This window comes from Acomys russatus, chromosome 29, assembly GCF_903995435.1.
Source record: "Acomys russatus chromosome 29, mAcoRus1.1, whole genome shotgun sequence".
In the NCBI taxonomy this organism is placed as follows: domain Eukaryota; kingdom Metazoa; phylum Chordata; class Mammalia; order Rodentia; family Muridae; genus Acomys; species Acomys russatus.
The window spans coordinates 18,640,294-18,712,382 of NC_067165.1; positions in this window are offsets into that span (position 1 = coordinate 18,640,294).

Consider the following 72,089-nt stretch of genomic DNA (forward strand, 5'->3'; position numbering starts at 1 on the left):
TAATTTATAGACTCCAACATTATTCATCACTAGGGAAATGTAAATTAAAACTATAGCATACTCATTGAGATGGCTAAAAAAAAAAAAAGAAGAAGAAGAAGCGGGTAGTACCAAGCTCTGACAAAAACACAACACAGCTGAGATGCTCATACATTGTCATGGAAAAGCAAATGGGATAATGACTTTGGGAAATAATTTGACAGTTTCTTATAGGTTAAATATAACTTACCTATGTGGGACTGGAGAGATGGCTCAGCAGTGAAGAGTTTCTTCAGCTCCTTTAGAGGACCTGGGTTCAGTTCCCAGCACCCATGTCAGGTGCCTCACAACCTCCTCCAACTCCAGCTCCAGAGGATCTCATGCCCTCTTCTGACCACTGTGGGCTCCTGCACTCATATGCACACACACACACACACACACACACACACACACACACACACACACACACAATTTTAAAAGTAATAAGAAATAAAATAATAACTTACTCTATGAACCAGCAATTTCATTGTTAGGTATTTACTCTGAAAAATAAAATAAAACAAATAAGAACATATTTCACACAAAAACCTGTCCATACTTCAGCAGCTTTATTTATTCAAAAATTAAAATGCTAAAAGATGGAGACAACCCAGTGTCCCTCAGTAAACAGTACATCCAAACAATGGAATATTACTCAGTAAGGAAAACCTTTACCGCTGACCCATGATACTCCAAGGATGAATCTGGAATGCACAAGCCATAGTGAAAGGGACCAGACCCCAGATGCTTCATTCACACTGTTTGGTTCAGTTCCTATTTATTTGTAGAAAAGGTAAAACTGTAAGAGAGAAAGCAGATCAATAGCCATCAAGAAGCCGAGATAAAGAATATGGCTGACAAGGGGCCAAGGGATTCTGGGAAATGCTATAGATGTTCTGGTTGGTTCCAGTGAGTGAGTATACACCCACATGAGAGTGTCACCATTCATCCAGCTGTGTCTATAAAAAGGCGAATGAGGCCTGGTGTGGTAGCTCGTGCAACTGTAATCCCAACACACTGAGAGGCAGAGGCAGACGGATCCCTGTGAGTTCGAGGCCAGCCTGGTCTGCAAAGCAAGTCCAGGACAGTAAAAGCCACACAGAGAGACCCTGTCTCCAAAAAAAAAAAAAAAAAAAAAACAAGTAAACCAAGTTAATAAACCTAGTTTTGGAAAGATGACTTCTGGTTCATCTCAAAGCAGTCCAAGCATTCAACAGAAGTTGGGTTCATGACAAAGACAGGGAAAGGGGAGGGGGGGGAAGAAGCCAAAAGATAAGTAAACAGAGGAATTGACAGGGCCTACATGCCAGGCTGAGCAGCTGGCCAGTGGCTGCACAGACAGATACACTTCCATCAGTGTGGAGGGCTGAGCGGGAATGTGGCAGGACCTTCCAAGGACTCAGTCACACTGCTGAGTATCCACCCTGGCGAGAGCAGGCAGCCTCCGGGACTCTAGGGAAACACTGATCGAGTTTTCCTACCCAACCAGCCTCATCTGCTTCACAAGGCTGCATAGCACCAACCCGGCACCTGCCATTTCTCTTTCACCTGAGCTGGTTCGTGTAATCCACACCGTGCTCTCATGGCCCGTGTTTCACTGAAGGAGAGACAGGGGCCGGGCCAAGGTCACTCAGAGAGCAAGTGATGGGACTAGGTTTGGAGCCACACTTCACAACTGTAGATTTCTCCCCTCCATACCACAGTTCCCCAGCAAGGAGGTCATGACACTCACAATATAAGTTGAGTTCTGACTCACGAACTTCATGTTTTTGTCAAGACGGACCTAATAACGCTATTACTAACCACTGTGTGTGGAGGGAGGCCTTTCAGCCAACACTGTCCTTAGGCACTATTGATGCTCTAACTAATTTCTCATTCTCAAACAGGACTCCTGTCTCCCACTTCCTCCAGCGTCCTCCCAAGGCCTTTCTGCCATCTTGATTACAAAAGATATAAACAGCTGGCATCTTTGTTTTTAGCAGCTGGGTCCCCAAAGCCTGGCCTGGCCGGATCCCCAGACCTTGGCTGGCCCCCTAGTTCAACTTCAGATGAGGACACAGGAAGGCAGCCACGATGACTGTCAACTTCTGTTCCTCCCCGGGGTCTCAATGACTCAGACCCCCCACGTCCAAGGCTGACCTCTGTGGCGGGCTTCTCAGGGCCTGAACCCAGACCCAGCTGAGCTGCTGTCCTGGGTGAGTGCAGGAAGTGGCAGTGGCTGCTATGGCAACCAGGCTTTGCACTGTCTGCCCTGAACAAAGGGGGCTTTCTTGGCCCTCGAACCTTGTGGCCAGCCAGCTGTGAACATCAGAATCTAAGGAAAGCCCGCATCGTCCCAGCCACCTAGCCCCTCACTCTTTTCTATGGCAGACGTCTGGGTGGCATTTTCCACCTGGGGCCAGGGGATGCTCCTCGTTTCTAAGAGAAATGGATGAAAAAAAAAAAAAAAAAAAAAGGATAAAGATGAAATAAAAAGCGGTCCAGAGATTCAAAGCCATGTACCCCATAAAGTCTGTATTACTTTGTTACTACTTTTCTAGTCTAGTCATTATGGCAAAATGCCTTATAGAAGCAACTTCTAGAAAGATTTCTTTTGGCTCCACGGTTTAGGGTGTGGGAAGGCATGGCAGGGTTGGGGATGGGGTGTCATGGAGGGAAGCATGGTGGGGGGGGGCGAAGGCATGGCATTGGGGGTGGCATGGTTCAGGGGGCCATAGTATGGGGTGGGGAGGTGTGGTATGGGGTGGGGTAGGAGGGGAGGCAGGCGTGGTACAGTGGGAGCTTTCCGCACAGATTGTTAACAACACTCAACAGGAAGCACAGAGCTCAGGCTGGGACCAGGCTGAGCTGTAAATCTGAAGCCATGGCCTTGCAGTCCTACCTCTGCCAGATAGTAATGTCCAGAATGTTCCACATCCCATCATTTAAGGACCAAGAATTGCGAACACGTTTCACACTCTGACCGGAAATAGCTCCCTGGCCCATCACACTTAACATTCAGATAGACAGAGAGGAATCATCCTCAGGTACTCAGCTCAGGCTCAGCTCAAGCGGGAACTGACAGCCTTTCTCCCCGCTTGCAGCCTGGGCCTCAGCGAAGCTCTCCGCTCTTCCTCCAGGCGCAGACAGCTGTGTTTCAGCCTCACACACCTCAGCCATTGACACCAGCAGACAAGCGCCTTCCAGACACCCCTCCTGACGGCAGTTTAGCCAGTGTTGGTGCTAAAACATCTAAACCTAGACCAAGCTCTGTGGAAACTCGCCACGGCTAGGTAGACAGCTGGCAAGTTCTGAGTGTAGAGGGTCAAGGCTATGGTTCAAACTTAGAACCGAGTATGGGCAAAGGGACACGATGCAGGAACAGGGTGAATGAAGTTGAACCGTTCTGGCAGAATCCAGAGCTAGCCGTGGGTCTGAGGCAGGCTTTGCTTTCTCCAGGCCTCCCATGGTCCTGTAGCCAGCCCCTCCAGCCACTGGCGGGCACAGCTGCTCCATTTTGGCATCAATTGAGAGGGCGCTGCAGGAAGCCCCTGTAAGGCTAATGTGGAATGCACCGTCAGGTATCGATCCACTCCTGCGATGTTGTTCTGTTGTTTTTAAGCAACTCACACAGTGAGGACTTTTGCCGTGCTCACAGGCACACAACCCCCTCTGGGAAGCAGGACACCCCGGTTCCCGCTCCCTCTTGGCAGTCCCTACTGCTGTAGCAGCTCTGCTCACTGGCTCAGGGACTTCACACGGTTCTCTCATCTGCTGAGTTACAGGGACGAACCAGCTCTCTCAGCTTCCTTCCAGTTCTGACATTCTGTGGGGAAGATTATTCCAGTTCATTTTAAAACGACTTGGGGAGATGGGACTCAGGAGGAGGCTTGGCCGGTATCGTGCCTGCCACATAAGCCTGAGGACTTGGGTTTCAGTTCCAAGCATCCATGTAAAAACTGGATACAGTGGCCTACACTGTATCCCCGCATAGGGGCAGAGAGCAAAGACATGTGGATTCCCAGAGCTCACTAGCCAGCCAGCCTGGACAAATAGATGCCTCAGATTCAGTGCTAGACCCTGCCTTAGGCAACTTTGACTTGAGGACCACTGACTCCAGCCTCCACATGAACCCACGTACACACGCATATGCTCCCATACAGCGATTTAAGTTTGAACACCAGTGTGTTGGTCTAAGGGCAAGATTAATGCCATATTTTATATGTAATGTATATTCTACAATTAATGCCATGCTCTGTGAGAAGTTGTCCCCCAGGTGACTTCACTGCTTCCTGCATTCCTGGAAAGACCACGCACTGCCATAAACTAGATCTGCCAGCAGTCTCCAGAAACTCCACCCGAGCGATTAGATACCATTAACTCCCAATGTTCCTCTGAGATTAAAAACAAAAAACAAACAAACAAAAAAAAACCTTCCCCTCCAGACCCAGCCTCCACCCAACCTGCCTAAGGACCTACATTCCTGTGACCCATGGCTTCCCTGAAGATCCAGCCTCCACCCAACCTGCCTAAGGACCCATATTCCTGTGATCCCCTAACCCCTAATTACAGTTTTTCCTTATATACCCATTGCCCTTGAAGCTCCGGTATCACTCTCCTATCCTGCTATGTCAGGAAGGACTGTGATCTGAACCTCTGAGCCCGTCATACAGGACCCTGTGTTTGTTGCATCAGTATAGAGTCCTGGTGGTCTTTTGGGGGGGGTCTGGTGATCTGGATAATCTCAGCACTCGGGAGGCAGAGGCAGGCGGACCGCTGTGAGTTCGAGGCCAGCCTGGTCTATAGAGTGAGTTCTAGGACAGCCAGGGCTACACAGAGAAACCTTGACTCAAAATCTCAAAATGCAAAAAAAAAAAAAAAGTCCTTTGCTGCCTATGCTTCCCCGTTGCAGCTGGCCTCTAGTAAGCATGCCCTGGGCTTGTCACTTCAATTAACTCCCACCCCAGACCATCCCTCTGGGATCAGCCTGAAGATTTTTCTGGAATCACCTAGTGACCAGCCGGCCCTTTTCCATTCTTTTCCTGCTTCTCATCTTTCTTTGTTGCCCCCACCCCACGCCCACCCCACCCCCACCCCCACCCTACCCCCACCCCACCGGCCTCAGGAGTGCATCTCTCAGAATACTTCTTGATCCTCTGAGACTGCAGACCTCTTGGAGCCCAGTTGGTGATGTGTACTCCTGCTCTGCGACCCCTGAGCACTGTGGGTAAAGAGCCACGCCCAAAGCAAGAGCCAGCAAGGAGAAGGGCATCTGACAGTGAGCAGCAGCCGACAACCATGTGAGACTGAGGAAAAATAGCCTCTATTTCTTGGCGTTTGTTCCTCACCCTGCTAGTGGACTCTGAGCTGGGACAGGGGACTCCGGGTGCCAGTGTCAGCAGATAAAAGCCTCACACTGCAGACAGGTGATCCTGAGACAAGAGGACTAGTGGACAGCAGCTAGAGTGGCCAGTGTGGACATAGGAACAAGACAGTCCTCTGGGAAGAAATGCTTGTCTCTCGAAAGAGCCTAGAAGCCAGGACCGGAACTAGGAGGAGCTTGGAAAGCACATGTTCTGGCTCCTTTCCTGGAAGCAACTCCCAACCTCCTTTACCCAAGTTAAGTCCCACTGTAGATGACAACAAAGGCCAGGGACCAGGAAGCCACCTGTTAGCATCTGGGGCGGCCGGGTGCAGGCTCATCTGAGCTATGCATAGGCCCAGGAACTAAGGGGAGCTTGGAAAACTCTGTGGGTATAGGATAGTTATTGGGGGTTAATTCTGTCTCTAGGACCTTGCAGATCCATCTCTGGCACAGCCAGGAGCAGAGCTGAGCCCGTGCCTGTAGGCAGAGCATCCCCTGGCATAGAGAGGGGTCTCTGGGGGGCTAGGGCAGTTGGCGAGACTGAGGATCGCCCTGGCCAGGCCAGATAGCACATGGCTGCCCGGCTGCCAGGCTGCCTTCCTAGCCCTCCAGGGTCCTCAGCCCAACAGCCTCAAATTATTCTGCCATTAGTGGTGATCCATCCCTTTTGAGCACCGTGCCATTTCATCACACCGTCTCAGCATCCAACATTAGGAGATAACTGCGTTCACAACATATGTCATTACTCATTAAGGGACTTTTTCTGGATTATGGCTGGGGCTTAATGACTTGTTAAAGATGTTTAACACTTACAATTTTGTTTTTAATTTAGGAAGCAGCATGATCAAACTGCGCCCTGAGACTCTCTCCTCGATTTGGTGAAATCTGGAGATGGGCCGGCTCCGAGGCTTTCTATGCAGGGGAGGTGATCCTTAAATTGAATTGCAGCCCTCGGAGGGGTGTTTGCCCCGTCAGCTGCTGCCAGGATCTGACATGTTAATGGGGCTGAGGAAACAATGGGTTTCAGAGGTAATTGCTGAAGCAATGACTTCCAGGCAACATTTGACTTAAAAGAAGTGCTGTTGCTGCTGGGAGGGGCTGCTCTCTACTCCAGAACTCCAGCCTGGCCCTGTGCACATAGCTCAGGTAGGCCTGCACCCTGCAGCTCTAGATGCTGACAGGTGGCTTCTGGTCACTGGCATTTGCTGTGTCACTCATCTCCAATGGGACTCAGTGGGTACAGGAGGTTAGGAGTCGTGTGTTCCTGCCTGGAAAAGGGCTGGAACATGAAGTTCCCGATTAAGCGTGTGGTAAGGTGGGCTCCAGAGGCTGAGACTCTTCACACTCCACCACGTGGGGGCTGCCACTGGCTTGAGGGGTGCCATCCCTTGAGGTCTCAGTGGTCCTGTACACAGGGCACCATGGGTTTGGTGTGAAGATTCTGGGAGATGTGCCAGTGAAATGTTGAAGGCTCGATCTGGGCCATTGACGATGGACACTCTCTAGCTCCCAAAGCCCCTCCTAAGCACCTGGCACATACTAACTCATTCGATCAACTGCCAAATAGCTCTCTGAGGTAGCAAACACTTTTTCCACTTTATAGATAAGGAAATTAAGGACCCAGGCATCTGACTCCACAGTGTCCGGATACCTAAACAGAATGAGCAGCTGCTGCTTACTGTGGCTCAGGGCAAATCACCATCTACCTACTGAAGCAACACTTAGGCCATGCTGGTATGTCTCAATGTCAGCCTCCTCTCACACATCGTAAAGAGTTCCCAGGCTGTTAGGAAGGCTCGACCCTCCAACACAAAAGGACAATCGGGGTCTCATAAGCCTCTTAGCCCACAAAGGAAAATTCCATCAAGTCACCTAAGAGACAATGTCCTAACGCCTGCTCTAGGAGACAGGTCCAAGGGGCACTGTGGGCATACTGTGGGCATCAGCTTTGAATAGCAGGGTGGGAGAGAGGACCGATGCTGAGCCCTTAGAAAGGATTTTCCAGGCTCACACTCAGGGAGGCAGACTGTGTCAGGACTGAGGCTCCGACGCATTGTTTCGGTCTCTACTGCTGCAATAAAGACCATGACCGCAAGCAAATTGGGAAGGAGAGATTTATTTGGCTTATGCTTCCGGATCAGAGTCCATCATGGAAGGAAGCCAAGGCAGGAACTCAGGCAGGAACGTGGGGACAGAAACTAAAACAGACCGTAGAGGACGCTGCTTGCTGACTTGCTCTCCATAGCTCACTCGGCCTGTTTTCTTATATATCAGCCAGAACCACCCACACAAGGATGGCACTGCCCATGGTGGCATCATTAATCCAGAAAATTCTCCATGGGCCAGCTCAATGAAGGCATCTTCTCAAATGGGGTTCCTTCTTCCCAAATGATCCTAGCTTGTGCCAGGTTGACAAAGTATTAACCAGCACACTCACAGGAGAGGTTCCATGGAGGGGGCTGGGGCAAGTGTCACTAAGCCATTCATTTACGCAGTCAGCCACTCAGTCACTCAACACATCTTTCCCAATGTATCAACCATGCCTGTGACTCTATTGGACAATAGAGAAAGGATAGAGACCCATGACCATCAAGTTCATTGTCCCCATCCACCAGAGCTTATGGAGGCCACCTCAACCTTCTTCCAGCCTTTGCCCCTGAGCCTGACAGAGTTGTCATTGTCACAATGGCCATAGACTGTGCTGGTCACCCTTGCTGCCTCAAAAGGAACCACCTCCCTCCTCCTTTCTGCACTGCTGGCAGGCTCTGGAGTACCAGGACTGCAGGTGTGCACCACCACATCTGACTCAGAACGTCCTCTTCTCTTTCAATGGCTCCCAGGTTCAAGACCCTGGCAGCAGCTGCCCAGGCCACATGACCAGACCAGGGAGGAAGGCAGGCCACACAGGGCCATTTACCACAGAGACATTGCTAAGTGTGGGCAAGACTCACACCCAGTACCAGAGGTCCTAGGCCTTCCCTAAGCCATTCTGGGATTTGGGCTTTGCTGGCTTTGCCCTTACCCCTTGGGGAGGATCAAAGCCTACCAAGAAAATCCAGTTCTTTGACTATGAAACCCGTCAGCCCAGAGGAGCCCTGACCTAGTAATGAATCCAGTGAAACCCTCCCAGGTCTCCTAATGACAAGAGGTATGGGTAGGTTTTGTGTGTCCCCAAATGATGAGCATGCAACTTATTGTACACAGCAGCACAAGGGAGATGCCCAAGAGAGGACAGAGCTCTCCCTGCCAAGTGAGGAGGAACTGAGTCACAGTCAAGGGTCAAAGCCAGCACCTTTCCCTTCTCACACCAAGGTCCCTGAACAGCAGTGGCCCTCCACACCAAGGCCTCATTTGGGTAATAGAGAGATTACTACAGAGGATCCAGGCAGACCTGAGTTTCCCAAGACAGAGGGCGGGGCAGCCTTCCGTACCCAACCGCACATGCTGACTGACCTCAGTGCCTTTGCAGTGCTATTCAGTTTCCTAGAAAGCTCCACACATCCCTCCAGGCTCAGGCCTCCCCTCCTCCTGGCTTTCACAGAGCCTTGCCCAGTCATCTCTCACAGGACAGAGTTGCTCACAGGCATAGCCTTCTATGGGGTCAGTAGATCTGCCCTAGGTTAACCTGTGTTTTGCAAGGCAGTCAAAAGTAGTCTGCTACATCGTCGGAAAGGGAGAGCAGAAAGGAGGGATAAAGAAGGGAGGGAGAATGAAAGTGAGGAGAGAAAGGATGGAAAGGAAAGAGAGGCAGTGGGGCAGGAAGAGAGGGGGAGGGTAGGAAGGGATGGGGAAAAAAAAAAAACCTTAAGCAATTTCTCTATGGAGAAAGAAAGGAAGAAAGCCAAACACAGCACAGTTCATGGGTCCAATTCTACTTCAGATAACTCCTGCTCACTGGCCGGCTTTCAGGGAATTTTGTTTGGAATTTATTGTCCACCTTAACAGAAAGAGATTGTGCTGGTCACAGAACAGCAGGCCTGTCTCCCTGGCTGTGGGTGTGTATGCATGTGCCTCTGTGTGTGTGTGCACGCACGCGCGTGCATGTGCGTGCATTCATGTGTGTACATATTCACACGTGTATGTCAGGGCAATGGCAGAGTTGGTGTAAGCCATACGCACAGACTTCAAAGAGCTGCATCCGCCAGCTTTGTGATGGAGTAAATGTTGCACCTTCAATCTCTCGTTCTCCCTTACTGTTGAAATTATCCTGTTCACCGTCTATGGCGCTAGTAGGTTTTTCTTTTGTTCTAAGGCTTTTCCTTGTTAGTTCCCTCCCCCCCCTTCTCTCTCTCTCTCCTTGTTGTTTGTTTGTTTGTTTGTTTGTTTGTTTTCCTCTAGCATGAGGGACCTAACAAGCAAGCCCTCCCTGAGAAGCCTGGCTCAGCTGTGATGGACGAGTGGGAGGCTGGAAGCCTCACACAATGTCCTCCTGGAGCCAAGAGAGTTTGAGCAGCAGCAGTGTCAAAAAACGAGGCAGCCATCTTACAAGTCGCGGGAGGGGAAGATGCAATGGCTGCCCTAGGGGCTAAATCACTATAGAGAGCAGACTTTGCAAAGCGCATTACTGGAACCAAATATCTGAGAAGCAGCAGCTGTGGGGGTGTGGGGGGGGAGGGCTTGTTTTGGTGCACCATCCAAGGGGATACAGGTCATTGCCTGGGCAAAATAGGGCATCAACAGTGTGAGGAGGCTGTCACATCACACCCAGGATCCAGAGTCAGAACAAGGACAGAAAGTGTGACCAAACTAAGAAATGTCAAAGCCTACAGCCAATGACCTGCTGTGTTCAGGTAGGCTCCACCTCCAGGCCTGCCTTTACGGCTCACTTCCTCTAGACTCCACCCCCAGCCTCACTTCCAGCTGGGGACCAAGCACTGAAACACATGAGCCCATGAGGGACATTTAGCATCCAGACCACTGGATTTGCCCAAATCCCTACCCTACTACTCATTATGATGAGTGCTATGCTTCAACAATCTGGGTTCTCTTGAGTAGTCCCAGGCGCACAGTGAACAGGGGCACCCAAGTCCCTACTCCATCTATGAGAGCCATAGTGCAAGAATGGTCGGTGCCTCCCACTTTGGGCATCCCCTACTGCAGACGTTTCTCACTATGGGTGTTAGGTGTCCCCCTCATTGTGGGCTCTTCCTGCTCTCCCTCTCTCTCATTCTTTTAGTGGCCAGGTGATGTCTCCTATTCAGAGCAAAGCTAAGGTCACTTCGTAGTGACAGGAAAATCCAGAGGGACCATAGAGAACTGTGTTTCAAATCATGCCTGGGCTCTCACTCCCGAAATAGAGGCAATGAGTGGCACTCATGTCCATCTTCGGGAGGGGATAAAGGCTGACTGCAAGAAATAGGTTGATGGTCCAAGTTTGTGGGAAAAGTAAATAGCATGTATTGTTCTTAGCCTCAGTGCTCCAGGTAGGGTACATGGAGGTGTGTGTGTGTGTGTGTGTGTGTGTGTGTGTGTATGTGTTCACATATATACATACATTTCTGCATATACACACACATGGCTGTTCACATGAACCTCCGGGGTGAGCACACACATGCTCCATGATGTGCCCCTATCAAACTTCTCCTTTCCCAGGCTGCAGTCTGCCAGACATGATAGGTAAAGTCCATCTGTTTGAAGGCACTACCCGGGAAGAGCAGTTTGAATGTGAAGGGTGACGTAGGCTGTCTGGGCAATCCCCCTGCATCATCACACGCTAGCACGTTCTGGTCAAGCACTGCCCCGCTGCAAGCCCCTGCCTACTCCACAGCGCACCCCCAGTTGCATCAGTGGATGTCCTGGCTTTGGCTAGCTGGCAACCAAGGCCACTGAGCTAGGGACACCATCCATCCTGACCAGACTGGAGCTGTGCCTCCCGCTGTGACAGACAAAAGTCACAGCTCCCACCTTCTGCCCTGGGAGTTGAATCATTTAAGAATCCCCCTTTTGTCCTAGAGCCTGAGAGCAGACAGAAGCTGTGGGCATGTCTCCCTGGGTAGAATTTAAGGCGGCTGCAAAATGCCTTGATATTTTCAGAGGCCTTATTGTGCTTAAACTCGTTAGAGAGGCCACGGAGTTAATTAGTATATAGATTTTCCCATAGAAAGCTAATTTTCAGAATGATTTGCAGTCATGGGGTCTGTAACAGACTGCAATCTATTTTCTTCTCATTACCCACCCACCCACCCAAAGACCAAATTGCAATGGCCAGATGACTTCCAGACATGGGTCTCAGTCTACCCAAGTCCCCAAGTCCAACAGCTGCTTCCCCACAATCCTACCGGGTACCATCAGCCCTCCTCATTTCCACAGACACTAAGACCAGCTGGCTCAGGCAGGTTTTGAGAAAAGAGTAGACAACACAAGGACTGAGGGATCTGCCCTCCATCATACCCGAGTGTCCTTCAGGCCCTGGTGACAAAAGGGCCGGAGGACTAGCCCTCCTCTGACTTCCTGGAAGACTGTTTAATCTCTGTGTTTCTTGCCCCTCATTGTTTCCAAAGGAATGCTAAAAGACACTCTGTGTGTGTGTGTGTGTGTGTGTGTGTGTGTGTGTGTGTGTGTGTGTCTGTGTGTGTGTGTTTCAAGACACAGTTTCTCTGTGCAGCCCAGGCTATCTTGAAACTCACTCTGTAGACAAGACTAGCCTTGAACTCACAGAGATGGGCCTGCCTCTGCCTCCTCTGCTGGGATTAAAGGCGTGCGCCACCACCAATCGGTTCTTTTTGTTTTCCTTTGAGGCAGAGTCCCTAGCCAACATTAGCAAAGGGAGTGGAGGTTATGCGTTATGCATGTGCTAACATATACATGTGCAGGTTACGTGACAATCTTGCCATCCACCTGGCTTGAGTCAGGGTCTCATTGTTCAGGTTAGCTTGGCTCACAAGTTTCCAGATATTCTCCTGTCTCCACTCTCCATTTCTTTCACAGGGGTGCTGAGGTTGCAGGCAAGAGCACTGCCATGTCACGATTTTTTTTTTTTTTTTTTTGAGGTAGTTTCTAGGCTTGGGAACCATCTCCCCAAGCCCTGACTTTGAATTCTGATGCTCCTGCCTCTACTTCCCTTGGACCACAGGCATTCACCACCTGAACCAGTTTATGCAATGCTAGGGTTTGACCCCAGAGCCTCATGCAAGCTAGGCAAGTGCTCTACCTACTGAGCTACACCCTCAGCTTAGAAGGATCATTAACACTGAGTCCTAAAAAGGTAACACTTACTGGCACATTCAAGGTTCTAAATCCTGTACCGGAAGGATTTTGCATACTTTTATTCAATCCTTGTCACCTGTCTATTTCATGGAAAGAGACTGAAACCCAAAGAGATAAAATAACTTGTCACTAGTGAGTGAGACATCTGGATTTTTAACTCAGATCTGCCTGATTCCAGAACCATGCCAAGGTAAAAGTCCCTCACTGCCAGAAAGGCACGCTGTGACCACCATGACTATATCTGACTATATGACCATAGGGACAGTTGTAGTTTTCCTAGGGGGCTGTGGCTGTAGCTTGGTTGTTGAAGGGCTTGCCTAGCATGCACAAGGCCATGAGTTTGATACCTTGTACCCCATAAAACAGGCGTGATGGGACATGCTTATAATCCCAACACTTGGGAGGCAGAAGCATGAGGATCAGAAATCCAAGGTTGCTCTCAGTTACATAGCAAGTTTGAGGCCAGTCTGGGCTACATGACACTCTGTCTCAAAGGGGAAAAAAAACCCTCTTAGACTCTGAGACACTCTCACGACCCCATTCTGTACATAGCCATAGGATTCTACCCTCCTGTATCCATGACGGCAGAAAAATAGGAGAATAGGTCTCAAAGCCAGAAATTCCTTAGACATGATGTAAGCTAACACACACACACACCCCCCACCCCCCACACACACATATACCACACACACACACCACACCACACACAAACACACATACACACCACACGTACAAACACACCACATACACAGGATATGTGTAGAAGTTGAGGTCCACAGAGATAAGAAGGTACATGCCACGCACCCGAGAGCAAGGCAGTCTCTGCCATCCCCAGAGCCCAACTCGGCACTGTACTCTGGGTTCCTCCTAGGGTCTCCTCAACAGGAGGCCAGCAGAGAGCAGGCACCCACAGCCTGGCAATGGTGTGGATGATTCTGGAAGGTGCTAGTCATAGGATGTCTGCCTGCACCTGAGAACCCTTGTGAGAAAATGTGATGAGTGGGCTGGGAGTGTGCTCCCCCTTATCACACGCTCCAGCAAAGCTGCTCCTGGCCTGGGGGGGAGGCAGCCAGCCTCTGGAATTTGCATAGATAACTGTGTTTATCAGAAAAAGTCCAAAAGAGGCTGAGCCAGGAGGGTGACGGGCAAACAACTTAAGAACACTCGATGCTGATAAGAAACGGTGCCTGCTCTTGATCCAGAGGCCTCACCCAGAGCCCACACCCCACTTAGGGGTGGACAAAGGTTCCATTTCCTCTTTCCGCTGGTGAGGGACTGAGGGACTATGCCTCTCATTTTGACTGAGGAGGAGCTAGCTGCTTTCTCAGATGGGGTTTCTATTCCACTGAACTCCCTTTCTCCAAGAGCTGGGTCAGGCCCACTGTGTGCCACACAGGCCCACTGTGTGCCACTGGCCATATGAGAGTTACCTGTACCAAGCCTTAGATTGGTGGTCCCCTGCATATCCAAGGGCCTAGACACAACTCCTAATAGGCTGTGCTATGCCAGAGCCCAGAAGGCCTGGGCTCCATGCTGTACAGGTTCCCCGAGGAAGGAGGCTTCCCAGCATGCCCTGTCTGTGCCTAATGCTGGACATGAAGCTCAATCCTTTTCCTGTAGGACTTTACAGTATGCACAGGAAAGAAGACGTGGCCCTGTTAGCTAAAATAGCCTGGGAGCTGCTTGTTGCCAGCTGATTTATAAAGATTCATAGGCCCTGGCTTGGCCGTGCACACTTGTAATTCAAGCATCCAGGAGACAGAGGCAGAAAGATCACAAGTTCAAGACCAGCCTAGCTACACAATGAGCTCTCGGTCAGGATTGTATTTCAACCAACACATAAGCAGATAAAGACCTGCAGGGTTTAAGATTCACTGAAGGATACTGCACGCCACTTGTAGAGGCTTTCTGGGTAGAGAGAGTCTGAAGTCAGCCCTGAAGGATAAGTTGGACTCTCATAGGCAGACATGAAGGCAACGGTAACCCAGGAAGGAGGCGCAACTAGAAAAGACTTGGCATATTTGGGAAATGGTCAAGTGAACTGGGAGGGAAGGGGAGGGGAGGGAGGGTGGGTGAAACAGCAGGGGTAAGACTTAAAAAAAAAAAAAAAAAGGCAAGAAGGAGCCCATCACTGGGCGGGAGAACCTAGAATGGCCCGCAGAGAGAGAACTCACCCACTTTAACCAAACAAGCTCCATCTTTATGTCATATACTAGGCATCTGTGGAAAACTCCCCCCCCCCAAAAAAAACCCAGATTTGTCAAGATGGAAGGAATAAAAAAGAAAGAGAAGAGACAGGGAGGGGAGGGGAGAAAGAGGGAAGGGGAGGGAAGGGAAGGGACAGAGAGAGACATGGAAGTTAAGGAGAGCAAAGGAAAAAAGAGAAGGGAAGAGGTTAGAGAGGGAGGAAGGGAGGAAGGGAGGAAACAGAAGGAGGGAGAAATGGGGGAGGGGCTAGGCCAAGCTCCAAAGGCTGGACAGAGGCTCCAAGGGGTGAGGCTGCAGCCCTGTGAGCATCCGGGTTCTGCTTCCGTGCCTGTCAGGAGCCTGTCTGTGGGTGGAACCCAAGATAAATGTCTGCTGACCCCAGATGCCCCACAACCCATCAAAATGCACCAACAGTCACCTTCCGGAATTCCAGGAAATGCTACGCTGAGGGACAGAACAATTCCAGTCACAGCCCTGCACTTCCCTACCTTGACTGAGCTTCCATCTGCTTGCTCTTCAGCAGGCCTGGCTGAGGGTCCAGGCTGGTGGCTTGGGTTCTTCTGGGTGCGTGGAAGGGGATCCATGCAGCTGCCTGGCCTCTTTTCTGTGAGACGATTTCTGCAGGAGGAGGCGGCACAGTGTCCGAGCTCACACTTCAGACAGTGGTAGAGCCAGGGCTAAACGCCGGGTCTACTGGCCTGGTCCCAGGTTGCTGCTCTACTGTGCCTGCCATTGCCGGTCAGTATGAGAGGCACAGCCGAGGAACCTCAGTTATGTTATGACTATGCCTTGGCCTTGTTGCTCAACACACCTTGGTGTACTCAGATTCTCAGTACAGGCCTGGACCACACACATGAACACTCCAGGCAGGTTGTGTTTGGATCCGCCTTGAATTGGATGGGCTGGGGAGATTTGTTTTTTCATTTATTTGGAGCAACGCTGAGTCTAGCCTGAGGAAGAATAGAGAAGGCAGATGCTTGGTGTCCCCTCCTTGTGCCATCTTCTTCACAGGCTTAGCGGTCCAGCGCTGCTCCAAACTTGTGTTCCCCCATTCAGCAAAGAGAAAGCCCCTCACCTCACTGAATTGTTCTTCTTAGATGAGGCTACCTGGTCTCTCCTTTGGTCTCAGGAGGTTGGTACAAGGAAAGGGACCCTTCTCCCACCCCCTGTCCCCAAAGAAGCTCCCCAGTGTCCTCCCTTGACAAGTTCCAGCAAACAAAAATGTCTCCACGCCATTCCATCTATAGAATATTTCATGCCCTGGTCTTGGCCAACAGTACTACCATAGTGAGATGACTCAAACCCAAATCTCGGGGGTGGTCATGCCTCAGGCACCAACTGCAAACCAGGCACTAGGTGATTTTCATGTGTATTTTCTTATCAAACCCTCACAGTGGTCCCAAGATTTTGGGAACAGTTCACCCTCCCTCACAGATGCAAAAGTTGAGGCTCTGCCTACAGTCATCTCCTGAGGCTCCATAGCTCCAGACCTGGACTTAGCCTCAGTTCTATACTTTCTTAGTCCACTTCACCTTGGAGTTCAGCTTCCCTGGCCCTCCCCATCAGAGCCCACTCCCCGAGAGATGCAAGCAAGATCCCCAAAAGTAAACCCAAACCTGGCCACTTAGAAAGTCCATGTAGTGATGCATGCCTTTAATTCCAGCACTCGGGAGGCAGAAGCAGGTAGATCACTGTGAGTTTGAGGCCAACTTGGCCTACAAAGTGAGTCTAGGACAGCCAAGGCTATACAGAGAAACCCTGTCTTTAAAAAAAAAAAAAAAAAAAAAAAAAAAAAGTCCATGTGTCGTCCCAGGACCCCTTAGAAAGTCTGGGCTTGGGACACAGCCCTCATGCCTGCATTCTAAGGGTTTTCTGGGGTCCCCTGTCCTGCAAGTCCTAGCTCCACCCTTGCATCTCTCAGAGACTGCCCCCTACCCTTTCTCAATACTCTTCAGCACCAGTTCCCCTCAAAGGGTTAAAAACGGGAACCAAATAATTTATTTCAAGATCTTCAAAAAACAAATTCAAAATTTTTTTTAATTATGTCAAATTAAGGCCATTAAAAGTTAAGCTGTGTACCAGGAGCAGTTTCCTGAGAAAGGTGCCGGAACGCCATTATTTCTCCCCAAAACGCACTTACTGTACATTTCTCAAAGCCATCAGCCTTGATTGAAGGCTAATGAAAAAGCTGTCCTACGTCGGTTTATTCCTTGTATCCATTAAGAATAATTACGGCTGAACAATTTTTGATGCCTGTAACCTTCGAAAGCGTTGCTAATGGCATTATAAATTGCTTCTTGTCCAATGACTACGGCGGGATGCTTAATTCAAAGGCGTTCTGTCAACAGGACTGATTTGTGTGGCTAATGAGCACATTTAAAACAACAGCCTCGGCTCATGCATCCGAATGTCAATAAGAGGACGAGGTTCAATAGGGAGGCTTGTCCGTAATAATTAGTAGGGACAAGCACTCTGGATCAGGCCCGCTGTGGCTTTCACAGCCCTGCTGGAGTTACTGGTGTCCCCGAGGCCCATGCCAGTACTGGTCTTCATTGCTGGCTTAGGGTTAGAACCCAGACAGACAACCCCGGCAGGAAGCTACGGCAGAAGAGGAAGCATTGACCAGAGGGTACAAGATGGTGACAAAACCAGCTCCTATTTATCAAGCACTTCGTCATTCATTTCCTGGACATTTATGGAGCACCTGTTGTATGCGGGGAGGGGGGGGGGTGCGGTGCGGGGGGGTTGGTGCAATGGTAGACAGGACAAACACAGAGCTTGGTCTGTGGGGCCAGCAAACAGTGAACTAAGCCTTAGCCAGAGAGGCTGGCAAGCCACACTGGAAAAAAGGAGGCCCCAAGAAAAAGCAAGCAGGAGCCCAGGAGCAGCCTGGGGCAGTGGGAATGGGCTTTAAGGTGAGTGCGAAGGGTCCTTGGGAGCTAGCCAGTCCTTGACACTGAAAGGCAGTTCCACAGGGGTTGGGTTGGCAGAGGCCCAGAGTGGCATGGAAGGGGACTGTGGGGGAGGGGTGTTTGGGAGGCATCAAAGTACTTTCAGGTGTTATTATCTCCTCAGCCTCAGAACGCCTTCTCCTAGCCCAGTCCTTAAAGGCGCCACCTCCTGCAGAGAGGCAGCCTTGATTTCTCCTGGCTACCCTAAAGAGCTAACCGCAAAGCCAGCGCATGGGTGGTCCTTTGTCACGACCGGATAGCTGCCCCATTTAACTCTTCCTGCCACTTGCACCATCCACAATCAGCCTCTTAGGTCATTATTGGAGGCGTTCCCTGGGTATCAGGATGGGGGAGGTGTGAGATGTGAGGGGGAGATGGAATTGGGGGAAGCGGTCGGATTTAAAGCAACCCGGACCTCAGGACCCCAGCCTTTTTGTCCTAGACATGGGCACACACAGCATGTTGGCTCAACAGCCTACTTCACCAGCCACCAGGCCTGAGGGAGAGTAGCCAAGAAGGGAGGGCTTGAAGGCCCAGCAAAGGCATTTCCTTCCACACAGCTAAAGAAAAGGAAGCCATTGCTTGAAGCTGGGCATAGGCAGATAGGTGACCGAAGAAGCCGCCTGGTGAGGGAGGACTGGCCTGCAAAAGAAACTCGGAGAAGAAAGTGGCTGAGAGCTCAGGCTCCAGTCGTTGGGGTTCGAATCCCAGCTCTCCCAGATAGATGCTGTGAGACTCTGAGCAGCAGAGACTCCCTCTCACGCTGCGGCTCCCCCTCTCTGTGAGATGAGCATAAGACAGAACCTGTCTGGAGTGTCATGGTAAGGGCTGGATGAGAGCCTGCCTGTGGAGGGCCGTGCATGGTTCCCAGTGCTCTGTAACTGGCATCACTGTGTTATCAGACGCATGAAGCAAATGAGTCCTCACTGGATCAAGAAGAAAGCCAAGATGGCCACTGGAAGCTGACGGCACAGGGTCCCTTGACCAGCTAGCATAAATTAGTCTAAACCAGGAGCACGGTCCTCTGCCGCAACCACTCACCCCCAGTGCAGCAGCCCAGGATGCAGATGTGTGCGAACATCTGTGTCTGCAGGAGGATGGATTGATGTAGTCACAGCTCTGTGTCAGGCTGGGGGGCGGGGGCAGGGGCGAGGAGGGCAGAGCTATCCTGGGACAGCCCTGGGCCTGCTAGGAGGGCTCCAGGTGTCTGCCCGCAGGAGCCTAGGGGTAGCAGACATAGTGGGGGACCACTCCCTCGACTGCCTTCCTGCCAGCACCCTGCCACCTTCAGGGCTCCCCAGGTGCAGGCTGTCACTTCTGGTGACAAGGTTCAGATTTCTATCTCAGGGAGAGGCGCTCGGGGAAATCCCAGGACAAAATAATAAACAGAGAATTTGCCCCATTGGTCCCCAAAGAGCGGCTTTTCAAAAGCCCTTCAGTACTTGTTTAAAAGAGTGAGTGTTTACAATAACATTTTCACAGTCATTAATGCGAATCAACTACACATGTGGATGAGCTTCATGGCGACATCTACCCTCCTAACCACCCTAGCTTACTCTTCCTTTCATTCTCCCATTCCCTATCTGCCGCTAGCACCATCTCTACTATTTTCATTTATTATTGTTGTTATTACTAATTTCACATGAGAAACTTTAACACTAGTATTCTGTGTCAAATTCATTTTACTGATTATAACAGCCTCCAGTTCCATCAGTTCCATCCATTCCTGCAAATGACATGACTTCATTCTTTTTTGTGACTGCATAGTACTCCATTGTGTGTGTATGTGCTTGAGTGTGTGTGTGTATGTGTGTGTGTGTGTGTGTGTGTGTGTGTGTGTTGCATTCTCTTTGTCCATTAATCTATTGATGGACTCCCAAGCTGATTCTATGGCTTGGCTATCGCAACGGATGCTGGAATAAATGTGTGTGCAGGTATCTCCACTGCACTCTGTCCGGAGTGGAACACCACTGGGACCCTGTGTTTGTTCTTTCTAGTTTCTTATGGAGCCTCCATACTTCATCTCACAGTGGCTGGACCTATTTTACATCCCCACAAGCAGTGTGCAAGAGTCATTCCCACTCCTACCCCGATAACGTTCACCAGCGCTTGCTGTTTACTTGGTTTGAGTTTTGATCATTTTGACCTGTGGTCCATTGATTAAAGGCCCTCATTTCTCTTTCTGCCAGGAGATAGTGTTTGCTATGAGCTTCCGGCCTCCGTTTTCCTCAGGGCAGTGCGTTTAGGGGATGGTCAGTCTCTGTCTGATTAGAGACTGATTTTTAGTTCCCCGTGGCAGAAGCCCTCTGCAATATGTGGTACACCCAGCCTGCTACCACGGCTTCGTGACAACACTTCTGGTTTCCTCTAGGGCCGAGAGTCTTTTCTTCATTTGCCTTTGTCTCTACTGACCACCTGCCCTGTTGAGTGAGCCTCTCCCCGCAAGCCTCCTCCTGAGTGAGCCCACCTTCTCATGGCTTTGTCCATCACCTCCAGGGTTCCAGGCCCTGTTTCTCACTTAGCCAGTGCACTGCTGAGCCAGATCTAAGCAGCCCGCTGTGCTTTGAACAGCCCACAGGGGTCAAGGGTCAGCACAACTAAAGCAAATGTTACCTTGGTCCTCCCTGTGGACCAAAACACTACCACCATCGGATTATCCACTGACCAAGCCAGAAATTGAGGAGAAAACCCTCAGTTTAAATCCAGGATCTGCCACAGACCACCTGTGTGGCCACAGCAAGTTACTTAATCTCTCCAACCCCCATCTGTAAAACAGAAATTATCACCCTCACTGACCACGAGGGGGTTAATACATATAAATTTGGAAGAGTTCAATTCTACCTGCAGTTCCTGACTATTGGGTCCTTTCAAGTCTCAACCTGTTTCCTGATCCTCCTGACTTGCTGCTACCATATTGCCAATGCTTGTAATAAATTCAGAATTTACTGGGGAAATCTCCTGCCCTCAATTCCCTGGGTCTTGTCATCATCACTGAACAACTAGAGTAAGTACCTAGAAGGTGAATGAGATGGTCCCTCTCCCAACAATGAGGTGTCTGAAGCTGGTTTGGAGGGCTTCCCATGAGACTGGCAGACATCACTCTTTGGAACCCACTCAAGCCAGGGAGGGAAACAAAAAGGAAGAGGAAAGGACCCAGTGTCCCGTGTTTCCCTTTCTGTAGGCAATGACCTAAAAACCTCTCTTTAGACTCCATCACCCCCACCCCCAATAGTATCAACGGGGATAAAATCTTTAACACATGGAATATTCAAGATCTAAACCACAGCTGTATTCACCCCTCACCCTACACACACACACCCTGGCTTCTAGGACCAGGCCCCTTGGGGTTATGCCTTCACCCCCAGGCACCCTTGTCCAAGGACTGTGCAGTGTGCAGTGAAAAAGCCTAGCTCCCTCACCTCACTTCTAGACCCCTCCAGCCTTCCCCAGTGGAATCTGCTAAGGCTCCAATGTAGGTACACAGTAGCCCAGCCTCTCCCTCCAGCCTGCCCCCCACCCCCTGGACGCCCATAAGTGTGGTTATCCAGATGACTCACGGAAATGCTCCCAATCCTCACCCCAATTCTCCACCCCATCCACCCTATCCCCACTCCCATCCCCGACCCCCATCCTCCACCCCAGCCCTGCAGATCTCCAGCTCATCTCCACGCAGCCTGACCTAAGATAGCTGTACTACCTGTGCCAGAATAGGTGTTCACTCTTGGTACCCTCACCTCTTGCCTGCTCTTGTCAGACTCCTACAGAACTGAGTAAGGTTCCCACATTCCTGGTCCATCCCTGAGATGGAGTAGGCGCTATCCAAGATGGACCACACTGACTCATCTCAGTCTGCAGCACCTGTTTGGCGCCTGCAATTGCCCTGAGATGCTTAGATTTCAAGGTTTCTTTGGAGCTATCCCAGGAGGGGCTCTTGATGGGGTTTACAGAACAAGCCAGCAGCCTTTGCTGGCTTCATGGTTACAAGTCATGGGTACGCTGGACAGCCTGGGGCTCCATTGCCTGAGGACAAAGGCTGAGGAAGGCTTAGGGATGAGGCCTGGGGGCGTTAAAGAGAAAAGAGGTGTCGGTGGGGTGTGTTTGGAAGTCACCTGATGTAGCAATACCAACTGTTGACTGTCACATGGCTGCCACTTAAGCAACAAAACAACCATACCAAATATACCAACCATGCACTCTAGCTTGGCATGTCCATTCAGTGGCTTTTCAGGATAAAATCCAGCCTATTTAGCCAGAAGCATGAAAGCGTGATGCCAGCCTGCCTCTTCTGGCCTTCCCTCTCGCCATGATCACTTGCCTATGTACTGCTCCAGGCTCCTCCTTGAGCACACTCTGTCTCAGGCTCACCCTCTTGCCCAGTGAGGCAGCAGGTCAGGCACAGCCTTGCCCACTTTAGCAGTCCAGGGAACTGCTATCAGCTGAGGCCCTCCCTGGCTTCCGGTTTCTACAGTGGGTCCTTTCTTATCCTCCTTTCTTTCTTTCTTTCCTTCTTTTATTTTTGTTTGTTTGTTGTTGTTTCATTTCTTTGTTTTTGAGACAGGGCGTCATTCTGTAGCTCTGGCTGACTTAGAACTCACCTAGAGAACCACCTACTTCTGTCTCCTGAGTGTTAGGTATGATTTCTTTTTTTCAATAACTTGTTAAACTTTTTGACAGCCTCATGCACGTGTATAATGCACGCTGATAATGCATTCTAATGAACCATCCAATAGTCTCTAACCTCCCTTCCATCCTGTGAACCCCACATTCATGTCTTTTCACTTTGTCTTACGGCCCCCTGAGTGGAACTAAGGCTGTCTAAAGCAGCCACAGGTTTGGAACTGTCCGTGGGAGCCTGATGGGCTCCCCGGCAGGCACACAACTGAAGACAATGATTTCTCCTCCCTCGGAATCCAGCAGTAGTCAATAGCTCAGCAGCGAGGAACTGGGCCCCTGTAAGCCCTTCCCTGATCCATCACTGACTGATGACAGGCCCCGTTTCATGTAGGCCGAGCACAGGCAATCACAGCTGCCCGGAGATCATGTTTACAACAGCTGTATCAGGCCCCGAAGAAAGGAGCCTGCAGCCCTTCGCCCAGTGTCCCAGCTCTTACACTCTTTCCACCCCCTCTTCCAAGACGTTCTCTGAGTCTTAGGGGCTGGGATAAGCCGCCTGAGCACTCAACCATCATTACTCACAGCACCGCGCACAGCCACTGGTCCCTGCATTCATTGTATTTCATTACAAGGAGAAGTTTCTCTACCTAAAGATGAGGGTAGCACTTGTCCGTGCTGAGTGGGTGGGTGGACCCTGGCAGGCCGCTTCAATTTTTCTCAATACCATACTTGTGTGCAATACTCTGTAATTACATTCACCCCGCTACCCTCTCCCATCCCTTCCCACTCCCTCCAACTTCCTCTTCCCACCTCGTTCTCCTACCCACAGGTCCCGTCTCCCCCACCCTTTCTGCCTGTCACATCTGCTGTGCGTCCAGGACTGCAATACCGAAAGGCGGTACCCTACCACACTACTCTCTGCCCTTCGGCTTCCTCGGTCCTTCCGCCACCTCTCCTGTGACATTTCCTCAACCTCAGAGGGGGAGGGGTGACACAGATTTCCATTCGGAGCACATTCTTCTCTGTGTGTGTATTGTGTGTGTGTGTTTGCTGGTGTTCACATAGGTACTTCTGTGTGTGAGCAGATGACAGCGGTAGGTATGTCGTTTTCAGGAACACCGCCCACCTGCTTTGAGACCGGGGGGGGGGGGGGGGGGGGGCTTTCAGTGACCTGGAGCTCACCAATTAGGCTACACTGGCTGGCCAGTGGGGCTCAGGGATCCCCCTTGCTCCATCCCTCCAGCCTAGGATTACAAGTCTACACACCACTACGCCTGGCATTTTCACAAGTTCTGGGACCAAGCACAAATCTTCACACTTACAAAGCCGGTACTTGACCCAGCCGCTCTTGCATTCTCCTCATGACCCTTTGCATCAGAGTCATCTGTTGCAGTGTCTGTCTCCCCAAGCAAACTGAACTCTCTGCCACCAGGGATGTGTCCACTTCACCTCTGTCAGCAGTACAGCTGTCACCTTACTCAAAACAGGGACATCCACCCAGGGGGCAATGGAGTCTCTGCATCTGAGCCAACCCAGGGCACACCCGACACTATGGTCTTCAGCTTCTAGGGAGGTGGCTGGAGAAGCTGAGAGCATCCTGGCTTCTCTGGAAAGCATGAAGTAGAAGGCGTGGCTTCCAAACCTGCCTCTGCCCACTAGCTCCAAGGATCCACCTGTCCCGCACCTCTCCAGCACTAGGATTACAGATGTGTGCCACCCTGCCCAGCCTGTATGTGGGTGTTGGAAATCCAAACTCAGATTCCCGTGCATGCTTGTCAAGCATTTTATGAGCCATTTCCTTAGCCTGTGATGACTTTTTTTAAAAAAATTTTATTCTAAAAAAAAAAAAAAAAAAATCTCAGAATTTGAGGCAAAAAGACTAAGTGATCAAGACGGTTTCAAAATTTGTGAGGTTTTTTTTTTTTCAGCCAAAAATATATTAATATATTTTCATTCACAAAATATCTGTGGGTGCTGGGGTTGGTGTGTGTGTGTGTGTGTGTGTGTGTGTGTGTGTGTATGTGTGTGTACCATAGATGTCATGTCTAAATTTTAAGTCCCCCCAAGGACAGAGACAGTGTCTTCTGGCTTGTCCCCCTCACAGAGCCTGGCGCATGACTGATGCGCAATGATTACTTGTTGAGTGAAAGGAAGTGAAGACAGTCCAGTCAATAAGAAAGAGCTGATGTGGCAGCCTTCCCTTGGGCAGCGTTGTGATGGGCCGTGACCTTCTGTCAGTTACCAGCAGGGAGGACGGGGCACGAGCCAGAAGGGACTGAATGGCTAATGCAGGAATCTGCAAAGCATTAGGAATTAGTTCCCAGGGTTGTCATGGCCTCCCCACCCCACCAGAGGTTGACTTCCTTCTCCAACCCCACACCCAGAACACGCACCCACTCGCAAGCATGCATATACATGCGAGCGCACACAGACCTCGGAGGGCTTCGGTCACCAATATGGTCATCTTTATTTAAAAATTGTCTGTTGTGTGTTCATGTGGGATTGAGTTTATGCCATGTATGTGCATGTACGTATGTGCGTGTATGTATGTGCATGTATGTATGTGCATATAGAGGCTAGAGGTTGACTTCTCCTTATTATTTGGGACAAGGTCTCTCACTAAATCTGGAGCTCACCAGCTCAGCTAGACTAGCTAGCCAGGGTGTCTGTCTATCATCCTAGCTCTGGGGCTATAGGCACCCACTCCTGTGTCCAGGTTTTTACACAGGTGTTGGGGATTCAAACTCGGGTTCTCATGTTTCCACAGCAAGCACTTTACTCACTCATCTCCTCAGCCCCTGATAAGGTCATCTTCAGTGCTCTTGTCGTTTCTTCTCCCTCTTTAAAGATCTTCACACCTTCCTCTAAGACTCAGTGCTGAGAATGAGGGTCGTCTGTCTGTCTGACCGTTAGGGCCTCAGCAGCCATACACTGGGAAATGGATAGCGGAGGCTCCGCACTCCAGGACATCCCAGACATTTTCCATTGAGCTGACCTGGTCGGTGACACACGGATGTCTGGTCACCCTCAGCTCAATCAACTGGCCAGTCCACCCCTGGAAGCTTGAGTGATACTGAGACTAGACAGCTCCAAACGATATGCCAGCACACCTCAGATGCAGAAGTAGGCGGAGCCAAGATCAGGCAAGTCCAGCCTCCATCGGTGGAACTGCCCAACTGGCACTGGCGTTTGAACTGGGACTGATGAGGAACAGTGGTGGCTGCAAGTCTCTGGGTCTTTGGATGCATCGGGGCCTATCCCTGATCTCCCCGCTCTGCACCTCACAGCAACACCCATAAAGCAGGCAGTTTCTCCACCTGCTTTCTCACCTAAACCCCAGAGCTCTGTAGCTCCCTTAGCACCTCCCCGTCTGTTTTTGAGACGGTCTCACTATGTAGCCCTAGCTGGTCCAAATGTGCTATGTAGATTAGGTTGGCCTTGACTTCATATAGAAATGGCTGCTTCTGCCTCCCCAGGGCTAGGATTATAATTGTGTACCACTGTATCTGTCTTCCTGTCTTATCTGCAGTCCTGGCTCGTCACTTACCCATAATTGCCAGCTCTTTCTTCCCCGCCTCTTCCTGCTCCGCCCTTCCTGCCTTTCCTTCTCTCCCAATCCCATGTAGGACCCCCCAGCAGTCACGCTGTCCTCTCTTTGATACCTTTGACCCTTGTTCTCCCATCACATCCTTGAAAGAAACCCACTCCTGGTGACCCAGTGTTCACCTTCTTAGGTTCCATGCTTTGGAGAATTGTCTAACCTCGTCAGGTCACCTTCTCACCAGTTCATGGTCACTCCTACCTGCCTAGATGGCCCTTTGAGTCCTCTCTCACCCTAATGACCATCACACCCAACAAGCTTGCAATCTAACTTCCAATTTTATTAAGAGACAGGGCCAACCACAGCCTATGACTTCCTGCCAACCAGCGCGCACCTCTGACTCCTTCCCCCAGGTCCTCATCCTTCCTCCGCACACCTTCCTTCTCTCCTGGGCTCTCACTCCAGGATGGCCAAGGCCAAGATTAGAAATACCGACCTCAGTTTCAGATACTCTGGGTAGGTGGAGAGTCCCCTGCGCGCGTGATCTGGCTCTAAACAGAGGCATGGCTGGGAGAGCAATGGTTTGAAGGGTCATTGCTCTCCCACAATGGGCTATTCTCCTATCTTTAATTTGTATTTATTATTACTGTTCGTGTGTGATGTGTAGGGGCCCACATGCCGTAGAGCATGTGTGCTGGCCAGAGGATAACTTTGTGGAGTTGGGTCTTTCTCTTCTACTTTTATGTGGGTTTCAGGGATTAAACTCACGTCATAAGACTTGTGCAGCAAGCAAGAGCCTTCACTCACTGAGCCATATCATCAGGCTCCCAGATGTGTGTGTGTTAAACACACACACACACACGCACACACACGCACACACACGCACTAAATAAAATGCAATCAAAATGTTTCTAAAGAGAGCTAGGAAGTGAGCTGGCATAGGATTGCACATCTGTAAACCCAAAACTCAGGAGGGCTGAGGCAGAGGATCAGGAGTTTAAGGCTGGCCTGCACTATACAGTGGAACAATGTATTAATTACTTAATTGATTAGATACCAAAAGGAAAGAGCCAATAGCACAATAAGAAGCTGAGGAGATGTCACAGTGGCTAAGAGCAAGGAGGACACGAGTCCGAATCTCCAGTAACCCTGCTAAAGTTGGAGCGAGCATGGACACCCATCCCTCCAGCGGCAACGGCGGAGACAGAGGATCCCTAGGGCTTCCCGGGCAGCCAAAACCCAGCACATTCCAGGCTCAGTGACAGGACCTGTCTCAAGAGAATGAGGTAGAACCTGAGAGAGCAGACACTCAGAGACTTCCTCTGGCTGCTGCAAGCTCGCACACTGACCTGAGCACACATCATGCAAATGCATATGCTCCCAGCACACATGTGCACACACATACACACACACACACACACACACACACACACACACACACACACACACACACACACACGTACATGCGTGGGCATTTCAAAAGAGATTCAAAGAGAATGGAAAACAAACGTCAAAGAGAGGAAGCAAAAGACAGAAAATGCCAGAGAGATGGCAGACAGGAAACGTAGGACAAGGCCGTAGACTTAACTTTCCTCCTAGGACACGTGCTTTCTGCCACAACTGGCAGTGCTGAGCTTGGCGGTAGGAGTGGGATACTCAGAAGGGAAGACAGAAGCACAGAGGGGAGGCCTGGTTTGGGACACAGTTTAGGGGAAAGAGCAAGGCAGGACCATATCTACAGGTCAATTCTCAGCAGCTTGGCGGCCCCACCCCCTTCTTCCCGGACCACTAGCGGCAACTATAACCTTTTCCAGTGCAGAGATAGATATGTGACCGGAAGCAGGCTGGAGCTGAGCAAGCAGGAGAGCAAGACAGAGTGGAAGAGTTCTTACATGTGTCAGGTGGGAGCCTGCCTAGTAACCTGGAGAAATGGCCCAGGGTGACCCCTCCTTTTCTTAGGACGGATGGCTAGATCTGAAGAGCAGCGTTCTCTCTTGGGAGAGTTATACCCACACTCAGGTGTGCAGCCATGCCATACAGAGGGGGCCCATCAGCCCAGGCGGCCCTGACACAAGCATCTTCCCCACCTCACATATGTGAACTGTCTAGGCCACCTGGAATATAAGGTAGCCACTTTGCCAACTAAGCGCTTGGCTCCTCCCATATCCTGGTCACTATCTCACACTCCTCATCCTTGTTTTCTTTGGGCAAGACTCATCTTTCTGCGCGACTGTGCAGATGGAGGGGGTCAAGGTTCAGGAAGCATGCCCAGGCACCCAGTGAGGAAGCAGACATTCCAGAGATCTGCTCGCATCTAGAGCCCTTTGCCAGACCTGTGCCAGGTCAGAGTTGGAGGAAACACACGGTGGGTGACAGGCAGTAGCCTAGAAGTGCTTGTGCCATGTCACCCAGGAAACTGAATCTGGAGTCTGTCATCTGTTAGGAGCATTTAACTGAGGACTTTGGGCTGGACCCCAAGCGTCCAACAGCATCCAAGGGAGAGCAGCCACTGCATCTGGCGACTGGAGGATGGAGGAGGGGCCTCTTAGAGCTGGGGAAACCTACCCACTCCAACAGCTCCTCAAACAACAAAAGCAAGCAACCAGCTGCCTTGGAGCTGGCAGGGGCAGAAGGCCTGAGACAAGTGTGAGGAGAGAAGCGGTTCTGTCCAGAAACATCTCAATAGCGTGATTAACTGAGCATCGCAAATTGTAACCCTTTCCTTTAATGCACTTTCCCTGAATTACCGCAGGAGCCCGGCGGCCGAGGAGCCTCGTACAAATTGCTGGAATGGGCAGTTAAGCGGGGAGGTCGGAGGTTAAATGAACACGGTTGTTTATGAAGACACAGCCCGAATCCATTTGCATTTTAATATTCTCTCAGTGAGACGGAAAGCCACTTTGAGGACAGCTTGTTTGGAAATCCCATTAACGGGTTATTTATGGGGCTCGTGGCTGCGTGACCCTTGCCCTTGTTTTGTTAAACATGAACCAGACATGAATCAGACGGGCAGCGGGCTAGCTGCTATTGTTTCCTGTAGCAGGAAATGTCATCGGATTCGATTATTCTGAGCTGACACCTTCTGAATTATCACCCTCATAATGCTCAATTTTCCCTTTTTTCCCCTTTGGTCAACCTGATTATTTCTGTCTTTGTAGAAAGCCGACTTTCAGAGAAGCCATTTCCCTGCCATTGGCTGTCAAGAAGGCTGGCTGAGGCCCTGAGAGGCTGCTGGCCTGGAGAACACGGAAGCCCAGGTACCCTGCACGAGAGAGCCGGCACGGCTCTAGCATCCTAGAGAGCTAGTGGTTTCTGCACCTCACTTTTTGGCTCCAGGGCTCCTTCATCTAAACCTTTAGATCAACATTAAAATTTATCCCCCCAAAAAAAAAAAAGAAAGAAAGAAAGAAAGAAAGAAAAGAAAAGAAAGAAAAAGAAAAAGAAAAGAAAAGAAAGAAAGAAAAGAAAAAGAAAGAAAAGAAAAGAAAGAAGAAAAAAAAAAAAAGATTGAAACTTAATGTTGGGGTCGGGGTAAGAAACTTTCAGATAACGCAGGTTTCTCCATGAACAGGCCTATAGACTAAAAAGTGCTGACTTTAACGTGCAGGACAACACAAAGCAGCAAGTTCTCAGAAGGAGAAGGGGCACCCTGCCCAGGGAGTCTTATGTACAAATATTTGCTGAGTGGAAATAAACTCATGAAGCTTGAGAAGGATTCGTCTTAAGATAGACATCATCATAAAAGTAAAACAAGGGCCGGGTGTGGTGGCGCACGCCTTTAATCCCAGCACTCGGGAGGCAGAGGCAGGCGGATCGCTGTGAGTTCGAGGCCAGCCTGGTCTACAAAGTGAGTCCAGGATGGCCAAGGCTACACAGAGAAACCTTGTCTCGAAAAAACAAAAAAAAAAAAAAAAAAAAAAAAAGTAAAACAAACTCCTGGTGTCCAAGGTCCTGAGACTGGGGCTAAGGGGGTCTGGGGGCCATCTACTCTGCCCCATAGCCTGCTCATCAGCCACTCCACAGGCCTTCTTCCCAGGCTTCAGCTCAGGAGCCAGGGCGGGACCTAGTCATCACCTCAGATGGCCACTCCTCAGCCCCTAAGTTCAGCTCCATCCATAGAGCCTGCGAGTCCTGAGAGCCTCCACTGAGCGCTGGGAAAGGCAAGAGGATCAGACTGAGGCCATCGCCTCTTCCCTCCTCTACCCTTCTGCCATTAAGCTGTCATTCCAGTGCAATGGACTTCCGGAAGGCTCCCCAAATGCACAGAAAACCCAGAGGCAGACACAAGAGCTCAAGGAGGCACTGTGCTTAAAAAAAAAAAAAAGTTGACACTAATACTCAGAGCTTCAGAGCTTGTCTCTCTGTGACACAAAAAGCCCAACATGGCACCTGTTGGCTGGAATTAAAAAAAAAGAAAGACCCTTGTGACAGCAGCACAGATCCTCTTCTCTGAACGTTTGCCTAACTTAACTCCCTTTCATCTGCTTTCTACTGTGGTCCCCTTCACACATTCAAGGTAAAGCCAAGAGTTAAATCCATGAAGGGCAGCCTCCCTCCCTCAAAGGCTTTGGGATGGCCGTGACAACAGCCCAGACCCTTTGACCTTGTGGATGTAACTCTAGAATACAGATCTCTGCAGCAGGATTGCCCAGGATGCTGGCAGGACAAAGCAGCAGCAGCTGCTTCTAGAGATGGCTGGCTGGCTTGTTGCAGCCTGGGGTGGCTGCTTCTCCTTCAGCATCCTAGAGTCTCACCTCCTCCTTCACCTCCCAAGTGCACTGTTTGTTCTTGAATGCTCATCCTTGGGGGGGGGGGGGGTCACCTGACCTCAGCAGTTGAGCCACTCAAGGCAGTAGTAGCCAGAGGGGGTCAACCCAGGCTCCTGGGCCTGAGCAGGCGCTGGGATCCCTGCTCAGGTGCAGGGCCTGCTGCGAGAACACCTGCTTCTCCTTGGGAACTCTCTTCCCACCGCTTTCTGCAAAAGCCTTTTTCCGACCAAGTTTAAAATAGATCTCTCCTTATGAATTGGCCGTCTGAGGAATTCTCCTTCAGTGGTTAATTCAATCTTAATAGACGCTGATTTTTTTTTTTTTTTCTCCCAGAAGAAAAGGGAACAATACATCTTTAGAACGGGTTTATAAGTGTCATGATTTTTCTACTAATTTACGCTGCATTCTCTGCTTTAAAATGTGAAATTACCTCATTGTGTCTCTGAATATCCTCCATGCTTGGGCCTGAAATTAAGCTCGCAGTAGAGGAGCCTAAATGACCACAATTTGCTGTGTGAAATGCCCTGATTGCAGGAGCAATCCCAAGCAATCCCCAGCCCCAGTGCAGCCCCGCTCACTTGAGCTGATTGGCCTTCCTCTTGGCTTTGCCAAATACACCTGGTGCTACCTGCTGTCGGGGGGAGGGGTGGCAGAGCAGGCTCCCGCCAGGCCTAGCCATCCCCTGTCCCCACAAGCAGACACTGTCTGTCTTCTAGCTCATCTCCCAGGACCCAAAGAGCATCTGCTTCTTGCTCGGCCACCCAAACTTCTGTCCAGTAAGTAGCATCCACGGATAAGTGTGGCCTGCAATCACCAGGCCACTTTGGACCATGCCTCCAGTGACATCATGATCACCCTCATTCTTTTAGGGGGATTCTGTGATCTCATCTCTTTGCCCATGTCTTAGCCTGTCATGGAGTGTAATCCACCGTAGGCTAGGCCTTTTGATACCAGCCTTTGGCCACTACAGCGTCTGTATTCAGACTCAAGTGCAAACGCAAGCACTACCACAATATTATTTGGTGTGGCTGAGTAACCTAGGCCACTTCTCTAAGTCCCCGTTTTTCATTTCTCTGTAATTGGAGACACTCAGAAACAGGGAGAGTCAGCAAGATTGATCGAAGGAAGGCAAGAAAGCTTAACAGTTTGATGGGTCTGTGTTCTGCATATGCAGACGGAAAAGGGTTCTGGCTTCATTTCCCATACCACACCTTTCAAGTAGAAAAGTCTTCTTATAATAAGAAGTGTGTTTATGCGCGTGTGTGTGTGTGTGTGTGTGTGTGTGTGTGTGTGTGTGTGTGTGTGTGTGTGTTAAAGCCCAGAGATCAACCTATATGTTGGATCTCAGGAGCCAACTATATTTTGGAGACAGGGTTCATCACTGGATTGGGGTTCGCAATTAGCCTAGCTAGACGAGACTGGCTGGTGAACCCCAGGGATCTGCCTCTCCCCTTTTCTCCAGAGCTAGGATTACAAGCATAGGCTACCACACCCAGCGTTTTACAGGAGTGTTAGGGCTCAAGCTTGGGTCCTCATGCTTGTGCAAATACTTTATGGACCGAGCTGTCTCCCCAGTCTAGTGAGAATGAGTTGACTTGGAAGGCTTGAGAAGCCGAGGCTGGCTTGGCTCAGCCTTTCCCCATCTGCACAGGGCAAACATGCCTGCTTTTTAATTACATTCTTGGTCCTCAGCCTTGAATCCTGAATGTCCCTCAACCCAGGACCAGAGCTCCACCTGGGCTCATCTGCTTGGGATGCCATCCACTCTTCACTCTGTTGTCCCCAGAGTCTAGCAGCTTCTTCCGGACTCCTGAGCCCTTTCAGGCATTTTCACATAATGATGAAGATAGCTGGTGACTTCTGTCCCCATATCCCATCGGCCTGGCTCGTAGATTCCAAGCTTTCCTGGATCAACAGAGCAGCAGAGACCACCACCACCTTCCATTGGCTGTGCCGTTCTTGCTGGTCCCTAATGCTAGATCCTTCATTGGAATTAGGGATACCCCGTGGTGTAGCTCCAGCTAGTATCCTAGCTTCCTAGAACTGATGCGATAAAGCACCCAGTGGGAGCTGCTTGCATGACCAAAGCAAGCTGCTTCCAGAGACCAAAGTTCAATATCAAGGTTTTGGAGGATGCTGAGGGAGCCCTTGGGGAAGCTTCCAGACCTCTCCCCACCAGCTTCTGGCAGTTCGTGGCAATTTTAAACACTCTTTGGCTTCCACCCAGATCACCCCAATCTCTGTCTTCATCTTCACATAGGGTTCATGTGTATGTCTGTCTCTCCAGATTTTCCCCTTTTTATCAGGACACTACTCATAGTAGATTAGGGTTGACCCTAGCAACGTCATTTACACTTGATTACCCCCTATAAAGACCCAATCTTCCAGTAAGAACATAGTCTAAGATACTGGAGACTAGAATTTTAATAAACAAATTTTAGGGAGCCACAATTCAACCCATAGCAGCCAGGCACCCCTTTATTTCCATACCTGGGGCTGCTGAAGGCCAAAGAGGAAAAGATTTGCACAGTTCAATTAGCAACTGAGTCAAAATAGTAGAATTCTAACTCAGGGCCCTCAAATCCACATTATCTTGTGACTCTGGAAAAGTCTAAGTTCAGTCGGGGTTGGATGGACCTAAAGGAGACAATGACCTGGCCATGACCCAATAGGGCCGACAGTGATGGTTTCTCTCTTAAGTCTCATCCAGGCACAGAATCTAGGCCCACACACCCCAGCGCAGGCTGAACACTCCTAATAGCCAACCAGACCACACCAAAGAGCTTTTAAACAAACATCACTCATCTCATCCCGCAAGGCCAGCAATGAGACTGGCTCACACACAGGGAACGTGAAGCCGAAATGCAGCACTAACGTGATTTTAACGCTCACCTTCAAGTGCCAAAGCTTGGGTCTCCCATCCCTTGTGCAGCCCATCTCTGCACCATGAGAGTCCAGGAGCCTGAAAGGCAATTTTGTTAATGCGACTAGGAGGAGCAAGCGGGTCTGAAAACTCATCCATCATCTTAACGCGCTCCGGGATGGACTTGGAAGATAAAGCTTTCATCTTCTCTGCCGGGTGGAGCCTCTTCAATTAGACTGGTAGGGGGTGCGAGTGGGAGCCGAGACAGGCACCCTGAGGAGAGGAGGACTGAGATGGGACTTCATCCTAGAAGGGCTGGGGGGGGGGGGGAGCTGTTCCATCCTGTAACCGTTAGCGAGGGGCACCTAGCTGGATGTGGTTCAGGCCTTGGGAGTGTGAGTGAGCAGAGGAGGCAGGAAATGACAAGGAGATATCCTAGGCTCAGTCCTCCATCCTCAGTGAGGAGGAGGACAGCAGTGCCCTACCCCTGGGCTGCAGTGAGAAGAACACTAAGCCACTGGGATAGGGATAGAGAAGCAAGGTTTAACATCACAAGGCTCAACTAAGTCTCTCCTGGCCCATGTGCCACTGCCACCCGCATCCTCTCAGCTCATGCTCACAGAACATGCGATAATCGGGTTAACTCTTTAGGTCCTAGAAAGCACAGAGAGGACCATGCTGCTTCATCTTGCCACTCCCCACTGCAGGCACCAGGGTCCCACTGCAGGCACCAGGACTCCCAATGCAGGCACCAGGACTTCCAATTCAGGCACCAGGACTCTCAATGCAGGCACCAGGACTCCCAATGCAGGCACCAGGACTCCCAGTGCAGGCACCAGGACTCCCAATGCAGGCACCAGGACTCTCAATGCAGGCACCAGGACTCCCAATGCAGGCACCAGGACTCCCAGTGCAGGCACCAGGACTCTCAATGCAGGCACCAGGACTCCCAGTGCAGGCACCAGGACTCTCAGGCACCAGGACTCCCAATGCAGGCACCAGGACTCTCAATGCAGGCACCAGGACTCTCAATGCAGGCACCAGGACTCCCAGTGCAGGCACCAGGACTCTCAATGCAGGCACCAGGACTCTCAGTGCAGGCACCAGGACTCCCAATGCAGGCACCAGGACTCTCAATGCAGACACCAGGACTCCCAATGCAGGCACCAGGACTCCCAATGCAGGCACCAGGACTCCCAATGCAGGCAAGGTGATCTGAGCTCTGCTCTGCCTTTCTGTACTGCAGTGCTTTTCCCTCAAGTGTGTGGGGGGAGGGGCAGGGAGGGGAGGGCAACCTCCTCTAGGATCAGGGCAGACACTCTACTGCATCAGACCCTCATGTGGGTGGTCTGCCAAGGATCCTGGGAAACTCGTAGGGCCACCCAGAGCAATAAAAAAGCAAGATGGCCTGTGCTTGTACTTGGGATAGAGTGCTCATCCTGCCACTGGGTCTTCATCCTGACATATTGTCACCTCCTATGGCTGGACTCTCCCTGAGTCGATTGATTATTGATCAATCTGCCAATAAGTCAGAGGAATTTACTGAGCCATATCCACTAGGTACTTAGTGGGTGTTGCCCTCTGCCTGCCAGCCAAGAAGCCTTTGCTGAGCCACTAGTCATCATGATACAGCAGAACAGCAGTGACAGTGTCCCTCGCTGTGCGTTCTAATGGCACGCATGTACTAACTCGCTGCCTTTTCTTTATTCTTTTTTTTTTTTTTTTTTTTTCCTGTTTCATCTTTTATCTCTCTCTGCTTCCAGCCTCGAGCTCCTAACACCTACCTGTTCACCATGGGTTTTCATATCTCACATCCACGTTCTTTTCTTGCCCAGAGTCTCCCCCCACCCCCGACCCTTCCCCTCCCCCACACACCCCACCCCACCCTCACCCCTCACCCCCTACCCCCGGCTATCTTTCTTCAGCAGATTCATTCTACAGATGTCCACCGAGAGATCACTTCCTCAAGCAACCCACCAGAGCCCTAGCCGGAGCGTTCTCAACAGCACCAGGCTGAAAAGACAAATGGAGTCCTGGGGTTCCCCTGGCTTCACCCATGGCAGACATCACTAATGGATCACAACGTGATTCTGAGAACTTTGCGGGGCTTAGCTGGAACTGCCTGCCTTGAGAGCACAAACTAGGTGGTTAAGTCAGACATGGAGCTCAGCGTAATACCTGGCACATCAGCACTGCTGCCTTACAAAGTCCCTGGCCTGTCCAGCCCCACCCCTTCATGGCCTACATCCTCCCACCTAGTGGAACTGGTTGTAGGTGGGGGAATGCAACAAAGAATAGAACAAGGCCATTTCTAGAAAAAGGCATGACCTGACAACGGAAGAAGAGCAGGTGACCCCTTTCTTCCTTTGCTTGCGGCCAGGCAGCTGCAACTGCCCCAGCCTCTGAAAAACCCTGGGGCTCCTGGCAGGCCAGTGAGCAAAGCCTCTGTCCAAGGTTCCCTGCTTCCTAAACCTCAGTGGTGCTTGCCTCCAACTGTCCTTCATGTGCACACAACCCTGCGCATAGCGCCGTGCTCTTCAGGGCACCCTCCTCCAAGCCACTGCTACCTACCCCTCCTTGTCATGGGGAAATGAAGCCGCTTGCCAAGTGTCCATGCCTCCCACAGCTCAACGAGGGTTAAACTCTGAAAGGCGGTCAGCTACAGAACCTCTTGGCTCAGAGGTTCTACACTCCCAAAGTGCATCCTGCTTTTCTGCCTCCATGGCTGCTAGTTAGTCACTGGAATAAAAACTAGATGGGGTGCGTGTGTGTGTGTGTGTGTGTGTGTGTGTGTGTGTGTTTGTGTGTGTGTGTTTTTGTGTGTGTGTGTGTGTTTGTGTGTGTGTGTTTGTGTGTGTGTGTGTGTGTGTGTGTTTGTGTGTGTGTGTGTGTGTTGATGTGGGGAGAGGGTAACAGTGCAAGCTGGGGACCAGACAGAATTTTAAAGGCAAAGTCCTAAGGATTTCATGACATATATAGATACAAAATAAATGGCTCTAAAACAAAAAAGTACAGAAACTAAATAGTATGTGCCTGCCCACCACCTCACCCCCCATGCCAACCTGATTTCTGCCCTCTCATCTCTCTGGCCTCTGCCCCCCCCCCCGCCCCTCAGCCCCCCACACACCCTTCAGAAATGCCTAGGAGAAAGGAGGGGCAGGAGGCTCCCTCACCTCAGCGTCTCCTGCAGTGGGAGCCTCCTCTCTTTTTCTGAAGACAGAGCAGTTTTCCGTGTGCTCTATGTAAATGAGCTGTTTGTGAATGTGCATCTGTAATGGAAGAGCTGTCAGGTTGGGCTGGGGGGTTGGCTGGGATGTGGAGGACAATAGATTCCGGGCTCCGAGGTCAGGCGTTGGGGGAGGGGACTGCTGGCTCTGGCGGCTGGGGAGAAGGAGCCAGATGCAGGGGTCGGAGACAGCAAGCAGAGAAGAGGCCCAGGCTCGAGTCTTGCAGAGACCCGGGGGCCTCAGGCACTGAGGTGGTAAAGAGCCGGGAGCCTGTAGTGACAGCTGGGGTGGGGGAAGTGCCATGTGCCAGGGTGAGGAGGAGAAGCCCGGGGCGCTGGGGCAGCTGGGGCACACCCTGGGTGCCAGGAAGTAGCTGCCGGGCAGCCTAGGAGCTGCTGCTTTGGGAATCAGGGAAGACTCCTGTAACAGGGGCTGTGTGTTAGCCACGATGCTGAAGAATGGGTTGCCCTGTGCAGGGCCTCTCTGCAGGATGGGGGCCACTTAGGTCTCACAGAGCACCAAGCTCAGAACAGCATACCACAATATCCAATCAATGGTACTGTTACAATCTAAGAATTCAGCCCCAAGTCAAAACAAAAAAACAAAAAAACAAAAAAAAACCCACTTCATTTAGCCTAAGTAGAAATTGGGGAGGGGATATGGCCAGGTCCTGGAATATGATCAGAACCCCAGGGCATCTTGGAACCAACATTAGCTTCTCTCCATCCTGGGCAGGGCTCCTTGGTGTGCCTCTGAAGACCAGCTCCACCCCAAGTCCACAGGTCCAAAGGCATCTCCAAAGCCTGATGCCAAATGCCCTGGAAATTCAAGGCACCCAACAAAAAACTCAAGAACTCTCTGGTCTCCTCAGTACAGGTCCAGGCCCGGGGCTTGTGTGGCCACTGTTGGTGGTCACTCACATGACAAGTTCCTTCAGTTCAGACTTGTGAAGTGCCCCCTCTGAGCCGTATCTGTCCTAGGCAGTGAGTGGGGGACGACAGCCTCTGCCCTCTACTTGGAAAAGACAGACAGGAAGTGGCGGATCCCAAATGTGGGCTGCGGTACAGCAGGTGATGCGACAAAGGGAAAGAGTGTTGTGCCAGGCGTAGACCGGAAGGAATGACCGGCCCTTCTGGAAAGTGTCCTGAGAAGGTCTTCCACTTGACAGGTGCCCTGAGGAAATGAAAAATATGGATGCTCAGATGTCTAAGGGAAGGATGCTACAGGTGGAGAGAGAGAAGCGGGTCCCAACCAAGCCCTGATGAGACGGCAGAAGGAGTCCTGAGTCACGCAGGGCTCTCTAGTCTTAGGGGAACTTGTCACGGATGAGTACCAGAGGCTCACAGACTCGACTTCCCCAGAGTCAGTGGCTTCACGTTCTTGTCTCAAAGAGTGAAATTCTAGAACAGGAGGGGGAATTGATAAAGGTTTTTATTATATGACAACAGATAACTTAAAGGAAAGAAAGAGAGCAGAACCCCTGTGTGTAATTAGTAGGGCCCAGGAAACTGGGTACCCTCAAAGGTCCCCCATCTAAGGATTAGTAAGGCTTTGCTGAATGGAGGCCTGACGAGCTTGTAGACTGAGCTGGTTGGTCGGGTCACCCTTCCACAAGGTGTCCTGGTGACTCTCTTCTGTTGCTGTGACCCTCATACAGCTTCCACGCAGGGATGCTCACTTAAGTTGTATAAGAGGCCAAGAAACACGGCAAGAAACCAGACCAAAAGCCGAAGCTTCTTTCTGCCATGCTTGGCCTGAACCAAAACAGAGCCAAGGACACTTTGGCTTCTAACCAAGGAAGGACAAGAGTCAGAGGCTTATTTTCTTTTTTTAATTATGTGAACATGGGTGGGAAGGCTCGTGCACATGTGAGTCCAGATGCCTCCGGACCCCTGAGGGATCCCCCTGGAGCTGGAGTTACAGGCAGTAGCGAACTGCCCAACCTAGGACAAGAACCAAATCCTGTTCCCTGCAGGGGCGTCATTTGCTCTTAGCCACTGAGCTGTGTGTCTCCAGCCCCTGGGGGACAAGAATTACAACTGCTGCCTTTTGGGGGAGGTCCTTGCTATAACACTGTCTGAGCAGACTCTGCTGTTGTTTACCATCCCTGCATGGGAGGATGGGAGAGGTTGAGGGAAAAGCAGGGTGCTAGGAGGAAAAAAAAAAAAAAAGCTGTCCTTGTTAAGAGCAGAAACATTAGTAAGCAGAATCAGATTAGGCTGGGTCTGTGGGCTCCCGGGAGGTGAGAGGTTATAGGGCTCCGGGCTAAGCAAAGCTATATGACCCCTCCCTTACAGGATGCCCTAAGCACATGTTCATGTTCCCTGGCTGCTCAGCCTTGTCTCATTTTAACCCCCAGCTGCCACATTGGCAGACTTCAAGTGAACTCCACGCCAACCATAGCTACGGGGACTCTATAGAGCTGTAGACCGAGACTCCTCCAGGGCCTCTGGATACCCGGCCTGTGCTCAGAAACATCACAACAGAAGGCTTGGATTCTGACATCCAGGCTCGTTAAAGAAATGAGTGACACCGTCCAGAGGTGCAGGAGAGTTGGGATGCCATAGGGAAAGCACTCACAGATAAGAGAAAAATCTGGGGATCAGTTCTTTCTAGGCATTGCCCTGTCACCGGCTCTCCACTCTAATCTTTTGAGACATGGCATTGGTGCCTTGCATCTAAGAAGATGTGCTGAGACCAAGCCTTTGGCTAAACTTATTATAAACTTGTGCGCTGACCCAGCTCAGTATTGGGCTCACCACCCTTCTTCTGCTCTCCCCGCCTCACCCACACCCACCTCACTACCCTAGATCACAGCCTCCACTAACGTGGTCATATAAGCTCAAACCCCACCACCTATTTTCTGGCGTCCATGACTAACGTAGTTGATAGCAGGCAGGGTCTTAGAGGTAAGACGAGGAGTTGCGTTGTCCACTCATTTACAAACAGAAGGGACCTCATTGCTCCGTGAGTCCGCGGGACAGTGACTGACTATGGGATGCAGTTTTACAGATACTTAACTGTGGTTCATGAGGTACGGGGAAGGCCATGATTTGAATATGAAATACCCCCATACAGGTTCTTATCTTAATGGCTTGGTCTCCAACTGGTGACACTATTTAGGAAGGGGCTGGCAATTTGAGTTGGAGGGGCCCAGTTAGAGGAAGTCAAATCACTGAGAGTGTCTTCTAGAACGACATCTTGTCCTGACCCCTTCTAGCCCCCATCCCTGCTTCCTGACCCCCATGGGTGGCCATTTCTTTGCCATTACACCCTCCTCACCCTGGCTGGCTGTCTTACAAAGGTCCCACAATGACGACGTGAATCTTCTGAGATTTATGAGCCAAAATGAAACTTTCTCTCTAAAATTGTCCCTCTCAGATACTTTTCATGGCGATTCAAAGTCTGATTGGCATATGAAGAAGGGATGAGACACAAGAGCAGCCACTACTGAGAAAGCAGAGGGCAGAAAGCGTCCTCTGGGAGGGGCTTGCAGGGGGGCACAGAGGGGCACGGGGGTCAGGGGTGGGGACACAGGGTATTTTGCTGATGATTAACAGTAGAAAGTTCTCATATAGGAAAAGAGAGAGCGTGGTGGTACCCTGCTGAAAGCATACAGGGCCACGTAAGGATTAGAGAGGAGAAGGGATATCCTGGAAGTGAGAAGCAAACAAACAAATAAACAATAAACAAACAAACAAAGTGCTGAGGTCGATCTGGAGGAAAGACCTCCCAGGCAGATGATAGGAGAGGGAGCTGGGAAAGAGCCTTGCTGAAGGTACAGTCCAAATTCCTCCTTTACTCTTGCCAAATGCACTGAGGCTTAGTTGCTAGAGTCTAAACCAGGATCCTAGAGAGCAGGTTGGCAGGCTCTGCACAAACTGTTGGTAGCTGGCTCCAGAGGTCAGAGCTGAATCCACAGCCATAGACGGCCTTGGCTAGGTGCCTTGGAGGTGGGGTGCTGAGGCTCTCTAAGCCTTTTCCCCTATCTCTAAATTAGAGAGTTGATCCTTCCTTCATGGAATTATTGTGAAATTCACCCCGAGGAATGCAGGGCACAGGGCGCAGGGCACAGGGCACAGGACGCAGCGCACAGGGCACAGGGCACAGGGCACAGGGCACAGGGCACTGCTCCTACCAAGCATCCCTCATTCAGACAGTTGAGAACATGACCCACCCCGTGTAACCCAGAACCTCAGCAGCAGAGTTCTAAAGATCCGCCCCGTTCTGATCCCTCTTTCTTCAATAATATGTGATGGAATTCTCTGGACTGTAAGCATTCATTTTGTTGCCTGTTTATTCATTTACTTATAAAATTTGAGTATGAAGTGAGGCGGTGTCACGGTGTGTGCGTGGGTGCCCGTGCATGTGGACATAGAAGGTCACAGGAAGCCACTGACTGTCTTTCTCCACTGTTCTCCATCTAACTTCCTTGAGATGTTGGTCTCTGCCTAAACATGAAGCCCCACATTTTGGCTCCCAGGACCTATTAGTATGGTACTCCATGCATAAAACAATTGAGGTTATAAATATGCATAAGCATGCCTCAGTTTTATGTGGGATTTGAACTTGGGCCCTCCGGTTTGCAGAGCAAGTGTTTTTGCCCACTGCGTCATCTCCCCGGCCTCCGAATTTTTATTTATTTATTTATTTATTTATTTATTTTTTTTTTAAGTGCCTGAGCTGGGAAAGGATGAAACCTACATCTGAAATGAACTACAGAGGGGTTTCTATGTTAACACAGACAGGGCATCCTCCAAATGCTCTAAAGAACGCATCTGAAGAGTTTGCCTGCCCCTCCCCACTGGGGCTTTAGTAAACCGCCAGACAGAAATGATGGAGGTCACTGCTTCCAGCTTCTTCGGAGAATGCTCCTTTGTATTCAATATAGATCCAGTCTCGGCTAGTCTCTCCCTTGTACTTGAGTTTGTTCATGCATTCACAGCAGTCAGTGCCCCCTGCAAGGCAGACACAATTCAAGACCCCCCAGTGAAGACCTGAAACTGCAGACAGCATCAAGCCTTCCGGTACCCTGTGCTTATGTCTATGTAACTCGAACGCGCGCCCCGCCCCCTTCCCCGTAGCTGAGTGTCCATCGCACAAAGGCTGTAAGAGTTCCGACAGTGAAGCGAGGACAAGGCTCGTTTTTTCCTTCTTCACGGTTTCTCAGTTAGGAGATTCGTTGCCGCTTCAGATGGTCGCACCACCCGCGTAAAATGTTTTGGAGTAAAGAACATTTATTTACCTTCTTAGAGCTCTTTGTCGCAAGTCTGGCATGCTGAATCGCCAGCGTCTTCACTCCTGCATCTTGGCACAGTTACTAGGGAAAGCAAACCCTCCCTGACCGTAAGGTCAGCGGTGCACTTTCATCTGATAACTCCTGAGTGGGTAAAGGGTGGGTAGACGTGGAACGCAAGTGTGATTCGCGTCCCACGTGAGACAGAGCCGGGTGGTGCGTGAAATCATCACACTGCTGGGAACATCTTATACCTGGAAACTGATGAGCTAAAACAAAAACAAAAAAAAAAAAAAAAAAAAAAAAAGAAGAGGAAGAAGAAGAAGAAGAAGAAGAAGAAGAAGAAGAAGAAGAAGAAGAAGAAGAAGAAGAAGAAGAAATAAATAAAACATAAATTGTTTGTTTCTGGAATTTCCCGATGCTATTCCGACTGTGTCTGAGCACATGGAAAGGAAATGTGTAGTTTAAAGGAAACTATTATGAAGTGTATAGTATATCGTATAAAATGTGCCAGGACTTATTTCAAACAGTTCAGTCTGGAACACAGGAGCCACTGCCCCAAGCCTAAGGAAGAAGCTACGGACCTACAACACATTTGAAGCTCACAGGGACATACATGAGTGCAACCCATTGCTGCCTCGTAAGAAGTTGCATTAAAGGAAGTTGCCCAAAATGGCTGTAGTTCCCCCCAGGACTAACTAAGATGGATGATTTTTTAGGAAATTTCTCAGTGACCATGACATAGCCCTGCATCAACCCATTGCTGCTGGAGGCACACCAGAGCACACAGATCCTGACGCTAAATGTTGTAACGGTGTGACTGCGAAATCAAAGGCGAGCCTTTGAAAAGGTAGCTCTCAAGCTTCTAGGCCCTGGGATGCAGGAACGTGCAGAGGATGGTGGTGCTGAGCTCAGCCTCACTCTACACTATGTGCCTGGACACTCTGGAAAATGAGCATAGTTCCTGCCTTCTTGGAGACTGTTTGCTAACGTTGATGGCAAGTGATTTAAAAAAAAAAAAAAAAAAAAAACTAGTATGGTTAATGTCGTTAGTGAGTGTTAAGACAATAAATGAATCTGAGTAAAGAAACGGGGGGGGGGGGGCTCCTGGGGTGTTCCCTTAGGTATGATGGTAAGGCTGGAGTGGAAGGAGAAGGCTTGAGTGTCTAAAGCTGTGTAGGTCTGCTTCGTGTCCCTATAATAAACATGAGTAGATTTGAGGGCATGGTTGCTGGACCTATGCTTTGAGGCCTCTGGTGAGTATGCACGTTGTCAACAGCAGGAAACACGTGGTAGATCAGGACTTCTTACTTCTGGAAACTACATTTCCCAAGCTCCCTCACACTCTAGCTCTCTCCTGAGTTAGTCAATGAAGCATGCCCATACAAGACTGTTGGGAGGTAGGGTATTTCTCTTCTTCTTGCATTCTGGCTATGGTTGGATCTCTGTCAGTGATTATATCTCCCCCAGAACTGCCATTAAATTGTGCCCACCAGTCATCTCCCAGTGAGCCTGGTCCTCTATTGTTAGCTATGGTTTTCTTGGCTTTAGCTCTGCTGTCTTCTTCCACTGACCCCATGTCCCTGGGAATCACAGCCATTTCCGGCTCTTACTTATCTCTAGAGGTTGCAACACAGCCTTCTGTTTGGCTCCCCCGATTCACATATCTCCCCCTGAAAAGACCTAGAACACTTTGCCTTCTAGACTAGACCAGAATAGATACGGAGCCCTTTGGCAGAAACCTCCGCAGCAGGTGTCACTCATCTCTAAATGGCTCCTCCTCCCTTTTCCTTTGCTCTTTGGTGCAGTAGGAAAAGGGCAGCAGACCATGCAGGCCGTGACCTGGAAAATGACCTCTAAGTTAAGAGCAGCAGAGAACAGTCTCCCTGGCCATACACATGTCACAGACTCTCCAGTGTAAGCCTAGCTCCACCTTGCCTGGCTTTGAACCACCTCTGGCCTCCCCACCATTCTGTAGGCAGCATAGCAAACAGAAGCCAGGGGATGTTGCCTGCAATATTTACGGAGCATAACATATCTGAACCTGGGTTCCTTACATCTGAAAAACGCACGTCAGACTCTTTTTGCTATAGTGTTGGGTGGCTGGGTGTGATAACGAATAGAGAAGCTTGTAGTGTCTGGTATGGAGGGGCCTCAAAGCATGTCACTATTCCCCCACTGGGGGTAGTCCTCACACTGGTCAGTATTCATCCCTCCCCTCCTTTTGCTGGTTCATCCATCTGTCGTTCAGCCAGTCAGTCTACAAGCATTTTGTGTAGATCTGTTATGCACCAAACAGTACTACTGGGAATATACAAATCCACAGACTCAGCCTGGCCTTGAGGGATCCCATGTGTCTGCCAGTGACCACGCAGGACACAAGTAACATGAGGCGCGGGTCCTGAGACTCAGGGTGTTTTGAAATGCAGAAAATAAAATCTACAGGACAACAGAAAGAGACAACTGCTTTTGAAATCTAAGTAGCAAACTGTAAGGAGCCAAGTCTGTGCCAGGAGCAGTGGCTCACGTCTAAAAGGCCAGCACTTGGGGAAGAATCAGAAGAGGGATTGGGAGTTCAAGGCCAACCCAGGCTTCATAGTGAGACTTTGGTTTTTTCGACAGACAGACAGATGATAGATAGATAGATAGATAGATAGATAGATAGATGTAATTGAGTGGTGGAGCTTAGAATGTCCTGAATTCTGGATTTGGTCCCAACACTGCAAAAAGAAAAGTCTGTGAAAGAGATTAAGCAATGCTTAATTTCCACACGAAGCAGCAAGCTCTACTGGTGTTGACAGCTGTGGCTTCTGGGGAGTGCAGACTGGCTAGCTCTGATCCCCAAGCCACCACATCTTAAACACCTCGCAACCTGAACACATTTGCTCCCAAACACTTCAGATAAAGGATGTTCAATCTGGACAGATCGTACTTGCAACAACTGTATCTGCTGTGCTCTCCGTAGCTGGCAAAGCAGTACAGGTGTGTCACTAGGAGTAGACTTTGAACCCATGCCATTCCCAGTTAGTTCCCTCTCGCTGTCTCTCTCTCTCTGTCTCTCTCTCTCTGTCTCTCTCTCTCTCTGTCTCTCTCTCTCTGTCTCTCTCTCTCTGTCTCTCTCTCTCTGTCTCTCTCTCTCTCTGTCTCTCTCTCTCTGTCTCTCTCTCTCTCTGTCTCTCTCTCTCTCTCTCACTCTCTCTCTCTGTCTCTCTGTCTCTCTGTCTCTCTCTCTCTCTCTCTCTCTCTCACTCTCTCTCTCTCGTTCTTGCTATCCAGAGGAGGCTCGAAAGGAGCACTCAGTGAGTTTCATGTTGCTGCTGTGAAGAAATGAACCCAGATGCAGTGGCTTCAAACAGTGCTCTTGCAGTTCTGAAAGTGAGAGTCTCTCCGTGGCAAAATGAAGGTGTGGGCCATCTGCCTCACCCTGGAGACCCCACAGGGCATGCCACGCCTCCCACTTGACATTTCTTGGCCTTTGACTGTCTCAGTACAACTTTGGTCTCCAGTGTCACGAGTCTTCTCTTTTGTAGTTAAGTCTCCCTCTTCTTCTTCTTCTTCTTCTTCTTCTTCTTCTTCTTCTTCTTCTTCTTCTTCTTCTTCTTCTTCTTCTTCTTAAAAAGATTCTATTTATTTATTTATTTATTTATGTATACGAGTGCTCTATTGCATGTACACCTGCATGCCAGAAGAGGACATTAGACCATAGTATAGATGGTTGTGAGCCACCATGTGCTGCTGGGATTTGAACTCAGGACCTCTGGAAGAGCAGACAGTGCTCTCAACCACTGAGCCATCTCTCCAGCCATCTCCTCCTTTTCTTTTTCCTTATGAAGACACTTGTGACCACATTGACCCACTCAGCTAATCTAGAATCATGTCACCATCTCAAAATTCTTAACTTAACCAGACCTACAAAGTCCCCTCTGTGGTTGTAGTGACATTCACAGGTGACAGGAATTAGAACAAGGACATTTTGGGATCCGGAGGGCCCAAGACTGAACTTGCCACAAGCACCAAGTACAACTGCCCCGAGGCACAGCCACACCTGAGCATTTGAAGAGCAAGAAGAAGGAGAGGCTGTTGTGGCGTGTGTAGGGATGGGCAGTGGGAGATGAGGTCCAAGCTATGGCAAAGGTGGGCAGGGCCTTCACACTGGCCAGGTTTTAACATTAGTTGCGGCGTTACTGATTTCTCTAAAATCTCAGAAGTCATAAGAGTTCAAGACTGTCTGCCTCTTAGCCTAGTAGCTAATCTCTTCCAAGTAGCTCTAAGATCCTTCAGGCCTCACATGCTCCCTGGGGACTTAGAACCAAGCAGGAGAGAAACACAAGGCATTTTTCTAGCAATGTAGGCCCAGATCTAAAAGGCTTAGATGCCGCTGCTGCCTGCTTCCAATGTCCAGAAGTAGTAGCACATTCCTGTGAGGACTTCAGAGTCTTCCTTTGTGCCCTAGGAAAAACATAAAAGCATTTTGCAAACCCTCAACAGCCGTTCTTTTGTCATGATCCCGGGAGACACTGTAGGGGTGTTGACTGTCACTTGAGAGAGGTGGGAACCCTTTGAACGTGTTGGGTAGAAAAATGACATGATTTGATTTAAAGTTTATTACACACACACACACACACATCCCTGTGAAGACATTCTATATTTTGAATGTGTGAAATTGACTGTTTGCATTGGTCAAAACTCATTGAATTGTACATTTAAAATAGGAGAATTTTATTGTATGTAAATTGCATCTCAATGTAGCTGATGTGTTGTTTTTTTGTTTTTGTTTTTAAGAATCACATAGATTGCTATTTTTAGAAGAAACTGAGGGTGGGGGGGTAGAGAAGCAAAAATAAATATGGGGGAAACTAGTTCAAAGATTCTTGGAAAAATATGGAGTTGTAGTCATGGAGGTGACTAACGTTAAGGTGAGGTTTGCAGGTGAAAGTGACTGGGGCTTGCTGGCATAACTAACATAATAAACAGGATTAACGCCTGGAACTTAGGTTTAGGCTTCCTGGTGCCCAATCCTGCTCCACTGTTTACTTATGGAGGCAGGTAAGCGGCTTCATAAATCAAAGCATTTCTCGGCTAAATGCAAATGTCAGTAATAACAGAAATGACCTCATAGGGGTGTTTGGAAGATGGGGTTGTCTTAGTTAGGGTTTTTATTGCTGTGTTGTAACACTATGCCCAAGGCAGCTTGAGGAGGTAAGGGGTTATTTCAGCTTACACTTCCAGGTGACAGTTTATCACTAAGGGAAGTCTGGGCAGGAACTCAGGCAGGGCAGGAATCTGGAGGCACGAGCTGAGGCAGAGGCCATGGAGGGGTGCTGCTTACTGGCTTGCTCTTTGTGGCTTGCTCAACCTGCTTTCTTGATAGAACCCAAAGCAGGCTTGGTCCTCAATCAATCACTAATTAAGAAAATGTCCTACAGCCAGATCTCAACTGAGCCTTCCTCCTCTTTAATGACTTTAGCTTGTGTCAAGTTTACATAAAACTAGCCAGCACAGGTGTGTGGTATAAAAACTACTGACCTCAGGCACTGGCCATGCAGAGGGTGGCTGAGCTGAACCCTTATTGTCTATGTCACTTCCTCAGTAAGTAATGGTTGAACTCCTCCAGGGAGGGTGTTCTGGCTTTCCTGGGGGCAGCCTGGCCATTGTCCTGAAAAGCCCAGTGTTCTAAAAGTTCTTCCTGGCACTGGGAGATAGTTCACTAAGAAAACTTGCAAACATGAAGACATGGGTTCAAGATGCAGAACCCACTAAAAAGAGCAGCATAGTGGTATGCATCAGGGATCCCAGCATCCAAGATCCCAGCATCTGGGATCCCAACATCCAGGATCCCAGCATCCGGGATCCCAGCACCCAGGATCCCAGCATCCGGGATCCCAGCACCCAGGATCCCAGCACCAGGGTATATGAGGGCAGGTTTTTCCCCAGGGCCAATGAAAGAAATAAGTGGCTATCACCTGAGGAGCAGCACCCAGGGCTGTCCTCTGGCCTCCACACATTGTCCATACACTCAAAGACTCTTCCTTAAACTGATGTTATTTAAGATCAAAGGCCATTGTGAGATCCAGTCTCTCACAGAGTGTGTCGGAGGCTTGCTCAAGGCACTCAGTAGCCAGCAATCTCAACTCACTTCTAACATTTGGACGTTCCTGTTAGACCACAGAGCCATTACATTTGAGAAATGAGTCTAAAAACAGAAGTTTCAGGTACAGAGGTTTCTCACATAAACTGGGAATGCTGCAGACTGTGCTGGTTAACTTTGGTCAACTTGATACAGAGCGGAGTCTTTTGCTACTGGTAAAGCCTGCCTCTTAACTTATTAAAACATAGAACGGGACCAGGGAGATGGCTCAGTGGATAGTGACGCCTGACGACGATGGAAGGAGAGAACTGGCCCCCACACGACATCACCTGAACTCCACATGGATTCTATGGTACTTGCATACAAAAGTGAGTAAATATTTTAAAAAATAAAATAAAAGTGTCAAACGTGGGTGGGAACGGATAGGTGGCCAGACAGACTTAATGGTGTCTCACCAGAAACTCTGACAGTTATCATCTTCTGGGAGGCTCAGTTTTGCCACCTGCAAAGAGACCACTGAAGGGCTGACCTCACAGGGTCACCGCATAGCAGATGGCTGTGTTGAGTCCAACACTCAGGCTGGGAATAAAGCACCCACTTGGTATTTGCTATTATAACTAAAAATACATTAAGTGGCTTTCTCTTCATTACTTTCCTTCTCCTTCCTTTCCTTCCTTCCTTCCTTCCTTCCCTTCCCTTCCTTCCTTCCTTCCTTCCTTCCTTCCTTCCTTCCTTCCTTCCCTTCCCTTCCCTTCCTTCCTTCCTTCTCTTCCTTCCTTCCTCTCACGTTGGCATGAAAATGATTTTCCGTTTCCTCACCTCCAATTAGATATTGATCAGAGCGTCTGATTGCGAATGAGCACTTAATAAAAGTAAATAAGTTCTGACATTTTATTTTTACTCTTGAATAAAAATGCTCACCACCATCCTGAAAATGAGCCGTCACATTTTATTTAACAGCAGAAAAAAAAAAAAAAAAAAAAAAAAAAAAAAAAAGATTTGTACATTTGGCCCTGCAGGAGCCAAGGAATCTATTTTCATTATAACAAACATTGATTTTGCATTAAAAAGTCTCATTATTTGAGATAATGACTGCTGGGCTCCTTCGTTATTCTTTTGGTTCCTAAATCATTAAAACTCTAACATTTAAAGAGCAAGTGGGACAAACCTCAGTGGCCCCAGATTGTCACCAATGAGTGGCTCCCTGGATGCCCTTCTGGCAGACAAGACTCAAGATGCAGGGAGATGCTGGAAGCCACATGGCTGTGCTTCTACAACTCCACGTCCCAAAATGGAACTAATTCTTTAACAATCATTTCACAAAAAGAAAGAAACGGGGCGGGGCACTAGGGGCTCTGTTTTCCATGTTCCCGTTCAATCTGTTCTTTAAGCAAATCTTAATTTTAAAGGAGCAGGAAAGAGGATGGCAGCAGAGTCGGTCCCCTGACTGGGCGTTGGTGGCCCATCAGCAGTTACAGTGGTAGTAGAGAGTCTTGGCCCAGCCAACCTTCTGTCCCCAGCCCCATAAATGATTGACTCCTGCAGTGCACCTCCTGGGCAGATTTCCACGGTTATCCTCTCTCTTTCAGGGCATTTGTGCTGCCTGAGACCTGGCTGGACATCTCATTGGCAAGCCACAAGTGACACAGGTGAGTTTTGCAGAATTTCAACCGCATGCGCCGATTTGGATAATGTATTCTTTCAGAAACCAAGGCTGCGCTTTAAACAAAGCATAATCCTGCCTGCATATCAATTTCCCCAGGATGGCGAAGAGGGAAAGGAAGAAAAAAAAAAAAAAAAAAAAAAAACCCAGAACTACAGTGCTTTCTGCAGCCTCATCTCCACGTGGGGTTTAACAGTGGGGACTTCCGAGCAGCGTTTCGCAGTCTCCAGGTTCATTAACAGGAGCACAAGGCAGGCAGGGGGAAAGGTGGGGAGCGAATCATAAAATATGAAAGGACTTCCCTGGAAATTGGCATCAATGTGATTTATTCAATCCAGATCCAGGCTCAACTATTTGAAAATAATTAAATAGTTGATGCCCACTGCCACTTCTAAATGACGGGAGCATGGGCTGGGGGGGGGGGGGGGGGGGGGGTGGAAGGAAGGAGGTACTAGGAGGAATTTGAGATGCCCCAGCCTTCTGGAAGAGGTGAAAGAATTCTCTATGGGCACCCCACTGTAGCTTCTGGTCTCTTCTCCTTGGATGCTCCTCTCACTCAGCTCCTGGTTCTACCAAGTCCTGACCACTGTGTATAAGCACTTCACATCCTACCATTTGTCCTTGGCATTCCAAGCTAAACATTCTGAAGAAGGAGGAGGAGGAAGAGGAGGAGGAGGAGGAGACTCAGGTTGCGCTACAGTGAGAACCTGACCTGAGAGAAAGGTATATATGAGCCAGGCCTGGTGGCGCATGTCTGTCTATAATCCCAGTACTGGGGAGACAGAGGCAGGTAGATCTCGGTGAGTTTGAGGCCAGTCTAAGGAGTTCCTAGACAGCCAGGGCTAGACACCTTATCTCAAAAAATAAGTGTGTGTGTGTGTGTGTGTGTGTGTGTGTGTGTGTGTACACATAATTATGTGCAATTTTTTTCATTTAACAATGTTGTGAATATCTTTCTGGGTCAGCACATGCATAAGGCCATATTATCTGTATTATCTGAACATATTCTGAAAATTATTTCCCTTCTCCTTCTACTGCTGGGAATTAGGGTATATCCAGTGTTTAATCACAGGCAATGTGACATTGCCACCATGTACATATCCAGACAAGTAGTCACTGTGTCTACAGAACTCTCAGAACTGACAGCATAAAATCTCAACTTGTGGCCTGTAAGACATTTCTATATTGTTGTAAGTATCTCAATGATCACACTTAATAACCACAGACCCATCTGGTGACCCCAACTTGTGTAACAGGAAGAAAAATAAATCTGGGGGCCTGGAGAGATGGCTCCGTAGTTAAGAGCACTGGCTGTTCTTCCAGAGGACCTGAGTTCAGTTTCTAGCATCCACACGGCACCTCACAGCTGTCTCTAACTCCAGTTTCAGAGGATCCAGCACCCTCATACAGACATACATGCAGACAAAACACCAAAGCACATGAAATAAAAATGAATAATTTTTTAAAAAGAAAATAAAGTTGTATAAATTTATCCAATATTGACACTATATTTGTGTGTGTGTGAGAGAGATCCTTTTCCTGTGGAGACCTGACGAAATTCACCTTACCCAGGGCACAAAGAACCAACCAAAGAAACAAACCCACCCAAGTCTAGTGCAGTGAACCAATGGTTTATGGGGTCACTTAAAGGAGTATAAATGAGGGGGTCACTTCTAAGAGCATGGCTGACTTAAAGGTATCACCAGGAAGCCTGCGCCAGTCTGCGCCAGTCTGGGTCTCCCTGACTCATGGAAAACCGTATCCACAGCACTCCTTCCATAACCCATAGGTAGGTCCCTTGAGAGACTCCTCCCTCTAGCAGTTTTTTTTTTTTTTTTAACTTTTATAAAGTTGGAGGCAGGTCTTGTTAATTCCGTAAGTTTCAGGAGTTTCCTGAGTCATATGAGAGTCCCTCCTGAATGCCTCGATTCTGAAGAAGCAACTACACAGCAGCAGCCTTCATAGAGGAAAAAGGGGCACCAACTTGGTAAGCCTGTTTGGGATACAATGGGCCTCAGTCTAGAGTGTGCCTGGGAAGGAATACTAATGACTAGAAAGGATTGAATGGGGCTTAGAATTTGGAGTTTCCAAAGAACCTGGGAGAGGTGGGAGCGCGCAAGGAGTTCTGGGAAGAGGAAGATATTAACAATGTGGCAGAAGACGGAGGGAGGTTGGCTGATGGGTTTTCAGGAAAGAATGTTCGATCTTTTCTTACAAAGCGTAGGGAAATCCACTGTAGCTTTTGCTGATTTGCGTGTGACATCCAGTCTTCTCTAGCTACCTGGAAAAAAATGTCCCTAGATGGTTCTATGCACTGGTAAAAGCCTGCCTCGTCTGACAGCCCTAGACCAGAGGACTCTCGCTGAGCAGAGACAATCAGAGAGGTCCAGCCTGGAGCACAAGAACCAGCAAATGGCGGTGAGTGCTGCAAGATCTCCAGGTGGGTTCAGAAGTACACAGTGTAGACGGAAAATATGACAGCGACCCCTGAGGAGCCCAAGGAAACACTTAGAGAAACACCCACTACACAGACAGTGGCTCCCGTTTGGTTGCTCCCCCAGTTTTGCTGTCTTGAGCCCTACCGGTTGCTATTTTGGCACCCACAGCAAGCTAAGGCTTCGCCACACACACCCCCACCTTGACTTGCCCTACACGCAGGTAATCACTGTGCCTCTCCCCTCCCAGGACTCAAATGCACCCTGTAGCATCTCAGCCCCTTCTTTCTTTCTCTTGATGTCTTTCCCCACCATCTAGGTTCATTCCTCAGTAACAGATTCTCAGCAGAATCTGTCCCCCCCCCCCCCCCGCCTTCCTCCCCAGGTCTCCATACCATTAACCAGTGTGTCCCCTCACAGTCTAGACAGCTCCCGGAGGAAGAGGCCTTTGGTCAATCATCTTCTGACCTCAGACAGGCAGCAGTTTGCGAAAAGCTGACCTTGAGCTAGACAGCCTGCTGAGCACACCGAGCCTGTCCCCAGCCCTGACAACATCCATGCGGTGGTCCTGGGGCCTTGGGCACCTGCAGGTTTATTTCAAGGAGACGCAGTGAGCGCTATTTGCATACAGGGGGGAGAAGAGGGAGACTCTCCTCTTTTTAAGATTTTGTTTTCTTTGTTGAAGTGTTTTTCTTTTCTTTTCTTTTCTTTTTTTTCTTTTTTTTTTGTCATTGTAGCAAGATGGTTTTTTTGGTCTTAGTTTTTTATTTGGTCTTTTTTTTTTTAAGTTCTGTTGTTTGTTTAATAAAACTTTTATGATATCAAAAATTTTATAGTAAAAATTATAATTTTTATAAGACAGGATGTCCTTTGCTTGTCTCAAACTCAGTACATAGATGAATTTGGTCACAAATTTGCAATGATCTTCGTGCCTCGGCTTCCCACTGCTGGGACTACAGGTATATACACCACTATGCCAGGGTGAGGTTTCGTTTGTTTTGTTTTATTTGGTTTGTTTGGCTTTTAGTATTGAAATAGGACTTGCTGCAGACTCCATTCTTCACATTATAAATGCAGGAACTGAGACTCACGGGTCTAGGACTTGAGCTATGTTGCGCATGGTTCATTAAACATTTCCCAGGGTTCCTCTCCCCCCCCCATGAGGTTCTGGTTAAGGTGGCCACCAGAGGCTGGGATGGGCGACCTGGAAAACAGAAGGGGACCACAGCCTTGTGCTTTCAGTCTCCATGGGCATGGGCAAGGGCACAGCTCCTGTGAATGTAGCCCAGCTGCTGACTTACCCAAGCACAGACCCTCCTAGATGTCCTCCCCTCCAACCTTTCCAAACTCAGGGCCAGGTGGTTATGCAGTTTCTTCTTATAATCCATTGGCGCACAGAGGCTGAGCGGAGGCCGGCAAGCATCTAGCCTGGGTCCTGACAGGTCCGCTTTGGTCTCGCTTCTCCTCAGCGAACCATCCTTTCACGTTTGGTTGGCCTTACTCCCCTCCCCCGCTGCCCATCTTCACTCACAGACTGCCTGCCTTGCTGACTCCAGGCCCAGAGCAGACTTCCATCCTGCCTAGCAGCTTTCTGCATTCCAAAACCCTAGCAAGAAGTCCTGGGACCTCATTCTAAGGAAATCACATGGCATGGGGAGCTGGTAGCCTGGGATTCTTGTCCCCTAGTGATGGCGCTTTGTTAGAGTCAGAGAGGTGGCTGGAGCCCTGAATCCCAGACCCTTCTCAATGAGGTCACTACTTTGTCAAATCTATTTTGATCATGCATATTGTCCCCAACAGGCTCATATACCCTCAGTGGACTGTGAGGCAGGCACCTTGTCCAGGATCCACACTTCCCCTGGAGAAGCCAATTTATTTCTCCCGGTCCCCAGGCCCTTAACCTCGGAGCTGCCTCTTATGTCTCTGCCCAAGGACTCTATTAATTAGACAGTAAAGATGTCACAACGCCAGCTCAGGCCGCTGCCCAGGCAAGCCCCAAGCTGGCCCTTCCTCGCAGTCACTGTCACTGACACGCTGAGCTGAGACTTACTGCTGTTCCTCATGGCCGGTACCCCTGGCATCTATTAGCAGTAAGGCATCTCCACACATTGTGGACTGAACAGGCAGCTCTCAATACCTACTCTCCTCTTCCCCTCTCTCACTCTCCTTCCTGTGGAAAGTTCCAGGGAGTCCTTCCCAGACTCCCATCTCAGAATTTCTTCTAAGGAAAAAGAGGCCATAGTGAGGCTGTGAAAACGGGTGGATCTGGGTTCAAGTTTCTTGGCCACCACTCGCCAGCTCTGTGACCATGAAGAAACTGCACACTCTCTCCAAGCTTTAGACACCATGGTTAGAATGAAAATGGCCCCTCATAGGCCCATAGGGAAGGGCACTATTAGGAGGTGTGGCTTTGTTGGAGTGGGTGTGGCTCTGTGGAAGGGAGTGTGTCACTGGGGGGGTGGCCTTTGAGGTCTCAGATGCTCAAGCCAAGCCCAGTGTCTCACTTTCTCTTCCTGATGCCTTTGGGTTGGGATGTAGAACTCTTCAGCTACCTCCCCAGCAAAATGGCTGCCTGCACGCAGCCATGCTTTCTGCCGTGGCGATGAGAATGAACTAAACCTCTGAACTGTAAGCCAGCCCCAACTAAATGCTTTCCTTTATAAGAGTTGCTGTGGTCATGGTGTCTACTCAGCAATAGAACCCTACCTAAGACAAGCACTTCAACTCGAAAGTGAGGATGTTGACATTGACCCAATAGGTATGCTGTGAAGATTCAGTCAAGGGCCATGTGTGAAGCCCAAAGCCCGGAGTCTGATGCATTATAATATCTTTTTAAATGGAAGTCATTATTCTTGTCGTTAATATTGCTATTGGGATTTTTTTTTTAAATCATTATGGCCACTAGCCTATGCACTCCATATGGGTGAGGACTGTTTCTGACTTGTTTTCTCTATCACCTAGAATGGCACTTAGCATATGTTAGCGCTCAACACCTACTTGTTAAATGACTGAATAAGTGTCCAGCTGCTGGGTTGGGGAGATGGCTCAGAGAGTAAAGTCCTTGCTGTGCAAGCATAAGAATCTGGATTTAAATTCCCCAGCATCTATGCAAAACAGAAACAAAAACAAAAACAAAAACCAGCATGGTAGCATGTGCCTGTAATCTTGACACAGGGAGTCAGAGACAGGAGTGTCCTAGGGGCTGACTGGCAGCCAGTCTGACCAATCAGTGAGTGTCACTGTCTCGAAACATAAGGTGGAGAGCAATAGAGGAAGACATCTGATGTTGATCTCTGACCTACACACACACACACACACACACACACACACACACACGTAGGTGACAGCATTATGTCATCCTGAACAGAGTGTATCACAGATAAAGTAGACATAGCTGAGAAAGAGTCAGAGAATTCAGTTATCAGGCCCTGCTAGAAACCTTTCCATCATCAAGGCTGTCCTGTGGACCATCTGCCGACTACTGACCAACAAACAACAGTTATGCTGTGATTCTTCCATGTGCCAAGAGCATCCTTACCTACTATGTACCACGCCTCCAAACTCTACACCCACCTTTGGGGCAGCTCCGACTCAGCATGGCCCCCTCCTCCTATGCAGAACACAAATAGGGTTCAGCCCGATTCAAAAGCCTGCCTTAATAGGTGAAGAAACTGAGGCACAGGAGTTTAAGTCATTTTCCTGTGGTCTGAAACTGGGCTGCAAAACTCACCTAATGCCTGTCATATACAGATCATAGACAACGCATACGCTCTGCAAGGTAGCTGTTAACACCTTCGTGTGCTGCTGAGGCTCGGGATGGGTGTCTCGACTAAAAGCACAGAACTAATACAATTTTTGAATGCACAGTAGATTCTAAAATTGGTACAAAAGTTAAATTGAGTTCACTTCAATTGCCTCTGAGCTGTTTGCAGGATGCCCAGCACAATCATTTTCCCCCTAACAAACCCTTGAGTTTGAGAATTGATATCAGAACATGAAATCATTCTACCACTTAGCCCTATAGGTCTTAAGTTGCCCCCTGGCCCAACAGAGGCTAGAGAGAGGATTTGCAGTATCCACATAATGGCAATTCCTTGGCTGTATCTACTGGCATTTTATGTAAGCAGATGTCATTGTGGGCTTAGTTTAAGGAGTAGCTTGTATAGAGAAACTCCTGCATAGTAACTGGCATGCAGCAAGCGCACAATATGTGTGCATTAGACTTAAATTTGAAATTACCGACCCTCTCCTTAAGAACACATCACACAGGTATCAGGGGGCCTCAGTGACAGGCCAGACGGGATTGGGCTCTTAGGCTCTGATGTACAGGTCAAGGAAACACACGATGACCAGGTAAGCTAGTAGTTGGTAAAGAGCAAGTCAGGCAAGGCTGTGTGATGGGAAGGAAAAAAAAAAAAAAAAAAACCACGGTAGAGAATGGAAGACAACGTTCAGATAAGCATCTTTGCAGGAAGACTTCTCCTAGGAGGCCACTTCTTCAGCAAAGAACTGGTCTAGCCTAGGGAAATGGGTCCACATGCCAACAGAGGGATGAGGTAAAAGCAGTTGACGTTCAGCGTCCAGATTTAACTTGATTCTGCTGTAACAGTTGAATGGAGCTCAGGATCCAGCCTATTTGGTGTCAGGGGCCAAGGGTCTGTGTGTCCCAACACAGCACAAATGATAGGGGAAAATGCAAATGTCTGTGGTGACACAATGCAGAAGGCTTAAACGTGGTGTGTGTGTGTGTGTGTGTGTGTGTGTGTGTGTGTGTAAGTTTGAGCTCAGAGCCAGGCGGCAATCACTCAACCACTGAACTCTATCCTTGGCCCTTTTGTTTGGAAGCAGTAGCCTAGGCTGCCTTCCAACTCCACCTGCAGCAGCCAAGGATGTCCTCAAACTTCTGCCTTGTGCTTTGTTGTCTAGCCTAGTGGGATGTGAATGTGCTGTGTGGTGCGCAGCACCAGGGGAATATGGTGGTGGTGACGGAGGAGAGAGCGAGGGCAGCGTTATTAAGAGGGTGTGCCTCTAAAACCCAGGGGACAGACCTCCGCGTGGACAGTGAGGTAGAAGCCTGATCAGTCACAAGCAAAACTGAGAAAATGAAAACAGAACATCCTTCTATATCTGCCCAGCCTTGCCTTTGCTCCCCAGCCCCCTTGGGTACCAACTGTTGACGTTTTAACCCTACTTCACCAACTGCCTGGCAGCAGGCAGGGTCTAGCCGCGTCTCTCTCCTGACACGTCACTTCGTGCAACCTTGTAAGGTGGTGTTGATTCCCCTGCTTTGCAGATGGGACCCATGGCACGCCGTGGGACAGCTTTCAGAGCCATGCCCTCTGCACCACCACCGCCCCCCCCCCCCGCCAGGCTGCCACTCAGTGGCATAGCTGAGAATCTCACCCAGACTGAGCTGTGCCTCCCACGTGGGCAGCAGGAGAACTTCCTCCAAGACTCTAGACACAGCCGTGCAGTTATGGGGATTGATAGCCAGCTCCCAGCATCCTGTAAGCCCCCCTCCCTACTGGCCTGTACCCACCCTCCAGATGCAGCAAGAGCCAGGCTGGGCACTAATTTACACTTGTTTAACTACAGCTGCCGCCCACCCGCCATGTGTCTATCCGCCATTTATTGCGCTTTCCAGAGCCCTGCCCGGCACTCAGGGGCATTCCCTGCCTGTGCTAATGGAGGGGAATAGACGCATTATATGCGAATAATGGATTATGATGATACAATTTGGGTCTCTCAGCTCTCACCGAACCTAGGCTTGCCTTGCATTATTGATAACTCACACACACCTTCCCAAGCGTGTTTATGTAAATATTTAATAGGGAAAGCAAGTTAACCCATTGGTTTCAGCCTTTCCTAGAGCACTGGGGTAAAGGCTATGAGGGGTGACTGAGGGACCCGGGGCAGAAGGGAACCATGAGGTTGTTCCCTTCGGGAAAGCTGGGAAGTTCCTAGGGCGTTTGCATAGTCACGAGAAGTTCCTGGCCTGGAAGTTTGAGGGTTTTTTCCAAGAATAGAAAGCGAAGCATGGGTTATTCTGGCCATGAAAGGCACACCTCTGGTCTAAAAATGCTGCCCTGAGGGACACCGAATGCTGTACTATAGCCAGGGCAAGTCCCACCACCAAATAAATCAAACCACTGCCTCCTACTTTACATGGCTGCTTTCCCGGCTTCTCACCCAGCTTCCACGTTTCACACTCCATTTCCTGGTGGAAAGCAATGAGCGCTTTATAGACCTAGGTTTAAGCTTCTTTTTACCACTTGCTGCCTAGCAAGTTCCCTTATTTCTTCGTACGTTTGGTTGTCACATCTGTAAAATGGGAAAAGAGCGAGTGTGCTTGCCTCCAGCATGCTCACAGGCTGATACAATGACACCTCGCCAACATAGTCTGGCCATTATCGCACAGCCACAGTCACAAGAGGTCTGTGCCTTCCCCCACGGTCTCCGTGCCATGGTGCACATTAATTGGTAGTGTTTCTCAGCAGTGTGGAAAATACTTGTGCCTCCTACACTTAATCAAACACTGCAGTTGTTTTTGCTAATATTGTTTCTGGCAATTAAATTACTTCATCTCCTCTAGGGAGTCACAAGGGTGGGCATATGCCACATCTGCTGGTGCTGAGGGGAGAGGGTCAGGCAGAATTAGGAGACCCATGATGACCTCCCTCCCAAGCCCGCCACCAGCACCACCCTCTAGACTCCTGCTTTCTCTTGGACTTAGGTTTCCTACCTCACCCTCCCAGGCTATTCCTGACAAGCCATCCCTTACAGAGCATGCATCCTTACACTGCCAAACCTTCACACAGGTACACTCCTCTGCCTAAATGCCCCTTCTCTGTCTTCCTGAGAGTCCGAACACTTCCAGAATGTGGTTCAGCCACGATCTCCTCCACCAAGCTTTCCCTGCCTCTTTCCACTAGTCTTGTATTCACTTGAAATGCTCAGCTTGTTCTTCCCGTTGGCCACCAGACTTGTAGTACTAAGGTCCCCAGAGGCAGAGCCTGTGTCCAACAGATTCTCTGTAGCCCCAGCCCTGTGCTGGGCACCATAAGGATGCTGCAGTGCAAAGGTCAAAGTGCAAAGGTCGCAGTGCCAAGGTTGGATCACAGTCGGTGGCAGGGGTCTCAGGATCCCCTACGGGGAGGGAGAAGACAAACAACAAGCCAGAAATGAGTGGAGAGAGATGGTTTAGGTGTTGTGGAGGAAAGCGGCACTGAGCAGAGAAGCTCTGAGGGAAAGGAGGTAATGAATAGAGAGGCACCCAGTTCCAAAGGCCCCAGAGGCAGTGTCCTCTACAAAACACCAAGGTGGGCGCCATACACAGGGAGCGGGGGCTGCAGCACATCTTTCTCTCATCTCCCCTGCAGCGCCATAGGGGGTTGTTGAAGAACAGTAGACAGAAGACAGAAGACTGACAGGTCTGACTTTTATTTAAAGGACTCATTCAGTAGCCTGTGGGTCACAGGCTACTGGGGACAAGTTTCATCCAGAGCAGAGACACAAATAAGGATGCTACTATGAGAATTGCAGTAAGGCACAATGGTGACTTATTCCAGGATGGGGGTAAGAATATGGTGGCAGATGGTGGGAGGTAGTGAGAGGTCCCCAGGGGAAGGTGGTAGGAGATGAAAGGATAGCCAGGCGTTCAGGCTTTAACAGAGGGAGAGAATGGAGCGATCCCGTTTCCTGGAATATTTGATATGAATTTATATGAATAACACGCCAAATTGGGGCTTACCTGCAGAGCTCTTACCATCACTATGCACTGCCAATCACTGATGTAGGGAGGACTGGAACAGAGTGGGCTTGACAGTGAGGCTTCCCTGGGTTGTGATATGAGACCTAAGAGATTTGAGCTGTCCCTCAGATGTCTACCCAAGGGGACAGTTTGGGTGGGAAACTGCTCAGAGGAGTATGAAGAGAGGGAGGAGAAACGGGGTGTGAGACACTGCACCCAGAGTCCATACACTGCATGAGTCTTGGGGGCAGGAGGAACCCCAGCGAATGAGGCAGGGGACAAAGTGGCCCTTGGGGTCACAAGGAAATTCACTCACTAAAGCTTCAGCACCTTGGAGCCGTAATGAACAATTATAACGAAATTGTCTCTATATGTAGTTCCGAAAAGTCCAAGTTTCAAAGCTGCCTAAACTAACGTGTGTCCACAGAGAGCGGGGTGTGCGTCGTTTTTTATTTGTTTTGCTTGCTTTGTTTGTGTGTGTGTGTGTGTGTGTGTGTGTGTGTGTGTGTGTGTTTTATAACAGAGTTTCACATATCCCAGCTGCCCTTGAGCTCCCTATACGGGCGACAATGGCATTGAATTGTGCCTTCACCTCCCAAGTGCTAGGATCACAGGCGTGCACTACTACCTACACCTGATTAGTGCAGTGCTAAGACTCCAACCTGGGCCTTCACGAATGGTACCCAAGTACTGCACCACCACAGCAACAACCCTAAACCTGCTCTCCGTTCAGCAGAAATGTCATCTACCCATCTTGCAGATGAAGAAACAGAGGTTTAGAGTCGTATCTGATGACTTTCCCCAAGCTGCCTAAAGAAGAAATATCTGTCAGAAACATGAACCTGGTCACCCATCTTCCAGTAGACATTTAAAACCATCCTAAATTGCAGTTGTAGATGAGTCTAGGGTTAGGATGAACTGGCCTCTGAGTTTGATATGCTAGGTTACGTGCCAGGCTGGTGTCACTGTAGCCCTTGCCTGGGTCCTATGTTGGGAATGTGGAAGAAAAGGGAACCAGAGTGTTCCCAGGAAGCTCTTTCCTTCCCATCAGCCCAGCATCTGCCCCGTGCCAGCTCCTGCCTGGCTGCCAGCTGTGCCAGCTGTGACTCTTCTCCACTGAGAGCCTCATTCATTAATTAATGTGGACGCCAAGGGGGCAACTTCTCAGGCCCAGCCTCAGAGCACATCTTGGCACATTTTTCAGACTTTGTTTAATAATTTATCATCTTTTAATCATAAAAATAATTAGCACAAGAGCGATAATCTGTGTTCTGCTGAGAGCAGACCAGCGGAGGAGGGAGGAGTCTTTTTTTTTTTTTTTTTTTGACAGTGCCAGACCTAGAGAGCCACACATTGGCAGAGAGGCAACGGAAGGCTGGCTCAGGGCCAGGTGTCCTCTCTAGAGCTGCCTCAGAGGAGCTGGCATGGCAGAGACACTTCCTGCCTTTGAGCAAGATTTTGGGGGTACTTGAGGTCTTGCTGTTCGCCTGGCTTGACTCACTGCCGTAACCTTTGGAAAGTTCCTTGCCTCTCTCTCTTTCTGATTGTTCGTTTCCCCATCTGCCAAGTGAAAGCTGGCTCAGACATCATCTCAAGATCATTTTGTTCAAGGTGTCATGAGATGGCAGTGTAGCCAATGTAAACATAGTGACTTGTGGCCATGAGGTGACCAGGCAGGAAAGTCTACAAGAGCCAAGAAGAAGTCTCACATGTCCCCTACCCCATGGCCAGCAAGAGAGAATGCTCCCTTCTTGGTACCCACATGTACTCACAAAGCCCTGGGACAAGCGTGAGCTGTGTGACTTGGAGCAGGTCTCCTTTCCCTATGCCTCAGTTTACCCACAGGGAGAGAATGTCAAACATGGTATTGCAGAGAGCCAAGGGATAACATGGTAAGGTCAGGTCTTCCCTCGGAGACTCCGGTCCCATTACTCCCTAAATGGGATGGTCACTTTGGCTTGTCCAATATGTGGGTTCCAGGACACAGAGAGGACAGCTACATGCTTGGTGCCCCATATATCTCATACAGAATGGACAACGTAAAACGTTGTCAAGTCCAGGGACCTATGTTGAGGGGGCCCAAGCTGTACAGGCAGACACACCTTCCACAGGGGTGATGGTAGAGTTGGGGTGGGCACCAGTTAACAACACAGCAGAGCATGGGCCAATTCTGAATCATGCAGGTTCAAGGGCAAGTCCTTGGCCTCCAAGTACATGGTCTCTTCGTGTATAATTTGGGATATCTCTTTTTACCTTAAGGGTCTCCAGCAGCAGACCCTAAGACAAATAATTGAGAATTAAATAGTTATAACAGATACCATGTCATCATGAAAGTCTGAGAGATTTCCTAGCTGCCCCGTGGTCTAGGATGCAGCAGAGACATCTCTCAAGGCCATCTCCCCTGCAGGAGAGGAAGTTGAGCTCTTGGTACCCAGCTCTTTGCCATCACTCTGGCAGCCAGAGCATCTCTAAGGGAGGTTCATGGGCTTGGACAGAGCTGGTATCCAGGGTCCTCCGCTCCCTGAGCTGCTCAACGGATGAGGCAGGCCCTGAAGTATTCAAGAAGGAGGCCAGTGAGCCTTCACCACTTCCTGGCTCTTTCCACCATGAGCATCAAGTCCTCACTGGCTTCTACCTGCCTGTCCTTCATAGGTCCCACTGATGGCCGAGCTCCTAGACACCTCTGTCCCAGCAGAGCAGCACCTCCTCCTCCTCCTCTGGTCTGGTTCTATCTGTCTAGTCAAAACTGTACCAGTATCAGCCCTTGCCTGGCCACCCACCTCTCTTGTTTCCTTCTCAAGTGCTTCCCTCAATCTCTGGTCCAGGTGTTCTGCTTCCTGGGCTCCGCCCTTGGCATGCCACAGGAGCCAGGGGACTTCCTCTGGTCATCACCTAGGCGGGCAGGTTTTCTCCAGTCCACTCTATCGCCTCTTGATGGTTGCTACCTTGCTTCCTATGCCATCCAGAAGTTGTCAGTGTGACTGGACCACGCCCTGTCTCCCATCTCCTGGGTGTATTGTAGACACTTGGTTCTGAGGCCCTTCTGAGAAGAACTACATAAGGAAGCAAGTTTTCCCAGAAGTCCATTGATGTGAACAGTTGGCAACTGAGGATCAGGGCTCAGAGCAGTCAGGGTCAGGGCTCAGTCTGTTCAGTCAAGACGACAGTGGGGGCGTATATCAAAGTTCCAACTCAGGAATCGTTCTCGGGAATCAAGGCAAAGCTTGTGGTCAGGTCCAGGGTTGTGCTTGGCCAAGGTCCAGAGGCTACTCTAACGCAGGACCCAACTGTGCCCACTGCCTTTTCTGATAGTTCATCCCAGGCCACAGCACCTACCTTTGGTCCCTCATCCCAGTGTCCCTAAAAACCTCCAACCCATTCCTCTCTATGGGGGCGCCTGCATTCCCTTTCACGTGTACACCCTCCTGGCCAGGCGGCAGGGAATCCCAAGTCCATCTGTCTACTGAGCTGTCGTGGGAACCAAGCTCAGCAAATGGGCCCAAGCCGTCTCCCTCCGGAGCCTGCCTCCAGACTGTTGGCGTTCACGGCTCTGCCTCGCAGCCTCCGAGCTGGGCTCGTGCTGCTGAGCCCAAACACCGTCCACTGCTCAGTTCCAGCCAGCACCAAGCACTCCCCAGATGGGCAGGGACCGCCACGAGCCTGCCTGCCTCCTGCCTCAAGCACTGCTCGCTCCCTGCCAGAGGCCCAGAGAGATGCCCAGTCCCCACGACCACAGCCTAGGGACAAGGCAGGGCCAGAAGAGGGCAGGGAACCAGCCATCACCAGCTCTAGGGACTCACATGTCATTTAGCCAGAGTCCCAATAGCCCTGACTATGGCCTGGTAAGGCCCAACCTATCCCCGATTAAATTTCTGCCTGCCACTCCCCACAGAACAGTTTAGGGGACTTGTGGAACCCAAATGGACCATGATCAGTATGTGCTTCCAGGGCGACTGGCTACACAGCTAAACTGATCAGGTCTTGCTTTCAATAACAGGATTATCACCACTCGAAGTTGCACAAACTTAGACAAGAGATCCCATCTTTTTACTGATGGGCTTAACAGGACCTTATAGTGGCTTAGACCCCTAGTAGTCCCTCCTTCCCAGGATATCCGGAACATTGCACCCCCCCCCCAACTTCAGCTGAAGCAGATAGTTTTAAGTATCTGTCCCTGGTGACTGGGTTCAGAAACAGAAAGCTAGAATATGTCTTCATCAAGAGCCTACCTTGAAACTACACTATTAAGGTACTCACTAATAAGCAAGTTTGTTGTGGTTAGTTTAGCAATATGGCCTAATAATGGTTATTATTAGCCCTATAATCGGCTAGCAATCAATAAAACGCAGGCACCTGTTATATTTTAAAATAGCCTTGGTTAACCTGGGACAGGGCAGATATTAATCCTCTGAACTAACTCCCATATTGGGGCAGGTATCCTATACCCTACCCTAATCCCATGCCATCTGCTTCTAATAACTTCTATCAAGCTACCTCCCATCCATAATCCCAAATACTTGCTAATTATCATCATCTCTTCCAAATCTCCATCCATGCCAGCTATGTGCTTCTTCCTCCCCTTAACCCGTGGCACCAGCCTTCCTTCTTTTCTCTCCCTCCTCTGGTCTTTCTCCCAAAAGCCCCTGAGCCTTAGCCATGCCTATCCCATTTACCCTGCCCAGGTGTGATGACTTTTTATTGGTCAAACTGGAACAAGGTTTTAGGCAAGGTTATAAACATTTTGGGGTTACATGCGTCTGCTCACTTGGGCACAACCAGGCCAACCTCCAACAACAGTTACCCGATATCATGGTATCAACTTCCTAGTCCATCAATGAGAATGACGCTGGTACCCACCTCCTGAGGCTGTGAGGATTTAGTTAATATTCACGTAAAACACTCAGAACAATGTCTGGCACATAACGAGTATTTGCAAGTGTTTTTACTATTATAGTCAGCATTTCCTGCTTAATTCCTCTCCTATGAAATATAGGAGGTGGAATCAGATACATGACAGATATTTACAAGGTCCCTACTTAGAGCCCTACACTGGATCTGTTGGCAGATGATGTTGACATAGGCTCCGACCTCCAGGAGTTCATTTTGGTGAGGGGTCCCAGGGAGGAACTGTGGTGAGATATTCCCTCTACGGTGGACATGCTTACCATCACTTTGAATCAGAGGAGCTGTGCTTGCCTGCATCGGCCTGTCACAAGGTCATGCTTATCAATACTCCACCATGGACGGAGCGAGGGAGCCCGAAAGGCTCCTCCAGGGCACTTCCCAGTGATGCACCTGCCTTTGAGTCACCCATAAACGACCCCTGTTAACTCACCGCCTAGCTAAACTAGACACTGGGATTTGTTGATGCTCCCTCTAGCTGGGCTGAACAGATACTCCTTTCTGCATCTCCAGGAAAAGTCACACAGAGAGAGCCGCACCTTCTGCACCTCTTTGCACTCACTGTGTGATGAGCTGTGTTTAGAATGCCTGTCAAGTCACCAGAGTTTGAGTCAAGGCTCCCAGCAACAAGTTGTTCCTGAAAACTCTGACACCTGAGAAATCTTCCTGGGTAAGTGGATCCTTCAAGGCCTGAACACCAGGCTACCCAGGAAGCTCCCTTTCAGTCTTCCATCCCTAGCCCTCAGGCTGGCTGGAGAACAGAGAGCAGAGACCCGGGAAAGGGAAGGGACAGGATGCCGAGATGAGTGGCCAGAAATTTCTCACCAGGAGCCCCAGGAATACAAAGTGACCTTGAGGTCATGATAGGAACAGGGAGAAAGAAAGAAGGAAAGAAAGAAAGAAAGAAAGAAAGAAAGAAAGAAAGAAAGAAAGAAAGAAAGAAAGAATCAGTGATTACCCTGACCCAGGCTGTGTCAGCGGGGTGCCCTGGTGGGGAAGCCTTGGGTCTGACAGCCAGTGGTTCCTAGAGAGCTGGACATCCAAGCTGGAGTCACTGGGAGACAGAGGGGCCCAGCCCATGGCCCGTGGACAGAAGAAGCAGGTTTAGAAAGTGTCAAGTCCATGGACAGCTTAACATGGACACCAGGTCCAACTCCTGATTAACCAAATTTAGCAATATAATTTTGAAAAATTATATGATTAGTAACACTCATAGCCTAGGGAGAGGCCATATGACATGATGGTGAGACTGAGGACTCTGAGTTCAGGCTGCCTGGGTTTGACCTCAGCTTCAATACTTAACGGTATCACCCCACCCCATCCCCACCCCTTTTTTTTTTTGGTTTTTCAAGACAAGGTTTCTCTGTGTGGCCTTGACTATCCTAGACTTGCTTTGTAGACCAGGCTGGCCTCGAACTCACAGTGATCTGCCTGCCTCTGCCTCCCGAGTGCTGGGATTAAAGGCATGCGGCGCCACCGCCCCGCTCGGCTGGTGTTTCCCCTTGAATAGAGTCCTTAATCTGTCTGCACAAAGGCTCCCTCAATAATTAGTAGTGATGGATAAAAGCTCCCACTTGGCCGAGCTGCTAGAAGAATGATGTAATCGTTACGTGGACCATCTCAGAGGATGCCCTGGCACTCAGTAAGAGCCAGTAAATGTATGACATATGGTTTAGCTCTCACTTTGTTTCAGGTAACCGTGCTAAGCACTTATTTGCATCACATAGAAATAACCACAACAATCTAAGGATGGTGATTTTATTAGGATGGTGATTTTATTACTCCAGTTCTTTGAGACAGGTCTTGCCACACAGCACAGGCAAACCGCACCTCTCAATCTTCCTGCCTCTACATCCTGATTTGACAAAACAAGAGTCCACCTGAATCTCAAAGAGCTTACGTGGCTGAGCAGAAATTAAGAATTACCTGACTTGAGGGTAAACTTTTTTTTTCCTTTGTTAGCTTTTGTGTTTTAGCCTGGGACCCTGTTATACAGACCAAATCTGCAGCCATCCACCTGCCCCTGCGTCCCTCCCTAGTGCAAGGATTACAGGCTTGTGTCACCACATCCAACAAGGATTTAAATTCCTAATCTGGTGTCAAAATGCCAACTGGACCCAGCAGAGAACACAGAATCAGGCTGTCTAGAGATTTGGGAGCCTATGATGGACGGGAGCACTTTGGGTCATAAGAGGACCCAAACACTGAGTGACAGCTGTTCCCCCAAGCTAAATCGCATCCTCCAGCAGTGGACCCTGGAGCCAACGAGCTACGGTTCAACCTCTATGACCCTGTGTCAGCGAACAAACGGTCACAAGACCATTAGCTTCCTGGTGGCCCCACCCTCGTGGTGACTTTCATTCTTTCTTCTCCCCTCCCCCATGTTCTCTGGGGGAGGAGTTTGTCTCTCCATTCTGTGTATCAGGACCTGGTTCACCAGGGAAAGCCAAGTCACTCGGCCCTGTTCCTCTCCTCAGCCTCACTGTAGATGGTCTGTGCTGGATGTGCCTGCTTTGGTCCTGGCCAACCCCAGCAGTCCAGTTGCTAGAGCCTTGGTGTCTGGCTCAAGTCTTCCCTGCCCCCTGGGTAAATTCTGCATCCACGGGAACCACCCACACAACACCCAAACGTCCCAGGTACCTTCTTCCAATGACTTTATCATCCCAGCCTCACTTCTTGTCTTACCAAAAACCTTGCCGTTACCCTAAACTGCTGTCCGCACCCTGCCCACCCCAAATCATGGTGTCTGTCACCACCTCTCTGTCCCTACAAGTTTGCATCAGGACCAAAACCTCTGTGGACCTCATTAGATTTCTCTGGGTCCATTGTCCACGGTTGAGCATCTTACCCACACTCATGCCATCTCCCCTGACTGACCCCTGTGTCTTTTCTTCCTGTGTATTTCAGAGCTTACTGGTCCTTAGTGACCCTGACACCTGCTTTCTGTGTGCTACACAAAAATGTACAAGTCCACCATCACTGAATTCCCATGATTCACCAGCATTTCTCCCCAACAACTGCCTCTTTCAGCTCAAAGGTTCCCACATCCTCCATCCTCTCTATTGCTTCCATCACTCTCTCCTTAGCCAATGACCTCACTCCCTACTTCCCAGGGAAAGGGGAGTCATCAGAGAAAACTCCTGCCTACAACCTGCCTATGCCATGTCCATTCCCCCTACACCACAGATGGGTCCTTCCTCCCAGCCCCTCTGGGCTTTGCAGCCCCTCCTCTCCCAACTGCTCAGAATCGCTCTCTCCGCTGACCCCCTCCTTTCTTTATCTCCTTCCTCTAATGGCGTGTAGACATTCAAGTCTCCTCATGGCAGAACGAACCTCCTGCGCACCACATCTCCCACTCATTACACAGATCTTTCTCTCTCTCTCTCTCTCTCTCTCTTTCTCTCTCTCTCTCTGTGTGTGTGTGTGTGTCTGTCTGTCTGTCTATCTATCTATCTATCTCCCCTCCATAGCCAAGCTGTCCCCCAAAATTTTCTTTACTGGTGTCTTTAGTATAAATTAAGGGTTAGAATTATGCACACTGGAACCAGAGTTTGAATTTGAACCAGGTTTGAATCCCAGCTCCACTCCTTGCCAGCTGTGTGACCCCAGACAAACTACTAACCTCTCTGAGCTCAGTCTCTCTTGTTGCTTCCTCAAAGAGTCCTTGTAAGGAGTCGTACACAAGCAGTGCACAGAACAGAGCCCGCCTGCAGTAAAGATGTGTACCCAGAGTCACCATTATCGACCATCACTACTGATACTGTGATTCCTTCTGTTCCTTCCTACCTTTAGCCCTCTTGGAGAGGCCTTTTCCAGTTTCTTGGGAGGATCATCCTCCTGCCACAGATCTGGGTTTGAAATTTGGATGGATGGCTCATACCTGCTGTGAGCGACTGCTCTGGTGATATGCTTTGGATAATACCCGCCATGACATATGGCATGGGATCTGTGTGTTAGCGGCCTGTCCCCAGGGCGGCAGTACTAGAAGTGATGGGACCTGCAGTGTGGGCCCTGTGAGAGGCCCCAAGGTCACTAGTGGCATAGCTTGTGAGGTGATGTGGGGACTCTGGCCTGTCCACTGACTCTCTTGTTTCCTGGCCACAAAGTGAAAGAATTGGTCAGCCATGTACTCCTGGACCAGTAACAACTACCAGAGACTCAGAATAAACGTGCCATCCAACCTTTGACAGGAACCTGCAAAAATTATGAGCCAAAAAAATCATTCTCTCCCCCCCCCTTTTTTATGTCATTGTATCTGCTTTGCGTAACAGTGATGGGACCCTGACTAAGACACTCTGCAGCTGTGTCCAAGCTAACGCTCACCCATGACCTTAAGTTAATAGTCCATTCAGCATTGCACTGAGGCCTCAAGAACCAGCCTTGTAGGCAGCTGAGACAGCTCCATGGGTAAAGACACTGGTCATTAAACCTGACAGCCTGAGTTTGGACCCTGGAACCGTTATGGTAGTCTCTTTCCCTCTCTCTCTCCCCACCCCTGTCTCCTCCCACACCCTCTTCCATGTCCTGGCCTCCTCTCTAATCTTTGCAACTATTTTGGACACTTTCACCCCAGTCTGGTGTCCATGCTGGATCCTTATTCTGACTCCAGTTTCCACACTGATCTTTTTCTGGTTTGGTTTCGTTCAGTTTTGGTTTTGAGACAGAGTCTCTCTGGGTAGCCTTGGCTTTCCTGGAACTCGCTCTGTAGACCAGGCTGGCCTTGAACTCACAAAGATCCACCTGCTCTGCCTCCCTAGTGTTAGGATTAAAGGTGTGTGCCACCACTGTTCCACTGGACCCTGATCTCTTAAAGGCCTGGTTGTTCTCCAGCACTCCGCCCTGATCTCTTCCATTCTGACTTCTTCTTAGCTTCCACTTGGTAGCAGCAAGCTGTCCAGCACTGTTCCTAGCGTCACATCCCCTTCACTTTCCAGTCCAACTGTCTCTTATACTGAATCTAAAATCTCTACAAAACTCCCGTGGTATGCCAATAGCTCTGGTCAGAGCACAACCCTTTCCCAAATCCAATCATTGTGTCAATGGGCATGCATGGCCTCTGTGCTGGCTTCTGGAGCTGATGGGTGGGCCCTCGTGTTAGTCTTTTTCTGTTACCAGAACAAAATGCCTGCAGCCGGATAATTTGTGAAGAAAAGAGGTTGATTTAGCTCACAGTTTTAGAGGTCCAAGAATGTAGCGCTGCCTTCTGCTCAGCTCTAGTGAGGCCCTGCTGGCTGTATCGCAGCGTAGCAGGTGGCCTCGTGACAAGAATATGTGCGTGAGCTGGGAGAGAACAGCCACATGGCACGACTGGAAGCAAGGGAGATCCTTTTATAGCCATCCCTTCTCACAGGAACTAAGTGGAGTCAGTCAGAGAGCCATTCAGACGCCCCTCCCATGGCCACCAGGCTCCTCCTCTTAAAGGTCCTGTCACTCAACACTGTCACCTGGGAAGCAAGCTTTGGGAGACACCTCAGCCATTCAAATGATAGCACGCTCACACACACACACACACACACACACACACACACACACACACACACACACGGAACAGCCCTGCAAATGTGGTCTTCTACCAGGATAGTCAGTGGTGTCCACTGTCATTGCCAGCGTCGGCATCAGCCTTTGTCCACGAGTGTTTCTTTAGGCATGTACAGCTGGATACCGACCTCTCAGGAGCCTCTGCAGCTGAGACTAGGGGAGAAAATATATTCACTGGTAGATAACTCTGAGATCAACTGACTCTCACCTTTCTACCCGAAGAGATGGCCTATGCATATTAGCACACTGGGCCACTGATCTGTAGTAAAAGACCCTCTTGGATGCCCCCTAGCCCTGCCAACTAGTGTGTGTGCCTACGTGTGTGTGTGTGTGTTTCTACATGCACATGTGTGGGAATAGTCATGCACCTGTATGTACATGCACACAGCACCAGAGGCTACCTTCAGGTACCTTCCTCAATCTCTCTCCATTTTGTTTGAGATGGGGAATCTCTCACTGAACCCAGAGCTCCACAATTCGACTAGGCTGCCTCGCCAGTGAGCCCCCCCCCCCCCCCACCCCCGCTATCCTCCTGTCTCCACCTCCCCAGCAATAGATATATGCTGTTGCTCCTGGCTCTTTATGTGGCTGCAGAGGATTCCAACCGGGTCTTCAGGCTTATGCAGAAGGCACTTTGCTCATGAGCAGTCCCTGCAGCCTGTGTCTGGCTTTGTTTAACCCCTCATCTCTCATCTGTATGTGTTTACATGTCCTCTTCCTCCCGGCTCTATAGAGTTCTCTACCGGGGGCTCCTTCGTCAGCTTGTAACATTGTTTTCTTCCTGGACTTCAGTTACTTCCCTCTGCTCTGGCAGTGGGTACTCCCAGAAGCCATTTCCCACTTCCTTGTTCTAATCCTAAGTCTCCTGTAGGCTGGACAAACAGCGATGGAACCTAGCCAAACTACTCACAAAGTAGGAGCCGATGGCAAGGCTCCTAGGCACCCTCATGTGGGGACCCAGGACATGTTCAATGGCACTATATCTTGATGGTGCTGGTTACCTTGGCTCTTCATCCTTGGCTGGGCCACTAGAGCTGTGAGGGGAGCCAAGTTCTAGGCACATAGTATGTCATTCTACGCAAATCCCTCTTTGTGACATGTCAACAGAAAGGCACAAGCTAGCCAGGTCAGCCTGTCCGCCTCCACGTCATTCCTGCTCTGAATTACGCGGGCAGCACCCAGAACCACCCAGGACAGCACAGGCAGGCTGCGATTTAAGTACTAAAAATGTCGTTCAACAAGAACAGTTCTCTGTCACATCTGGGGCAACTGTAACTGTCAGGTGACAGGCAGGCCACCATAAAAACATTACAAAGCAGAGGCCAAGATTCCAGACTACTACATGGCCATAGATGTGTGTGTGTACATGTGTGTGTGTTTATGAATATGCACACATACAGACACAGAAATAATAGAGTAGGGTTTTTGCGGCACACATGGATACATCAGAGAGGGCTGGGTATGGATGTGGCAGACTGGTCGGTCTGAACTGAGGGAAGGTGCTGAGAGGCCCACCGCAGAGCCCCATGGGGCCACTGTCCAGAAGTCTAGAACAGAAGCTGTGGCTGCCTCTGTGGTCTGGTGTGTGGGTTTCTCTCCTGTCGATGCCATGAACCTCTGAAGTATTCTGACCCACGGACAGGTCTGTGGTCTGATTTGTGGTCTGCCACAGATCCACAAACGAGCCGGGAGTCCAGGATCAGGTCAGGCCCAGGAACGTCAGATTACTGGGGCTG